This window comes from Mus caroli, unplaced genomic scaffold (assembly GCF_978045245.1).
Source record: "Mus caroli unplaced genomic scaffold, Mus_caroli_1 scaffold_5, whole genome shotgun sequence".
NCBI lineage: Eukaryota > Metazoa > Chordata > Mammalia > Rodentia > Muridae > Mus > Mus caroli.
This window is the reverse complement of record NW_028227260.1, coordinates 154,120,256-154,180,255: the sequence shown is the minus strand read 5'-3', so window position 1 is coordinate 154,180,255 and position 60,000 is coordinate 154,120,256. Positions and strand designations below refer to the sequence as shown.

The following is a 60,000-nucleotide window of genomic DNA, read 5'->3' as shown; positions in this document are numbered from 1 at the left end:
CTTTCTTCTTTCTTTCTTTCTCTTTTTTTCTTTCTTTTCTTTTCTTTTCTTTTCTTTTCTCTTTCTTTCTTATTTTCTTTTTTTGTTTTGTTTGTTTGTTGGTTGGTTTGTCTTTTCTTTCTTTTCTTTTTTTTTTTTCTTAGTTTTTGGAGACTGGGATTATCTGTGTATCCATAGCTGTCCTGGAAGTCACTCTGTAGACCAGGCTGGCCTTGAACTGAAAAATCTACCTGCCTCTGCCTCCCAAGTGCTGGGATTTAAGGCATGGGCCATCACTGCCTGGCAACCCTAAAACTCTTAAACCCCAAAAATAAATTATAAAAAATGTTTAAAGATATTCAAGAAAACACATCACACACACACAAAACGTAAAAAAATAGAAAAACCCTAAAGAATATCCCTAAAGGCAAAAAACAACAACAAAAAAAAACCCAAAAAAACCCAAAAAAACAAAAACACTCTAAAATCCTTTTGGAAAAACACTAAACATACACTAAAACTCAAAACTCTAAAGCAATCTTCAAAAAAAAAAAAAGAAAAAAAAACCTAAAGTTGCTTTAAAAAAATCGTAAAACTCTCAAAGAAAAAAATACACAGAAAGCCCAAAATGTCCATATAATCTTCTCTCTCTCTCTCTCTCTCTCTCTCCTCTTTTTCCTTCCTTCTTCTTCCTTTTTTTTTTCTGTGTGTGTGTTTTTCTTGACTAGGATTCTCTGTGTATCCTTGCCTGTCCTGGAGCTCACTCTGTAGACCAGGCTGGCCTCGAACTAAGAAATCTACTCCCTCTGCCTCTCAAGTGCTGGAATTAAAGTCAAGGGCCACCACTTCCTGGCAACACTAAATCTCTTATACTTCAAAAACAAAATATTAAACAAAACAACCTCAAAATACAAGAAAAACAAAAACAACAAACAAAGAAACAAACAAAACCCTAAAAAAAGATAAAACCCTAAAAAAAAAAACCTAAAAAAACCTCAAAACCCTAAAACACCCCTAAAAACCTTAAAAAAAAGAAAAAACCGAAAAATATGCTAAAATCCTGAAAACCAAAAAAAAAAAAAACCTCTAAAACACTCTTCTAAAAACCCTACAAAACCATTAAAAAATAAACAGTAAATTTCTAAAAAACAAAACAAAATAAAAAACATAAGAACCCAAAATGACCCTAAAACTCTTTTTTTGTTTGCTTGTTTTATTTTGTTTTGTTTTGAGTTTTTGGAGACTGGGTTTCTCTGTGTATCCCTGGCTGTCCTGGAGCTCCCTCTGTTGAACTTACAGGCCTCAAACTTAAAAATCCACTTCCTGTTCCTCCCAAGTGCTGGGATTAAAGGCATGGGCCACCACTGACTGGCAATGCTAAAACAATTAATCCTTAAATTTAAAACCCTAATTTTTTTTTAATCAAAAATAACAACAACAATAACAACAACAACAAAAAACCACGAAATACAGTAAGATGCTAAAAAAGAAAGCCTAAATTAACCCCCAAAACCCTAAAATACACTAAAATCCTTAAAAAACCAAAAAAAAGAAAAAAACAAAACTAAACTAAAAATACACTAGAAGCTTGAAAACCAAAAAAATTCCAAAACACTCTTCTAAAAAGTGTACCAACCCTGTAAAAAAAAACCCTTAGAACCTCCCCCTCCCCAAATTCACAAGAAGCCAAACTGTCCCTATAACTTATCTTTCTTTCTGTCTGTCTTTCTTGCTTGCTTGCTTTCTTCCTTCTTTCTTTTTCTTCCTTCCTTCCTTCCTTCCTTCCTTCCTTCCTTCCTTCCTTCCTCCCTCCCTCCCTCCCTCCCTCCCTCCCCTCCCTCCCTCCCTCCCTTCCTTCCTTCCTTCCTTCCTTCCTTCCTTCCTTCCTTCCTTCCTTTCTTCTTTCTTTCTTCTTTGTTTCTATTTTTTTCGAGTTGTTTGTTTGTTTGTCTGTTTTAGTATTTGGAGACTGGGTTTCTCTGTGTATCCCTGGCTGTCCTGGAAGTCACTCTGTAGACCATGCTGGCCTCGAACTAAAAAATCCACCTACCTCTGCCTCCCAATTGCTGGGATTAAAGGCTTGGGCTACCAACTCCTGTCAAGCCAAAAACTCTTAAACTCCAAAAATAAAACCTTAAAATTAAAAAAAAAAAAAAACCAAAACACCAAAACACTAATAAAAAAAACAAAACCAAAACAAATGAAGAAAACAAAACAAAAAGTCGATAAAACCCAAAAAAATCCAAACAAAAAAACCCCAAACCCTAAAACACCCTAAAATCCTTAAAAAAAAAAAAAAAAGAAACAACCGTAAAAATACACTAAAATCTTGAAAACCAAAAAAAAAAAAAAAAATTCCTCTAAAACACTCTTCGAAAACCCCACATAACCCTTAACAAAAGCACTAAAATTCTTAAAAAAAAAACAAAACAAAACAAAACAAAACAAAAAAAAACAAAAACACACACAGGAACCCAAAAATGACCCTAAAACTAAGGTTTTTTGTTTGTTTGTTTGTTTTGTTTTGTTTTGTTTTGTTTTTTGAGTTTTTGGAGACTAGGTTTCACTGTGTATCTCTGGCTGTCCTGGAGCTCCCTCTTAGACCATACTGGCCTCAAACTAAAAATTCCACCTACCTCTGCCTCCCAAGTGCTGGGATTTAAGGCATGGACCACCACTGCCTGGCAACCGTAAAACAATTAATCCCCAAATACAAAACTCTATTTTATTTTTTTAAATCAAGAGCAAATACTAATAAAAAATTAAATAAAGCCTAATTTAAACCCCAAACCCTAAAATACACTAAAATCCTAAAAAATCACTAAAAATACACTAGAAGCCTGAAAACCAAATTAAAAAAAGAAAAAAGCTAAAACATGCTTTTAAAAAACCTGCAAACCCTCATAAAGACACAAACAAATCTAAAAAAAAAAAAAAAAATAGGAAGAAAGAAAAAGAAAACAGGAGAAGCCAAAATGTCCCTAAAACTTTTCTTCCTTCCTTTCTTTCTTCTTTCTTTCGTTCTTTTTTCTTTCCTCTTTCTTTCTTATTTTCTTTTTTGTTTTCTTGTTTGTTTGTTGGTTGGTTGGTTGGTTTTTTCTTTCTTTTCTTTTCTTTTTCTTTCTTTCTTTTTTTTTTTTTTTTTTAGTTTTTGGAGAGTGGGATTATCTCTGTATCCATAGCTGTCCTGGAAGTCACTCTGCAGACCATGCTGGCCTCGAACTGAAAAATCTACCTGCCTCTCCCTCCCAAGTGCTGGGTTTTAAGGCATGGGCCATCACTGCCTGGCAACCCTAAAACTCTTAAACCCCAAAAATAAATTTTAAAAAGTGTTTAAAAATATTCAAGAAAACATACACACACACACATACACACAACGTAAAAAAATAGAAAAACCCTAAAGAATATCCCTAAAGGCAAAAAAACCCACTCTAAAATCCTTTTGGAAAAACACTAAACATACACTAAAACTACGAAAACCAAAAAAACTCTAAAGCAATCTTCAAAAAACCCTAAAATTCTAAAAGAAAAAATACACAGAAAGCCCAAAATGTCCATAAAGTCTTTTCTTTCTTTCTTTCTTTCTTTCTTTCTTTCTTTCTTTCTTTCTTTCTTTCTTTCTTTCTTTCTTTCTTTCTCTCTCTCTCTTTCTTTCCTTCCTTCCTTTTTCTTCTTCTTCTTCTTTTTTTTTTTTTTTTTTTTGGGTGTGTGTGTTTTTCTTGACTAGGATTCTCTGTGTATCCTTGCCTGTCCTGGAGCACACTCTGTAGACCAGGCTGGTCTTGAACTAAGAAATCCACTCCCTTTGCCTCCCAAGAGCTGGGAGTAATGTCAAGGGCCACCCACTTCCTGGCAACACTAAATCTCTTATACTGCAAAAACAAAAACATTTAAAAAAACAAAACAAAGAAACCCTCAAAATACAAGAAAAACAAAAAGAATAAACAAAGAAACAAACAAAAACCTAAAAAAAATAAAACCCTAAAAAAAAAAATAAAAAAAACCAAAAGCCTAAAACACCCTAAAAACCTTAAAAAAAAAAAAAAGAAAAAAAAAGAACCCTAAAAATATACTAAAATCCTAAAAACCAAAAAAACCCTCTAAAACAGTCTTGTAAAAAATGCTATAAAACCATTAAAAATAAACAGTAAATTTCTAAAAAACAAAACAAAAAACATAAGAACCTAAAAATGACCCTAAAACTCTATTTTTGTTTGTTTGTTTTATTTTGTTTTGTTTTGAGTTTTTGGAGACTGGGTTTCTCTGTGTATCCCTGGCTGTCCTGGAGCTCCCTCTGTAGACCATGCAGGCCTTGAACTCAAAAATCTACTTCCTGTTCCTCCCAAGTGCTGGGATTAAAGGCATGGGCCACCACTGACTGGCAATGCTAAAACAATTAATCCTTAAATTTAAAACCCTAATTTTTTTTAATCAAGAATAACAACAAAAACAATAACATCATCAACAAAAAACCCTATGAAATACAGTAAAATGCTAAAAAAAGAAAGCCTAAATTAAACCCCAAAACACACTAAAATCCTTAAAATACCACCCCCCCCAAACCAAACTAAAAATATACTGGAAGCTTGAAACCAAAAAAAAATCCAAAAAACTCTTCTAAAAACTGTACCAACCCTGTAAAAAACCCTTTGAACCCGCCCCCCCCCCCCAATTCACAAGAAGCCAAAATGTCCCTATAACTTTTCTTTCTGTCTTTCTCTCTCTCTCTCTCTCTCTCTCTCTCTCTCTCTCTCTCTCTCTCTCTCTCTCTCTCTTTCTTTTTTGTATTTTTGGAGACCGGGCTTCTCTGTGTATCCTTGGCTGTCCTGGAAGTCACTCTGTAGACCAGGCTGGCCTCGAACTAAAAAATCTGCCTGCCTCTGTCTCCCAAGTGTTGTGAGTAAAGGCATGGGCCACCATTTCCTGGCAACCCTAAAACTCTTAAACTCCAAAAATAAAATCTTAAACTAAAATAAAAAAAAAGTACTCAAGAACATGGAAAAAAATCTAAACAAATAAACAAACAAACTAAAACCTAGTAAAACCCTAAAAAAACCCAAACAAACCCTGAAGCCTAAATAGAACCCCCAAACCCTAAAACACACTAAAATGCTTAAAAAAAAAAAAGAAAAACACTAAAAATTCACTAGAAGCCTGAAAAAAAAACCTCTAAAACACTCTTCTAAAAACCCTACAAAACCCTTAAAAAAAAAAAAAAAACATAAAATTTGAATAAAAATGCACAAGAAGCCAAAAATGTCGCTAAAAAACTCTAAAACACTCTTCTAAAAACCCTACAAACCCTTAAAATTACTAAAATTCTCAAAAAAAAATACACAAGCCAAAATGGCTCTAAAACCCTTTTCTTTTTTTCTATTCTTTCTTTCTTTTTTCTCTTTCCTTCCTCCCTTCCTTCCTTCCTTTCTTCTTTCTTCTAACTTTTTCTGTTTTTGTTTTCTGTGTTTCTCTGTGTAGTCCTGGCTGTCCTGGAACTCACTTTGTAGACCAGGCTGGCATTAAACTCAGAAATCCACCTGCCTCTTCCTCCAGGTTGTGGGATTAAAGGCATGGGCTACCACTGCCTGGCAACACTAAAAGTCTTTAACCACAAAAGTAAAACCCTAAAATTAATAACAAAATAAAGAACACACACACAAAAACCCTAAATAAAACAGTAACCCCCCCAAAAAAACCCCAAATCAAATAAGAACCAAAAATCACTAAAACACCCTAAAATCCATAAAAGTATATAAAAAATTCTAAATATACAATAAAACCCCGAAAACCAAAAATACCTCAAAAACATTCTTCTAGAAACCCTACAAAACCATTTTTAAAAAACCCTTACTTTAAAAAGAAATAACCCCCAAAATACCAAATTAACCCTAAAACTCTCTCTCCTTTTTTTTTTTTTTTTTTTTTTTTTTGAGACAGGGTTTCTCCCTGTAGCCCTGGCTATCCTGGAACTTACTTTGTACACCAGGCTGGCCTCAAATTCAGAAATCCTCTTGCCTCTGCCTTCCAAGTGCTGGGATTAAAGGCATGGGCCACCACTGCCTGGCAACCTAAAACAATTAATCCTGAAATTTAAAACCCTAAATATTTTTAAAAAAAATCAAGAATAACAAGAACAACAAAAAAACCCTATGAAATACAGAAAAACGCTAAAAAAAAAAGCCTAAATTAAACCCCAAAACCCTAAAATACACTGAAATCCTTAAAAAACCAACCCCCCCAAACAAAACTAAACTAAAATTACACTAGAAGCTTGAAAACTAAAAAAATTCCAAAACACCCTTCTAAAAACTATAAAAAAAACCCTTAGGAACTCCTCCCCAAATTCACAAGAAGCCAAAATGTCACTATAACTTTTCTTTCTTTCTTTCTTTCTTTCTTTCTTTCTTTCTTTCTTTCTTTCTTTCTTTCTTTCTTTCTTCTTTCTCTCTCTCTTTCTTTCTTTCCTTTCTTTTTGAAATTTTGGAGACAGGGCTTCTCTGTGTATCCCTGGCTGTCCTGGAAGTCACTCTGTACACCAGGCTGGCCTGGAACTAAAAAATCCGCCTGCCCCTGTCTCCCAAATGTTGGGATTAAAGGCATGGGCCACCATTTCCTGGCAACCCTAAAACTCTTAAACTCCAAAAATAAAATCTTAAACTAAAATTAGAAAAAATACTCAAGGATGTGGAAAAAATCTAAAAAACAAACAAACAAACAAAAACCTAGTAAAACCCTAAAGAAAAACCCTAAAAAAAACCTTGAAACCTAAGCAAAACCCCAAAACCCTAAAACACACTAAAATGCTTAAAAAAAAAAAAAAACAGAAAAAACACTAAAAATTCACTAGAAGCCTGATTTAAAAAAATTCTAAAACACTCTTCTAAAAACCCTACAAACTCTTAAAAAAACCCATAAAATTTGAATAAAAATGCACAAGAAGGCAATAATGTCGCTAAAATTCTGAAATGCTAAAATACTCTAAAACACTCTTCTAAAACCCCTACAAACCGTTAAAAAAAACTAAAATTCTAAAAAAAAAAATACACAATAAACCAAAAATGTCCCTAAAACCCTTTTCTTTCTTTCTTTCCTTTCTTTTTCTTTTTCTTTTTTTTGGTTTTTCCAGACAGGGTTTCTCTGTATAGCCCTGGCTGTCCTGGAACTCACTTTGTAGACCAGGCTAGCCTCGAAGTCAGAAATCCGCCTGCCTCTGCCTCCCAAGCACTGGGATTAAAGGCGTGCACCTCCACACCCGGCTTTTGGTTTTTTTGGTTTTTTTCTCTTTCTTTCTTTCTTTCTTTCTTTCTTTCTTTCTTTCTTTCTTTCTTTCTCTTTCTCTCTTTCTTTCTTCTTTCTTCTAACTTTTTTTTTTTTTTAAGTTTTGGAGACTGGGTTTCTGTTTGTAACCCTGGCTGTCCTGGAACTCACTTTGTAGACCAGGCTGGGCTCAAACTCAGAAATCCACCTGTCTCTGCCTCCAGGTGCTGGGATTAAAGGCATGGGCCACCACTGCCTGACAACACTAAAACTCTTTAACCACAAAAATAAAACCCTAAAATTGAAAAAAAAAAAAAAAAACCCTCAAGAACACACACACAAAACTAAAGAAAACAGTAAAACGCTAAAAAAAAACTTCTGCCCACCTGCCTGCAGGTCAGGCTCAGGGGGACCACGTCATAAGGCCCCGCCCACCCCTGGAAGATCCCGCCTCCTCACACTGGATGAGGAGGTGGAAGCTTGTCGGCCATCCTGGCCCGCCATCTCGCCAAGCCTTGAAAACACCGGGGTAGGGGTGTAGGCAGGGCCGTGGGAGTGTCCTGTGACGTCACCGCCGCTGCTCCGCCCACCCCCTCAACGCAGCAGCCAATCCTCTTCTCTGCGATCCTGGTCTTCCTCCTTGCTTCCATTCAAGGGAAGCAGGCGGCGCCCCGCCCACCCTGAGCTGTCTGTTACTCGTCCTTGTCTCAGTACACGTCGTCGTCATCGTCATCTTCATCGCTGAGTCATCATCGTGTCCTCATTGTCCTTGTCAGAGCTCGCGTGGTGCCCAGAGGTCTGCCCTACTGTGACGTCATCGCCTGCAGCCACGCCCCCTCACCCCCAGCGGAAATAAATGAGTATTTTTGAAACCTAGGCTCCAACCCCTTATCCCGGGAGTGCTCTGCGTCTTCCGGGGTCGGCGACAGGTCAAGGGTCGCGGGTGTGGGGTAAGGCAACTGCGACCCTGGGGTCAGGGGTCACGGATTTTTGTTTGTTTTTTTGTTTGTCTTTCCAGACAGGTTTCTCTGTGTAGCCTTGGCTGTCCTGGAACTTTGTAGACCAGGCTGGCCTCGAACTCAGAAATCCGCCTGTCTCTGCCTCCCGAGTGCTGGGATTAAAGGCGTGCGCCACCCACGCCTGGCTGGATTTTTCATTTTGGGGTTTTCATGACATCATTGCCTTAGGGGGTCACACGGAGGTCGACCCTGTGGGGTCAGGGGTCACGTGGGAGACGCCATGGTGATTGGAGGTCACCTAAGGAGCGGGGGGGGGGGGGCGTCACGGAGGTCAGCACAAGGTTTTCCAGGAGTAGAGGGGCGTGGATTACAATGAATGACAGCTACGTTCGGCGGGACTTCCGGTCACGGGCTTCTCGGTCGGGCGTCCGGTATGTATCCCGCGTCATCACACGCGGTCAGCGCTGAGGACCCTGCGAGCTCCCAGGGAAGCAGGGCCCGCGGTGACTGACAGAAACCACTGTGGTGTCGGGTTCCGGGGCGGTGGCGTCACTTCCGGCGGCATGGCCAAGTCCGCCCCGCGAGCGATGGGAGCCACGCTCCGCGTCTACGCCGTGGGCATCTCGCTGGCGCAGCTTCTGCGCAGGCTCCGTGGCAACTTCCGGCCGCCGGGTGAGTACGTGGGGTTCAAGCGGCATGCGGGAGTCGCGGAGCGCGTGTAAAGCAGCACACCGGAACCTCCAGTTCTGGACCCGCCTTCCGTCGGATTTCCGCTGTGACGGACGTCCCGCGAGGCCTATGGCACCCGGCGGTGGGCAGAGCCAAGAAGCGGGGACTGCCGGGAAACGCGGCAAAGGCGGAAAGGAAAACAGGAACCGCTTGAACTCAAAATCGGTCCCGACGCTCCGCCGCGTTCACGACACCCTCCGCGGACACGGAGGGGGTCCCGATGGTCGTAGGCGCCCGCGTGGACGGCCGGGAAACGCAGGAAGCACGGAACGAACGGGAAAGCGGAACCGGAGCGATTGGTCCCGCCTGTGTTCGGAAGTCGAGCGTGATTGACGTTCCACTGGTTTCCGGCGGCGTCTGCTGGCGCCCCGGGGGATTGTGGGACTCCGCGGACCGAGACCCCGGTCCCCGGTGCTCCCGGAATCGGAACCGCAGCGGGTAAGTCGGTGACTGAGAACGCAGCCGCAGGAAAAGAAAACCAGCTTCAGGCGGTTCGGGGTCATAACAAATTATTAATATGCATGATGCCGCTCATAAATATTAACGAGGTACGCTTACTCCGCTCTGAGGTTTCTCCCAGGCGCGTGTATGTATATAAGAGTTCATGAATATTCATGATCCCGGCCCACCCCCCCGCCTTTGACCTCGGATCGCAGCGTGTCTATGAATATTAATGAGGTCGATAAATATTCATGAGTAGCTTCCATATAATCTCTGAATATTAATAAGGAGTGATGAATATTCATGAGAGTCCTGATGTCACTGTTGGCTGGGGGCGGGGCCCCAGGGCACTGACTCATCAGTCTTCTGTCCCTGCTCCCTCATGAATATTAATGAGCCCTATGTGAATATACATGAGCTGCTTCTAGTCCCACTTCACCTTAAGTCCCTCCATGAATATGAATGCGTTATGTTTATACGTGACAAAGTAATAACAGGAAAATAATAGATGATGTAGAGTATAATTTATATACGCGGTTTACGGTGAAATATATATTTTAAAATAGTAAATCGTATAATATATATAATATCTAATGAAATAATTCTTGTGGCAATTTTCTTGTATCATAAAAACAGTATGCAATGCAATACAATATTATAACCATGTATGATATGTGTGGCGATAAAAGACAATACAGAAATAATAAAATATATAGCATGGTAACAGCAGATTCAATAGTAAAAATAATATACAATGTGTGATAATCTGAGGTAACACACAGAGTATAGACATATTACCCGTAATGTAGAACGATGTGATAACAACAAGAAGCCTAATGTAAAATAATATATAAGGAAAATAGGCTTTCAGGACAGTTTTTTAATATTTAAAATTAATAACAACAAAAATATTTCAAATTCAATTTTTTTGCTGCACTGATGGACGCGTTCGTGGTACTTTATATTAAAAAAAATAATAATAATACAAAATAATAATAATATCTTTCTGCTCAACTACGTCATCTTGGTCTACATCACTCTCGGAGGTGTCACACATTTGTTCTGCTGGTTCTTCAGGCCAATGGTTTTAAGATGAAAGAATTAAATAAAAAAGTCAGGGCCAGGCGTGGTGGAGCAAGCCTTTAATCCCAGCACCTGGGAGGGAGGTGGATTTCTGAGTTCGAGGCCAGCCTGGTCTACAGAGCGAGTTACAGGACAGCCAGGGCTACACAGAGAAACCCTGTCTCAAAATAAAATAAAATAAAATAGTAATAAATAAAAAACTTTAAAACCCTAAATAAAAACCTAAAACCCTAAAAAGAATCCTAAACTCCCCAAAAAAGAAAAAAAAAAAAACCCTGAAATTCTTAAAAAAAAAAATAAAAAACCCCAAAATTTTAGAATAAATTTTGTGGCAATTGTTTTGGTATATGTGACATATGTGATAATATACATTATATAAGGTACAAGATAGAAGATGATATACAATATATAAAATAACAAATACTTTGGGACAATCAATACGATGAGTAACATATTAATATGATTTAACACGCACTGTATATAACACATAGGATAATATATAAATGTACAATAATAAAAATGCTATATAATAATAAATTATAACATAATATAATAATAATAAAACTGATAAACAGAATAAACATGGCGACTGGTAATATCACCAGAAATGACCGCAGTGATGACCAAGGTCGGGTTTTTTTTTAAATTAACTTTTTATTTATATATTTTTTATTTTATTTTATTATTTTTTTTTGAAAATTTTGTTTTTTTTTTTTTTGTATATGTGAATTTTTCGTATGCTGCATAACATCCTGTTCGCAGTTCACGCTTCTCCCATGTCATTTCCACTGCGCGTGTGGACTCCTCCTCTACAAAAAGGAAAAAAAATTAATACAATACCGACTTTTTATTTAAAAAAAAAAAATCCAAAACCTTAAAGTCTTGCAACCACGAAATGAAAAAAAAAAAAAAAAACTTGATTTTTATTTATTTACTTATTCATTTTTATTTTATTTAGGTTAAAATGTCTACTTTTTGCATTCTTAGGGAAATTCGTGAATTTTCTTTCTTTTTTTTTTTTTTTAAAGATTTATTTATTTATTATATGTAAGTACACTGTAGCTGTCTTCAGACACTCCAGAAGAGGGCGCCAGATCTTGTTACAGATGGTTGTGAGCCACCATGTGGTTGCTGGGATTTGAACTCTGGACCTTCTGAAGAACAGTCGGGTGCTCTTACCCACTGAGCCATCTCACCAGCCCTCTTTTTTTTGAAATTATAGTTTTCTTTCTTTTTTTTTTTTTTTTTTTTTTCAAATGTTTAAAAAACGATCCTGTGGTTTTTGGGTTTTTTTTTGGTTTGTGTGTTTCTTTGTTTGTTTATATAAAATTAATTTTTAATTTTGTTTTTTAGAAAAATTTTTTAAAATTCAAATTATCAAGTTAAAAAATTTAAATTTAAAACAGTTTTAATAAATATAAACAGCTGTTATATGGAAATATAAACATCTGTCCATGTAGGAAAAAATTACATTTAAAATATTAAAATATTAAAAACCCTATAATCCTTAAAAAGGATTTAAAAAACACTAGAATTCTAAGAAAAAAACCTCTAGAACCCTAAAAAAAAAACCTAAAACACACACACACAAACACACACAAAAATCGGATTTTGCTTTTTTAAAAAAAGTAGTGAAAAATTTAAATTATTTTTTTCCTGGACTGATACTGCAGCCATGGTCGGGAAAATTTTTTCATATAATAAAAATGGTATCTAATGTGTGATAATGTGATATAATGTATGGTATGTGTAACACGTATGGTAATATATGCCAATATAATAGCAGTAAAAATGATAGGTAATATATAGTATAATATCTATGTAACATAATAAAAAATTATATAATTTAAAATAATATTTGATATATATAATATAACAAAGTAATTTTTCTGTCATGAAAGCAATACATAACGTGAAAATGTAAGAGCACATTTTTATATAAAAAAAATCTATCCAAGTTTCTAATTTGCATCAAAACAAGTTTTATAAATTAAGTTGTTTTTTTTGTTTTTTTGGTTTTTTTTGCGGGGGGGTGGGTTGGGGGTGGCAAGAAGTTAAATTTTAAAATTTGTTTGTTTTTTTCCCTCAGACGGATGCAGCCTAGGTCGGTGGAGGTGTGTGCAGATTTGGACCTGGGAAGTTTTAAAACAATCTTTTATTTTAATAAATTATATACATATATATATATATATATATATATATATATATATATATATATAAAATGTGTAATAATGTACTATAAAATATAGTATATACAGCACATGTGGTAAAGTGTAACAATGTGACAGCAGAAAAAATATATAGAATAATGTATACATTATATATCCTATAATAAAATATATTATGTAATTTAAAGTAATATATATTTATAATATATAATAAAATTACTTTTATGACATTTTTATATATTACAAGCATTATGGAACATGATACTATAATACATAGCATATGATATATGTGATAATAAATGAAATGATACCGTGATAATAAAAATAATGAGTAATATAATAATAAAAAAATAAAAAAATCAACTTTTTAAAAAAAACTTTAAATCCACAAAAATCTCACGACTGTGAAACAAATAAATAACTAAATAAATACATTGAATTTAGTTTTAATTTTTAATTTTTATTTTTCTAGGTTAAAATGTTGACATTTTCCCATCTTAGGGAAATAATGTGAATTTTTATTTAGTTTTACTTTATAATTTTTTAAAATTTAAATATAGGGTTTTTTCTTTTTTTTTTTTACGATTTTTTTTTGAGAATAAAATTAATTTTTATTTTTGAGAACATTTTTAAAAAGTCAAGAAATCAATTTATTTTCCAAAATAAACTTTTCTTAAAAGAGCGAAAGACATTTTTTTTTTTTCCCTGCCCTCCAGCCTTGGATAAGATGAAATTGCGATTTTTATTTTTTTTTCTCTTTTCTTACCTGGTGCTGCAAGAGAACCTCCATGTTCTCCCCACGTGACCCTGGGATGCGGCCGTGGGCTTTGTGGAGGAAATTTCCATTTATTTCTTTATTCTTTTTCTTTTTAAAGATTTATTTATTTATTTATTATATGTAAGTGTCTTCAGACTCACCAGAAGAGGGCCTCAGATCTCATTACGGGTGGTTGTGAGCCACCATGTGGTTGCTGGGATTTGAACTTTGGACCTTCGGAAGAGCAGTAGGGTGCTCTTACCCACTGAGCCATCTCACCAGCCCCTTATTTTTTTATTTTTAAATTGGTTTATTTCTCAGTTTTGGGCAAGTGAGGTCCCTGATTACCCCTGATCTGAGGCAGGGGCATGACTGACTTTGGAAACAACTGCGACGACCTGGGGTTGCTGGGGGGGGGGGGATTTAAATTTTGGGATAAAAATGATGTACGGTGTGGTGATGGCAGATTTAACGATAAAAATAACAGATAGCTTGTGATAATGGAACGTCACGTATAGAGTGCATATTGCACGCGATATATAACGACATGATAACGTATATAAAATAATATATAAAGAAAATAGGCTTTTAGGATAAATTTTCATATTTAAAAAATTAATACTACTGCTACTACTAATAATAATATTTAAATTTAAATTTTGGAATTTTTTCCTGGTCGGGAATTCAGACTTCAAAATTATTTTGCATAATTTTTTTATATAATAAAAATGAAATATAATGTGTGATAGTGTAATGTTTAGTATATGTAACACATATGATAATATGTGACAACATAATAACAGAAAAACAATAGATAATTTGTAGCATGAAAACATATTTTAAAATAGTAAATCATATAAAATATACAACATCTGATAAAGTAATTTTTAAGGCAATTTTTTTGTATAATAAAAAAATCATATGCAGCATATTTCAATATAATACATAGTATATGAGATATGTGGAAATAAAAGAAATTATATAGTAAAAATAAAAATAATATATAGTGTGATAATAGCAAATTGAGTAATAACAGTAATGTGATGTAAAATATAGAGTATATACATATTATACACGATATATAATAATATAATAAGAGTAACATATAAATTATAATACAAAAATAAGCTTTTATGGCAGTTTTTTTTATATTTAAAAATTGTAATAATTACTAAAAATATTTTAATTTTAATTTTTGAAATTTGTTTTTTCCCTCCATGGACATGGCTGTGGTCGGGAGATTGTTCTGGAGTACGGTAGTATATGCTAGTTTAATAGCAGGAAAAAAATAATAGATGATATATAACATATATGATACAAAGTTATATACTTTAAAATAACGTATGATATAATAGGTGTATCACATATAATAAAATAATTTTTTCTGACAGTTTTTTCATAATGAAAACAACATGTAACATGATAATGTAATTTAATACTCGGTCATTACTAGTAATATATATAGTGATATATTACATTATTAAAATAGTAATAGTAATATATTAATAGTAATAGCAATATATTATTGGAATAGTAATATATTGTTAAAAAATATGCAGTAATCAATACAATTAGTAATAATAAATATAACCCATAACGTAATGATACAACACATTTTTATATCATAAAATCCAAGTTTCTAATTTGCATAAAAATAGAGTTTTAAAAATTAAGATTTTTTTTCAAGGTTTCTTTGGGGGGTGGCGGAGGGGCAGGAAGTTAAAATTTAAAATCTGGTTTCTTTTTTTTTTTTTTTTTTTTCATGCAATGGACGCGGTCTGGGTAGGGGACCATTTGTCCCAAGTTGCACTTGGAAAATTTTTTAAAACAATTTTTCATTATAATAAATATAATCTATAACATGTCATAAAGAAATGGATGTGATAATGTGTAACCATATGATAGCAGGGGAAATGTAGAATATATAGTATAAATGTATAATATATATCATATTGTAGTATGATGTATATGATAGCAGAAAAAATTTATAATATATAGTATGATGTATACATTCTATATCAGAGGATAAAATATGTCTTTTAAAATGATATAACATAATACATAGAATGCGTGATAAAAATATTTTTGTGACATTTATATGTGATAAAGACAGCGTGTGACATATTAACAATGTGATATGACACATGGCCCATGAGTTATGTAATATACATAATATGACATGTGATATGACATGTGATATATAATATACATAATATGACATGTGATATGACATGTGATATGTAATATACATAATATGACATGTGATATGACATGTGATATGTAATATACATAATGTGACATGTGATATGACACATGGCCCACGAGTTATGTAATATACATAATATGACATGTGGGCGTGGTGACACATGCCTTTAATCCCAGCACTCAGGAGGCAGAGGTAGGCGGATTTCTGAGTTCGAGGCCAGCCTGGTCTACAGAGTGAGTTCTTGGATAGCCAGAGCTATACAGAGAAACCCTGTCTTGCAAAACCAAAAAAACAAAACAAAACAAAAAACAAACAAAAAACATAATATAACATATGGCCGATATGATATACGCAGTCATGAATGAAGCAATGCTGTCATAATAAAACATAACATAATGTAATTACGTAATGTAATAAAACCACCCTGTGGACAGAGGCGATGGTAGTATATCACATACGAGATGTATAATAATGTGATACAGCATTGCGTATGTGACCCATGTAATGACGCAGGATCTGTGGGAACGATAGACATGGCTGCCTGTCATAGATCACGAACAGTAAATGTCCATAGCCAGTTTATACCACGGCGATCACACATGACGTGGTGCACACATACGCGAGGGAGATGTTATATATATGACCTGTGTGATAATGTGTGGCCGCACCCTAGAGACAATGTGTGAGGTAAAAGGAAGATAATAAAATCTGTCTGAGGCTCTTAAGTTTTTTTTTTGGTTTTGGCGAATGCGGATGTCAGGGTTTTCTTTTGTTTTTTTTTTTTTGTTTGTTTGTTTGTTTTTTATCTGTTTCGTTGTCATAAAGGTAACGCACGACGCGTGATGACATCACGTCGAGCGGCGTGTGATGCATACGATGACATAAATGTACAATAATAGAAATATTGTATAATATAATAATACATGACAGGACGTGACGATGTAATAACACATAATGTGTAGTGTAGTAATAAGGTGTCATGTAATAATGTAATAATAATGAAGATGATAATTAGAGTAACCAATTGTAATCAATAATGATCAAAAATAATAATATATAATATAACATATTTTATACTATATATTAGATATTAGATTATATGTTATATTTTATATATTATATGTTATATATTATATATTGTAGTATTATATATAAATATAATATATAATTATATAATATATAATGCATAGTATAGTACATAATGATGTAATAACACATAATGTGTAGTGTAGTCATAAGGTGTCATATGTAATGATGTAATAATAATGAAGATGATAATATATAATACATCATAGAGTAGCCAAGTATAATGATATAATGATGATGTCATAATAAAAACAATAATATATATTATTACATATTATCATATTATATATATTGTATATTATCCGTGTGACCTCACGGATTGTCACATGATCATGGGTCACGCAGTCACAGAACTGTGACACTGCCCAGGCCCCCCCACCCCAAGGTGAATATTAATGAGCGGCGATGAATATTCATGAGTGTCCTGATGTCCCTGTGGGCGGGGCCTCTGAAGACAGGAAGTGGGGTCAGGGAGGAGGTGGGGGTGTCCCTTTCCCACTGGAAATACCAGCCTTGGCACTAGAGGTACTGCCTTCCACACCGGAAGTCCTGCTCTCACCCGCAAGTAAGCCCCGCTCACCCCTGACCACGTCCCTCTCCCTGCCCTTCCTGCAGTTCTCCTGCCCCAGCTGTGCTGTCGTCGTGGGTAGGTGGTACCCGGGGTCGTGGGGTTGGCTGGGGGTCATGGAGGTTAAACTTGGGGGTCAGAGGTCACACACGGGGTTAGGGAATCACTCCTGGGGGGTCGGGGTCACAGGCATCAGTGGGCAACTACAGGAGCTGGGGTCACCCCGGGGTCAAGGGTCATACCTGAGGTCAGGTTTCACACATGGGGTTATAGGGGTCACCTGGGTCGGCCTGGGGTCACAGTGACATCACACGGTGGCCATCTTGTCTAGCCCCCCCCAGCCGGCAATAAAGAGCGCCAGGGACAGGAAGTCATCAGCGCTATTCCGACCAAGATGGGGAGTGATCGATGTGAGGGTCAAGGCCTGGGGGGGATCAGGATGGGCGGGGCCTGGGGTGTGATGGATGGGGAGATTGAAGGGTGGGGTGTGAGTGATTGACAGGTTGTGTGATGACATCACAGGCCCCACCCATGGGTGTGATGACATCACAGGCCACGCCCATGCCATGCATTCTCTGCCCTGGGCCTGAGTGATGAGATGCTGACAAGCCCCGCCCCCTCTGGCCCCACCCCCCTGCAGTGCACTTCCTGCCCCTGGACCTTGCCTCCCTGACGTCCATCCTAGGTTTCGCCCTGGAACTCCCCCTGCACCTGCTTGTCAACAATGGTGAGGGAGGGCGTGGGCGGGGCCTTGGATGTGGTGGGCGGGGCTTCAAGCAGGAGGGCGGGGGCACAGCCTTAGGAGACCTTGATGGGAATGAGCTCATGAATATTCATATGCAAATGACCTGAAGCCTATACAGGAGAGGCCACGCATTGCCTTTGTGGTATATGCAAATGAGCCATAAATGAAATGCAGATCTGCATGGGAATATTCATGAGCTTGCTCAGAGCCCCGTCCCTGTGCCTCCCAGGTCAGTTTGCATATGCAACTCGCCTCACTTGTGCGCTTCCCTGTATATGCAAATCACATGCAAATGCACCTCTGAATATTCATGAGTGCGGTGGGAAACTTGTTCCTTGGTTTTGGGGGAAGTTTACATATTCATGAGAAGCCACACCTCCTTACTGCCATGTATGCAAATGACACACAAATGCACACATGAATATTCATAGCCACAGGGGAGCTGTGGTCATGGGAGTCCTGCCCACAGCACCTAGGCCTGCACAGCCTGTGCCTAGGCCTGATCTGTTAATCAGGATCCTATGCCCCGCCCTTCCCCATCTGCTTTCTGTTCCCTTGCTCTGAACTGTCAGTCTGCCATAAGCCCCGCCCCCTTCCTAATCTTTCACCCCCAAGCCCCGCCCACAGGGTCCCCTAACTGAACCTGGGCCTGACCTGTCAGTCACTCACCTAAGCCCCGCCCACCCCACATCACTGCCCTCCGGGTTCGTGTCTCACATGGTACTGAGGGTGACTTAGGTCTGAGCTGTCAATCACGAGCTCAAGCTCTGCCACTTTGCCCATCTGCTTCCTGTTCCCCTGCTGAACTATCAGTCACATGCCCAAGTGTGAGTCCTGGCTAATTTGCATATGCAAAACGTGCAGTTACATGCAAATCACCCTGCCTATGCAAATGAACTGCCAATGCATGCAGATGAGCTCATGAATATGCAGAAAGCCTGCCACATATCAGGGAGAAGGGGTTAGGTGGCAATTTGCATATGCAAATTCTCTCCCTGTCTGCTGAGCTCTCGTGTTGATTTACATATGCAAATGAGATTGTATTACATATGCAAATGAGGCTGAACCTACAGCACAGTCTCCATGCCAATGGCATCTCATTTGCATGCAAATACGCCTGTAAATATTAATGACCCCAAGAACACAGAGCCATCCCCATGAATGCAGCATGGCTCAATTACATATTCATGAGCCGATTTGCATGTGCTTCTTATACCAATCCCCTGCTCTGCATCTGCTGTCGATCATTTACATCTACCATCCTGTAGATTTGCATGATGTCATTTGCAGATGAACCACGGCTTCCCCTGAATGTGCCTGACCTCATTTGCATATGCAAATCTGCCAGGGAGCTCAGGGACGCAGCAGACAGGGTGAGCAAGTGCGGGGTGTGGCTCCCTATGAATATGGACAGACTCATTTGCAGGGTAATTTACATATGACCAAACTGCATGAGTATTCGTGATCTGATTTGCATGCGCCTCATTTGCATGAGAAGGATTAAGTGTTCAGTGTCTTACGAATATGCGTGGTTCATTTGCATATGCAAATCACTAGGCCCTCTGCATGAAGGTGAGTTAGTTAATTTACATATTCATAGAGGACCCAGACCGATTTGCATATGCAAATGAGCCCAGCGTCCTTCACCCATTGCTCCTCTGCAATGTAAATGTGGAGCCTCACCCTCATGAATATGCAGATGAGAGGCGGGGTCTCCCAAACTGGAACCCATGTAGGGAACTCTGGGCTGGGTGGAGACAGGCAGGGGTGGTGTGGGCAGGACTTCCTTTCTGGGTCGTGGCTTTACTGTCAGTCACAGGGACCCTGTCCCTGTTCCTTTCCATCTCAATTGAGGTGGGCGGGGCTTCCTGTTCCTGTCCATCCCAGTTCTAGGGTTGGGACTTCCTATGTCTCTTAGACCCCACTCCAGGTGGGCAGGACTTCCTGTCTGTCATTTTCTGTTCCTGATATTCCCAATCCCTGGGGGCGGAACTTCCTGTCCGTCACTTTCTGACTCTGCTGTGACCCTGCCCATAACCTCATCCAGACCCCGTCTGACCCTGCCCTTACCCTCACCCCCGACCCAGACCTCTGATGCCCCCATGACTCCACAGTGGGTGTGATGCTGACCCCGCCCCATAACCCCCGACCCCCATGACCTGGAAGTGACCTGGAAGTGACCTGGGAGGGCAGGAAGTGACCCAGGAGGACAGGAATTGACTCTTCTGGACAGGAAATGCCCTGGGGTGACAGGAAGTGTGGCCCCGCCCTCCTGTGACCCCACCCCTCATATCTGCCCCCTGACCCCGCAGCAATGCCTACTCCTTATTTGCGGCCTACGTGCAGAGCAAGCTCATCCTTGCCCTCTTCGCCCTGCAGTTACAGTGCATCCTGGATGCCAGCAGCAACCCTGTGACCTCCAACATGTCCGACCCCAGCGTGGTCGACACCGAGCTGTACTGGGACACAGGGTGAGTTTTGCGCACGGTTGGATGACTAGTGTTCAAGGTGAGCGCGGGCTTGACCCCTGACCACCGTGTGACCTCACATGACCCCTCACGACCCTTTGTGACCTCAGACCTCATGTGACCCCCTCGTGACCTTGTGTGACCTCCACTGATCCCTTCTTATCCCTTGGTGACCCCTTGACCTCTGATGACCCCATGTGACCCTCTGGTGACATATGACCCATGACCCCTTCATGATCCCGCCTGACCCCTACTTGACCCCGCTTGACCCCCACGACCTCGAGCTACCCCTTGACTTCTGATGACCCCCACGTGACCCCTTATGACCCTTCCCTCCCCGCAGACCCTGGACTAGGGCAGCCACGCCAGAGCTGGAAGGGGTAGGAGGTTGCTACCTACGTGATGAAGCCGAGGTGGAGCCTCAGGCTGGCGGGGGTGGGGGTCAGGGTGGGGTGGGGTGGGGCGGGGGTGGGCGTGGCATGGTGATGACGTCACCACGGGGTGGGCAGGGCCCGGAGGTGAAGAATAAACAATGCCACAGCCCCAGCTGTTCCACACAACTGAGCGCATTTGCATAAATTAGCATTTTCTGTTTAGAAAAAATCTATGTGGACATTTGCCTCAATTATCTAAGATTTGCATAAAGTGGCAGAGATTGCATGAATTTGCATATATAATGGCCCAGTCACTCACCAAGCCAAACTCCATGCCAAGCCCAACCCCCTGGGAGGCGTCTCCAGCCAGTCCCGCATCCACCTGGCAGGAAGTGCCCCCTCCTCGTCCAGGGGGTGAGCAGAATGGGGGGACAGGAAGTGAGCGCAGCCGGCAGCAACAACGTTGGGTGTCAGGAACACAGTGGCCTCACTGTAAAGGCGGAACTGACGGGCCAGCACCCCGGACCCGCCTACAATGGGGTCATGGTGAGGTCACTTCATGTCCCTCTTGATGTCACTTCCTGCTGTCACTTTCTGCCTTAAGCAGCTGATGAACCCCCACCTGATAACATTACTTCCTGTCCCCTAAATAAAAACCCTAAGGCTGTTAACCCCCAAATCCTAAAAACTCTAAAATACTTAAAACTCCCTAAAAGAAACCAACAACCTTAAAAAAGAAAACCCTAAAAAACCCTCAAATCCTTAAACACTAAAAGAGCCATAAAAAGCTAAAAACAAACAAACAAAAAACAACAAAAACCCCCTAAAATACTCAATAAACACTTTAAAAAAAAAAAAAAACCTAAAATTCAAAAAAAGCAAGAACACTAAAAAGACCCTAAAAAAATTCTAAAACCCTGAAAAATGTCCTAAAATTCTACAAAACTAAAGAACCCTAAAAAGACACTAAAAACGATAAAACCATAAAAACAAACAAAAACCCCTATGGCCTTAAAATATCGCCCTAAACACTGAGAAAACCTTAAAATCATTTTTTAAATGAAAGAACCCTTTTAAAAAATACCTTAAAATCATTAATAAAAACTTAAAAAAATCCTAAAATTCTAAAAAAACCTCAAGAACTCTAAATTATTTATTTATTTATTTATTTATTTATTTATTTATTTATTTTTTGAGACAGGGTTTCTCTTTATAATCCTGGCTGTCCTGGAACTCACTCTGTAGACCAGGCTGGCCTTGAACTCAGAGATCCGCTTGCCTCTGCCTCCCGTGTGCTGGGACTAAAGGCGTGCGCCACCACGCCGGGCCTCTAAATTATTTTTAAAAGCCCTAAAACATCCTAACATAATAAAAATAATCTCTAGAACCCTAAAAAAACACTAAAAATCCCTAAAGCCCTAAAAAAAACCCTATAATGCTAAGAAAACCATAACATCTTTAAAAAAAAATAAAAGAACCCTAAAACACCCTAAAATCCTTTAAAAAAAATAAAAAAAAACCCTGAAACACTAAAAAATTCCCTTTAATTCTGAAAAACTCAAGAACACTAAGAAGGCCCCCCAAAAGCCCCTAAAACCATAAAAAAATAGAACCATGAGGCCTTAAAAAAAATCCCCAGAGAAACTGAAAAAAAAAAAAGACCAACATAAAATCATTTAAAAACCCTAAAAGAACTCTAAAAAGCTTTAAAAAAAAACCCTTAATCCTTAATATAAACTAAAAAAACCCTAAAATTCTACAACTCCCCCTGCAAGAACAGTAAAAATACCCAAAAAAATCCTAAAACCCCCAAAAAAGCATAAAATAATTTTTAAAAAACCTAAAAAGACATCAAAATCCTGAAACCCAAATAAAAACGCTAAAACCCTCTTTAAAAACACCTATAAAACTTTTAAACCCTAAATAGAAACATGAAACCCTAAAAAGAATCCTAAACCCCTAAAAAAACCCTAAAATTCTAAAAGAAACCCCAAACCCCAAAATTCTAAAAACCCCCAAATCCTAAAAAGACCCTAAAGCCTTTAAACACACACACACATAAAATGTAAAAAAAATCCTAAAATCCTTTAAAAACCCCAAAAGACTCTAAAACCCTAAAATACTTTTAAAATACATTAAAGGCTAAGGCCACCACTTCCTGGTAACCCTAAAACACCTAAACTTCAAAACTCCAAAAATAAAACCTTAAAATTAAAAAAAAAATATATATATATACTCATAGGGAAAAAAAAAAAACCTTAAAAAACACCATAAAACCCTAAAAAAAAAAAAAACTAAAAAAAACCCCAAAACCCTAAAACAACCCTAAACTCCTTAAAAAAAAACAGCAATAAACAGAAAAACACTAAAAATACACTTAAATACTGCAAACGAAAAAAACCCTTCAAAACACTCTTCTAAAGACCCTACAAAGCCCTTAAAAAAAACCACTGAAATTCTAAAAAAAAAAAAAAAAAAAAACCTAATAAACACAAGAATCCCAAAATGACGCTAAAACTCCTTTTTCTTTTTTGTTTGTTTTTGTTTGTTTGTTTGTTTTTGAGTTTTTGGAGACTGGGTTTCTCTGTGTATCCCTGGCTGTCCTGGAAGTCACTCTGTAGACCATGCTGGCCTCGAACTCAAAAATCCACCTACCTCTGCCTCCCAAGTGCTGGGATTAAAGGCATGGGCCACCACTGCCTGGCAACCCTAAAAACAATTAAACCCCAAATATAAAACCCTAATTTTTTTAAAAGAAAATCTAGTTCAACAACAACAAAAACCCAAAGAAATATAGTAAAATGCTAAAAAAAAGTAAAATAAAGCCTAAATTAAACCCCAAAACCCTAAAAGACACTAAAATCTAAAAAAGCCAAGGGAAAACACTAAAAATATACTAGAAGCCTGAAAACGAAAAAAAAAAAAAAAAAAAAAAAAAACCTTTAAAACACTCTTCTAAAAACTCTATAAACCCTTTAGAAAAACCCTAGAAATTTAAAAAATACACAAGTAGCCAAAATGGCCCTAAAATTTTCTTTCTTTCTTTCTGTCTTTCTTCTTTCTTTCTTTCTTTCTTTCTTTCTTTCTTTCTTTCTTTCTTTCCTTATTTCTTTCTTTTATTTTTTTGTTTTGAGTTTTTGGATACTGGGTTTCTCTGTTATCTCTGGCTGTCCTGGAACTCACTCTGTAGACCAGGCTGGCCACGAACTAAAATATCCACCTGCCTCTACCTCCCAAGATTTAAGGCATGGGCCATGGCCTGGCAACCCTAAATCTATGAAACACCATAATTAAAACCCTAAAAATTTCAATAAATATGCAAGAACAAACAAAGAAAACCTAAGAAAATCATTAAAATGCTAAAAAAAAAACAAACCTGAAGCATAAATATAACCCAAACACCCTAAAACACACTTAAATCCTTAAAAAAAAAAAGAAGAAAAAAACACTAAAAATACACTAGAAACCTGAAAACAAACAAACAAGAAAACTCTAAAACACTCTTCTAAAAACCCTACAAACCCTTAAACAAACAAACAAAAAAAACCCCTGAATTTCTAAAAAAATATACACAAGAAGCCAAAAAGTGTCTAAAATTCTTTTCATTTGTCTTTCTTTCTGTCTTCTTTCTTTCTTTCTTTCTTTCTTTCTTTCTTTCTTTCTTTCTTTGCGTCTTTCTTTCTTTTCGTCTTTGTGTCTTTTTTTCTTTCTTCTTTCTTCTTTCTTTTTTCTTTTTTTTTTTTTTGAGGTTTTTTTTAAGAAAATTTTCCATCTGAACAAAGATCTAAATCTACCAAGGAAACTAAAAAAACATTGTTATCTTCCCAAGGGACTGTGAAACCTTCATCATCTGCACTACATGCTCAGAAACCTCCTCACACTACAACAGGAAATCTAACAATTGTGAGATGTAAGCAAGGGCCTCTAGAACATTCTGTGCCTTTCCAGGGGACTGAAGGTTTTTTTAAATGTACCTCAATGAAACTAGAGCATTCAGCATCTTTCCAAAAGAAGCTAGAGCACTCGTCACACAAGGTAGAATCTCTGGATACCTTGCCATCTGTCCAAGGGACTACAGCAGATCCTTTGCCTCCTATAGGGTCTATGGGACCTCCCAAATCTGAAACTCGGTCTCCAGAAAATTTCCCATCTGAACAAAGATCTTCTAAATCCACCAGGAAAACTAAAAAAAAAAAAAAAAAAAAAAACGTTATCTTCCCAAGGGAATGTGGAACATTCATCATCTGCACCATATGCTCCGAAACCTCCTCACACTACAACAGGAACTCTAACAATTGTGACATGTAAGCAAGGGCCTCTAGAACATTCTGTGCCTTTCCAGGGGACTGAGGGTTCTTCCACAATCTACCTCAGGGAAAATAGAGCATTCAGCATCTTTCCAAAAGAAGCTAGAGCTCTTATTACACATGGTAGAATCTCTGGATAACTTGCCATCTGTCCAAGGGACTACAACAGATCCTTTGCTTCCTTTAGGGGCTATGGGACTTCCAAAATCTGAAACTAGGACTCCAGAAAATTTTCCATCTGAACAAAGATCTAAATCCACCAGGAAAACTAAAAGAATATTGATATCTTCCCAAGAGACTGTGAAACCTTCATCATCTGTATCATGTACTCAGAAATTTCCCCAAACTACATCAGGCACTCCAACAACTGTGAGATGTAAGCAAGCACCTCTAGAACATTCTATATCTGTCCAGGAAACTGTGGGTACTTTGCCATCTATCCCAGTGTTTCTAGAACATGCACCATCTTTCCAACAGAAGCCAGGGAACTCGTTACACACAGTAGAATCTCAGGATACCTCACCTTCTCTCCAAGGGACTATAGGCCCTTTGCCACATCCCTCAGGTCATACAGGACATTCACAACCTGACCAACGATCTCAGGAGTCTTCTTTAGAAGTCTCAAGGGATCTAGCATATTTGCTATCTACCAAACTTAGCATATCTGTTGAGGCATCCCTAGGCCTTTTACTATATACTCAACAGTCTATCCAGCAGTCATCATCTCCCAAAAGATTCTGGGATCATCGGAGTCTGCCCAGTGTACTCATAAACATTTTTCTTCGGTCTCAGGTTCTTTGGGAATGTCTTCATCTGTACCAAGGATGCCAGATACATTGCCACATGTCCCAAAGCCTCTTGGCCATTCCTCACCAACAGAAGCAAGTCAAGCTCCTCCACCATCTTTGCAAAAAGCTGTGGCAACTTCCCTGTATTCACAAGCAACTCTTGAGCTGAATGCATCAGCACAAATTTCTCCATTACTCTCACCATCTACTCAGGTGCCTAGACAAGCTCCCCTTAATGCAGAAGCCAGTTTGGGAGAGTCCATAGCTGCCCAGGGAGGTGAAGAACTTTTGCCATTAACTTCTCAAGGGCACAAGAAAAACTGCACAGTGGCAAAGGGAATTTTGCCTGTGCCAAGTTCTTTGTCATCCGTCTGAAGAATCTAGAACCTTCAGCAGATTCCACAGGGATTCTGGCATTGGGACAATGTAAACACACAGAGACTAATGTGGGCACTTTGCCTCGAGTGAGGGAGGATGTTGGATCTTCTACGTCTGCTTTGCCTACTCTAGGAACTTTGCCACCATCACCTCGAGAACCTGGTAGACATTCATCTTTTACTCAAGGAGGTGCAGAAACATTCCCATCTGGTCAAGGGAATCACACACCTTTGCAATCAGCCCAGGGGCCTCTGAAACTTTCTATCTCAGCCCAGGCAATGACCCATATCTCGGGATCTGCTGAAGGGGTTCTACGGCATTCAGCTAATTCCCCAGTAGTTTCAGAAACAAATGAATATTCTCCATCTACCCGAGGGACTTCAGACATTTCCAGATGTGCTGGACTGCATCTGAATCTTTCTGCATCACTATATGTAACTCCATCATGCTCTAGATCTGAGCAAGGAACTGTGGGACCTTGTTTATCTGAAAAAAGTGGTCTGAAAGTGACTAAATCTAAAGAAACAACTCTAGGGTCGTCGACATCTACTCAGGGCACTGAGGGGCATTCCTTATCTGCAGAAGCCAAAGTAGGAAAGTCCATGTCTGCAAAGGAGGCTCTGGGAACTTGACTTCCCACTCCAGGACATCTGGGGTCTACCCAAAATACTCAGGTGCTACCAGAATGTGTGTCATCAGATCAGATGCCTCTGGGAATATCTTTATCTTCACAAGGAACTCTAGGCTCTGCATCCTCCCAGGAGGCATTTGGACATTTCTGTTCTGCGTAAGGGTCTTCAAAACTGCCCACATCTAAACAGGGGAATGCACAAACTGTTTCATCTGCTCAAGATACTTTGCATCTTCCAACTTTATGGCAGACAGATATGGGATTTTCTCCAATTGCCCAACATTTTGCACAAAGATCCCCAGCTTTCCCAAGGGACACTGGACCTTTCCTACCTAGCCAGGAATCTCAAGAATCCTTTTGTCCTTCACCATCAGATGTAGGACATTGCCCACCTGTACTGGCTATTTGGGAGCATCTTGTAACTACTCCAGTGGTTCTAGAAGCTTTGCCATCTTTTCAAAAGCCCAAGGAACTTTACAGGGCAGAAGAGGGAACATTGCCCATGCAGAGTTCTTTTTTCCCCAACCAAAGAAATCTGGAAAATTCAACAGATGCCACAGGGATATTGGCACAATATGAAGAATCACAGAGTGCTTTAGGCCATTTGCCACAAGTGAGGGAGGCTGTAGCATCTTCTCAGTCTACTTCAGTGACTCTAGGAACTTTGCCACCATCACCTCCAGAACCTAGTAGACATTCCTCTTCTACCCAAGGAGGTGTAGAGGCTTTCCCATTTGGCTATGGGTATCTAGCACCTTTGCAATCTGCCCAGGGGACTCACTTTCTATCTCAGTCTCAGCCCAGGCAGTGATGAATACATCAAAATGTTCTGAATGTTCTCATAGTCCTCTGGGTCTTTCCTTCTCAGAACAAGGGACTCCAGCATCTTCTGATTCTGCTCATGGAGGTGTGAGTCCCTGTCTCTCTGCACAGGGGACTGTACATGTGTCCACATGTCCACAAAGGTCTACCCAACATTCTACATCTTCCAAAAGGTTTTCAAGTCATTCTTTACATACACAAGGTATAGGAACTCAGCCCCCATCTACACATTACACAGTAGTAGACTCACCATCTTTCTCAGTGTGTCAGGGATATACCAACCCTGCTCAAAATATGGAAAGAACTTTGAGATCTGACCAAGGATCTCTGAGAATTTCAGCAACTAAACAAGGCTCTGTAGAACCTTTGCCACCTCCCCAGGGGACTCTAGGATATTCTTCATTTGCATCAGGTGCACAAAAATTTTCAAAGGCTACCCCAGGACATGTGATATCCAATGACTCACCACTGGAACTTGCAATTTCTGCCCAACTTAGTTCCTCACTTCCTTCCCTAAGCCTTTTGGATCTTTCCCTTTCCACAGAAGAGCCTTTAGATCTCTCTAAACCTACCGAGGGACCTTTTACTTCATGCCAGGGACCAAATGAGTCTTTGAATTCTCCACAAAGTGTTCAAGAAACAGATCCATCTGCTTCAGATCCTTCAGGATCTATGCATTCTTCCAAAGGACCCATGGTAATTTCTTCATCTGGACAGGGAACACTAGGATCTGTATCATCTGCCCTAGAGCCTTTGACAATGTCCCTATCTGCTCAAGTAAATCCAGGACCTTTGTTATCTGTTCAAGAAGCTGGAGGCCCTTGCCTGTCTCTAAAGGGAATCTGGAAGGTTGTAATTGTACACATGGCAAGCCAGAAGTGGCCAATGCTTCACAAGGAGCTTTGGAAATTTCAGCATCTACCATAGTGAGTCTAGGACCTTCTCCATCTGTCTGATTGGATTTGAAAGTGTCACAATCTGTCTTAATGTCTCGGAGACCTTCCCTGTCTGACCAAGATGTACTAGAAACATCAATATTTGCCCAAGGACTTCCAGAAACTTCCTTGTTATCTCAAGAGCCTCTAGGACCCTGTTTGGAAAAAGAGGCTTTAGGATATTCACCATCCAATCCAGAAGATCTTGGACTTTCTGATTCTGCCCAGGACACACTAGAAACACGGGCATGTATGCAAAATAGAGCAGAAATACCACCTGTCACCCAAGAGGTCATAGAATCTTTGTCAGCCACACAAGATTCTCCCACATTACCAGCTCCTTCACCACTTAGTCCAGAGGCAGGAGAACCTCTGCCATGTACCCAATCCATTTCTAAGAGTTCAGAATCTGTGTCAGGGACTCTAGAAGCTTTGCTATCTGTGTTAGGGTCTCTGTGTCTTTGGAAACCCAATGAAGGTGCTCTGGGCCCTTTAGTATCTGAACAAGGGATCCTGGGAACACCAGCATTTCCCCAGGAAAGTCTAGAACTTTCACAACCAGCCCAGGGGCCTCTAGAACCTATGCCATCTCCCCAAGAAACTGTGGGTACTTCCTTTTCAACAGAGTTTCAGGGACTGTCCCTTTGTGCAGAACGGAACTTTATTCCTACCCCTCTTCATGAAGATGGCCAGAGAAATTCCTCTTATCCCAAGAAGAGCCCTAGACGTTTCAAATCTAACCAAAGGATATTGAAACATGTCCCATTTCCTGAAGGGGATATCAATTACTGCCTTTCAGAACTTGATGCCTTAAAATGTATCTATCTCTTCTGCCAAAAGTAGCCTCACATCTTTCAAGTATGCAGAAAAGGAATGCAGTCCTACTTCTACTCCTCAAAGGAGCATCTCCCCCTTAAAATCACCAGAATTGAGTTTCAGATCTAGTGTCCCTTGTAACAGTGGTCTCAGTCATTCTCCTTCTCCAGGGGGTTGCCCCACACCTTCTAAATTGTGGAAAACAAGACCAAGCCCTTTCTCTGTAGATCAAGCAGGCCTGAAATTTGTGCGCTCAAAACAGGCAGGCTGGAAACACTGCCATTCTTCCAAAATGTGGTTAAGAGCTTGCAAATCTAAGAAAAGAGGTGTAAAGCATAAAACTGTGACTAACATAAACCTCACCACTTCTGATTCTGCCAAAGGAGCCTGCGGATGCTCACCATTTCATGAGGAGGGCCCCAGAAGTCCCCCACCAACCCAAGGCATTCACAGATGATCCAAGTCTACTGAAATCCCATCAGAAAATGCCCTTTCTGACCAATGGGACACCCAAGCTTCCAATTCAGAGCATGAGGTTGGCAAATCATCTTCCATCCCTACAGAAGAGTGCATGCAAACCACTCTTTCTCATGAAGAGAGCCTCAGGCATCCCACCTCTCCTCATGAGATTCCCAGACAAACTACTTCTACCAGAAGTCAGAGGAATGCCCCTGTTACCCAAGAAGCCGTGCAAACTTCTGTAGATTAAGAATGCATTGAGTCATCTCCAGATGGAGACAGTCCCTGTAGAAGTGTCAAGCTCTCATCATTACCCCAAGAGGGTATCAGCCACCCTGTTTCTACTAAGGAGGGCTCAGAACATGTTCCTATTGTCCAAGAGGGAGAGAAACCTTCCATTAGTGCTAAATGGGAGCCCATAGCTATGGTGCCTACCCTATGGGGATTCATACCTACACGAGTTCCAAAAGGGAGTGCCACATTCCCTTTTGGAACATTCCCTGTTATGCAAAGATATTACAGACATATAATATCTCAAGCAGAGGACATGATACGTGGTCTCTCTTGCCCAGGGAGAGACCCATTATTACAATATGAATTTGGGTACCCCCTTTGTGATCATTCTATCCTAGGAGGCCACAAATATTCACGTCATATGAAAATCAATCTCAACAGGATCGCCAGCAAAAGGGGAGCTGTACTTCTTTTCTCTCCCCTAAAGGAGGTATCGGACCTTCTCAATCTAACCAATGTGGACTCAGACTTTCCAGTTCTCACCAAAGGGACACTGGTTATGTGACCCCTGTTTCAGAAATGCTCAGAATGCTTCAGGCTGGAAGAGGTAGCCTCTCAAATACCCCATCTAAGAAATTGGGCCTCACAAATACTTTTTATGACAAAAGAGATACCGTAAATGCTCTAGGAGGCTTCCGACTTACTCCTGCCCAGGGATGCACCAGAGCTTCCCAGCCTGCCAAATGGAACCTGTAAGGCAGTCCATCTCAAGAGGGCAGCCTGGGTCCTATTCTCTCTTATCCTGGCATTTTCAGTTCTTTTTTGGTCCACAAGCTGCCCTCATGTTTTCCCTTTCTTTGCCCCTTATGAGCAACATGAGTTTAGAGCTTTTTCTTCTCATCAACTGTCTATCAAACTTATAATTTCCACTCCTAGCTGCCTCAGATGCACATTGAAGCATCATATATGCCCCTGTGACTAAAAGCGGGACAAGAATCCCCCTTCTGATTAAGAGTAGCTCACAATTTGTAGCCAGAAGAGCATGCTATATAATTCTCACCTCATGGAGAATATTATGTGCTACTTCTGATCACTGAGGACTTAGACCTACCTACTGGATCTGATCTAATCCATGACTAATCGACTCTCTTGATCTAAGGTGCACCGAGTGTTTCATATTCTGATCCTCTGACCTCATTACCTCTGTCCAAGGAGCAGGACCCTGGTTCCTGAGGTCCCAGAGCCTAAGAGTAGCCAGCAAGTTCATAAACTCAGGACATATACATTAAGTTGCCCAGCAGAAACGAGAAAGCCTTGCCATTTTCAGAAGTAGGGAGCTGATTTATCAGGAGAACTAGCTGGGAAGTGCCTCCTAGCATACTGGAGATTGATTAGTCTGTTGCATGGACTGCATGATATGTGTGTTCTAGGTTCCCAGGAAGCCTCGATAATGAAATATTCAGGCCTTCTCTCCTCTCCAAATCGACCCTTGATATTGTACAGATACAAGAGTCTTTGGCATTTCTACTTTCCCCAACATGGTATGAAACTTTCTGCCTCTAAAGGATGGCATCCTTTATAGATTGTTCGTGGATACGTCAACATTCTCACTTTGTCAATGGGTCCTCCAAATTGTGGTTCTGACACAGAAACCTCAGAATTACTCCTTCAGCACCAAATAGGCTCACACTTCTACCCCATTCTTGAAGTGTGACTTAAATCACTCTCAATGGCTCAAGGAGTCATCAGGTACACTTCGTCAAAACCAGGAATTCAAATACATTCCAGGCATTCTTCTCTAGTAAGGTTCAGATCTACAGCTTAAGAATCACAGATCTTCCAAACTTCTTTATGGACCAAGGGGACTTCTGATCTGCCCATTCTGAACCAGGGATCCTGAGATCTTCCCCAATGGCCCAAGTGACCTTAATCTTACCTGTCTAGAACCAATGTGCTGGGGCTGGAGAGATGGCTCAGCTGTTAAAAGCACTGACTGCTCTTCCACAGGTCCTGAATTCAATTCCCAGTAACTACATGTTGGCTCAGAACCATCTGTAATGGGACACAATGCCACCTTATGGTGTGTCTGAAGACAATGACAGTGTACCCACATACATGAAATAGAACCTACATGACTCACAACTTCCACCAATAACTCAAGGGGGTTTCAGATGTACCCCCTCAACATTAAATATGTTAGAAACTCCACGGAGTTGAAGGCAGCATTAACATATGATTACTAGAAACCTCAGAAATTCTTTAATTGCCCTCAGAATTACCACTTCAGAACAAAGGTGTCACATAGGTCCTCAATGACTGAATATGCCCTGATACATATGACATGATAAGCAAAAGACTTCAGACCTCAACCACATCTTAAGAAGACCACAAATATGGGTCTTTTACTATCAGCATGCAATAGAATTGATGAAGTCTCAATGGGGACTCAGATGTACCCTTCTAGACCCAGGACAATTTATACCTCCAGTGTAAACAGCAACTCCATCAAGTCATGCCCCCTCAGAAGTAAAGTGTCCCATAACTTCAAGGGGGCTGACACCCAGTTGGTTTATCTTTTGAAGAGGGCCTAGGCCTTACTTCCTCTAACCATAGTATCCCCTGACATTATGGGTATGCCAAAGGGGTCAGCTGACTTTGAGGAAAAACACTTTATTATTCCTCCTTCTGCACTGGAGGGTTCTGAAGCATGCCACTCTGATGAAGCAAGGTATAGAACTGAGCTTGTGAGTGACGAGTTTATCTCAAATATTCAGGCTCAGCTCTAGTGTGCTTAAGGCTGTATCCTTGATACCAGGAATTCACAGGAGCTTCACTCTTTGTTCATGGCTGACTCAGGTCTACCATTCAACTAAGAGCTTCTCCCTCAGACCTAATTGGTTAGGTAATACACCTTTGACCACCAAAAAATCCCTCAGAGAACTCTGGATTCAAGTCTCATGGCCAATGTATAAAAACTTCAGCCTTTATCCAAGGCTCTCTTTAAGCTGGTAACTGTCCTCCACACCCACACCTGTGTGGCCTGTTGTAAGTTTAAAAAAAGGAACAAATCCAGGGATTTTGAGCTGACTTGTCAGAAGAAACCTCAGATTGCTGTCAAATCTGCAGTGACGTCCTCAGAGATAAGAATTTTCTAGAGTTCTCTGAAGATGTGGAGGCCTGAAGTGCCTGGACCAACCTCCTCTATGGAAGGTAAACAGGGCTACTCCTCTACTGTCCAACAGGGTTGAGAGACTTTCTCCTTTCCAAACTTATAGTATTTTCCTACCTGTGATGATCGACATCATAAAATGTACCCCTTTGACCCAATGGGCTCTCATAAAAATCCCTTCTGCTCAGGAGCCCATGGGATATGTTATTTCTGACTAAGGAGCATTTCTCCCTCTGTTCAAAGTTCACAGAAATCAAGAAGAGGAGGCCAATCTAGGAACCTTATGCCACTTCCTTGAGTACAGTCACATAACATGGTGTTAAATCATAATTCTCAGTTCTGGTTGGTTGAATGTAATTCTTAGGAGGCAATCATGCTGAGGACACAAACCCAAGCTTTTCACGAATCATGGTATTTATATTTGGTGCATTGCTAATCCAGCTAAAGATATGGATACCCCAAGCTGTGAAGAACTGTTAGAAGGTGTGGCAATGCTAGGACCTCATGAGCTAAGGTAAGCTATTTAATTTTTGCTCAAAATACTATGGGGATTTTCATACCCTGATCATCTCTCCTGTTACAAGGTTATCAGCACCTCATTTCTTCCCAGGGCTACTCACTCACTCTACCTCTGATTAAGGAGGCATCACATCTTTTCACTGAAGCAAAGGGAGCCTCTGATCGTACCACTTTGTCCAAAGGAGACTTGGACATTCATTTAGGTCGAGGAATCCCACAAAACTTGCTGATAATATGGACTGAACATTAGATATTTTTCCTAATGTGTCCCAGAATTTCCTTCAGTTCAAGGTAAACTCTAGGTTCAATAAGGTTTCAATGAAGAATCTTTGACATAAATACTCTGTCAAGGAAGAAACTTTCATTTTATTTTTGAATTAGGGAAATATAGACACACACTTAAATTTGAAAGGAACTTAGTACAAATTTTGCTGCTCAAGGAGCCTACAGAAAAGCCACTGACATGAAAAACTCAAGCTGATGTTCTTTTTTTTTTTTTTCTTCTTCTTCTTCTTCTCAAGGAAACTTTAACTCAACATCTCTTAACCATGCGTACCTCAGAAAATTCACTTCCAGTGATGGCCGACTAGGCCATCTTTTGATACGTATGCAGCTAGAGACAAGAACTCAAGGGTACTGGTTAGTTCATATTGTTGTTCCACCTATAGGGTTGCAGATACCTTTAGCTCCTTGGGTACTTTCTCTAGATCCTCCATTGGGGGCTCTGTGATCCATCCAATAGCTGACTGTGAGCATCCACTTTTGTGTTTGCTAGGCTCTGGAATAGTCTCACAAGAGACAGCTATATCTGGATACTTTCAGCAAAATCTTGCTAGTGTATGCAAAGGTGTCATCGTTTGGAGGCTGATTATGGGATGGATCCATGGATATGGCAGTCTCTAGATGATCCATCCTTTTGTCTCAACTCCAAACTTTGTCTTTTTAACTCCTTCCATGGATGTTTTGTTCCCAATTCTAAGAAGGGGCATAGTGTCCACACTTTGGTGTTCATTGTTCTTGAGTTTCATGTGTTTCACAAATTGTATCTTATAACTTGGGTATTCTAAGTTTCTGGGCTAATATCCACTTATCAGTGAGTACATATCATTTGAGTTCTTTTGTGACTGTGTTACCTCACTCAGGATGATGCCTTCCAGGTCCAACCATTTGTCTCTGGTTATATGTGGAGTTCCTTGATCCACTTTGATTTGACCTTAGTACAAGGAGATAGGAATGGATCAATTCACATTCTTCTACACGATAACCATAAAGTGTGCCAGCACCATTTCTTGAAAATGCTGTCTCCTTTCCACTGGATGGTTTTAGCTCCCTTGTCAAAGATCAAGTGACCATAGGTGTTTGGGTTCATTTCTGGGTCTTCGATTCTATTTCATTGGTCTACTTCTCTGTCACTATACCAGAACCATGCAGTTTTTAATCAGAATTGCTCTGTAGTACAGGTTTAGGTCAGGCATGGTGATTCCCCCAGAGGTTCTTTATCCTTGAGAAGAATTTTGCTATCCTAGGTTTTTTGTTATTCCAGATGAATTTGCAGATTGCTCTTTCTAATTCGTTGAAGAATTGAGTTGGAATTTTGATGAGGATAGCATTGAATCTGTAGATTGCTTTTGGCAAGATAGCCATTTTTACAATGTTGATCCTGCCAATCCATGAGCATGGGAGATCTTTCCATCTTCTGAGATCTTCTATAATTTCTTTCTTCAGAGACTTGAAGTTCTTATCATACAGATCTTTCACTTCCTTAGTTAGAGTCACGCCAATGTATTTTATATCATTTGTGACTGTTGATAAGGGTGTTATTTCCCTAATTTCTTTCTCAGCCTGTTTATTCTTTGTGTAGAGAAAGGCCATTGACTTGTTTGAGTTAATTTTATATCCAACTACTTCACCGAAGCTGTTTATCAGGTTTAGAAGTTCTCTGGTGGAAGTTTTAGGGTCACTTATATATACTATCATATCATCTGCAAAAAGTGATATTTTGACTTCTTCCTTTCCAATTTGTATCCCCTTGATCTCCTTTTGTTGTCGAATTGCTCTGGCTAGGACTTCCAGTACAATGTTGAATAGGTAGGGAGAAAGTGGGCAGCCTTGTCTAGTCCCTGTCTTTAGTCAGATTGCTTCCAGCTTCTCACCATTTACTTTGATGGATGTTGGCTACTGGTTTGCTGTAGATTGCTTTTATCATGTTTAGGTATGGGCCTTGAATTCCTGATCTTTCCAAGACTTTTATCATGAATGGGTGTTGGATCTTGCCAAATGATTTCTCCACATCTAAGGAGATGATCATGTACTGTTTATCTTTGAGTTTGTTTATATAATCGATTATGTTGATGGATTTCCGTATATTAAACCATCCTTGCATCCCTGGTATAAAACCTACTTGTTCAGGATGGATGATTGTTTTAATGTGTTCTTGGATTCGATTAGTGAGAATTTTATTGAGGATTTTTCCATCGATAATCATAAGGGAAATTTGTTTGAAGTTGTCTACCTTTGTTGGATCTTCCTATGGTTTAGGTATCAGAGTAATTGTGGCTTCATAGAATGAGTTGGGTAGAGTACCTTCTACTTCTATTTTGTGGAATAGTTTGTGCAGAGCTAAATCTTAGAATTAGATCTTCTTTGAAGGTCTGATAGAACTCTGCATTAAACCCATCTGGTCCTGGGATTTTTTTGGTTGGGAGACTATTAATGACTGCTTCTATTTCTTTAGGGGATATGGGACTGTTTAGATTGTTAACTTGATCCTGATTTAACTTTGGTACCTGGTATGTGTCTAGAAATTTGTCCATTTCATCCAGGTTCTCCAGTTTTGTTGAGTATAGCCTTTTGTAGAAGGATCTGATGGGTGTTTTGAATTTCTTCAGGATCTGTTGTTATGTCTCCCTTTTCATTTCTGATTTTGTTAATTAGGATGATGTCCCTGTGCCCTCTAGTGAGTCTGGCTAAGGGTTTATCTATTTTGTTCATTTTCTCAAAGAACCAGCTCTTCGTTTGTTTGATTCTTTGAATAGTTTTTCTTGTTTCCACTTGATTGATTTCGCCCCTGAGTTTGATTATTTCCTGCCATCTACTCCTCTTGGGTGAATTTGCTTCCTTTTGTTCCAGAGCTTTTAGGTGTTCTGTCAGGCTGCTAGTGTGTGCTCTCTCTAGTTTCTTTTTGGAGGCACTCAGAGCTATGAGTTTTCCTCTTAGAAATGCTTTCATTGTGTCCCCTAAGTTTGGGTATGTTGTGGCTTCATTTTCATTAAACTCTACAAAGTCTTTAATTTCTTTCTTTATTTCTTCCTTGACCAAGGTATCTGAAGGGGGAAAGTGGGTACAAAGAAATAATCATCACCTGATCACCAGCCCGGCTTTCAAAAAAAAAAAAAAAAAGTAATTCTTTGTAAGTGTGGTGATTGAATCATTAATCTGCCGCAGCAGCAATGTTTTAAAAAGTTCAATCTAACTAACGCTGTGGGTGACAATGACATTGCCCAAGTGAGGGGCTGGAACCCCCCTTAGAGTTTTCATACAACTCATAGATTATGAGGGATGTGATGTTAGGTTAGCAAAAATCCACAACAGCATGAAATCCTCAGTACACAATCCTCAGGCACTGCCTCTCCCAGGCACACCCACCTTGCTTGGGCTATCCACTGGGCCACATTCCATAAGTTCTAATGGTTTTGCTGTTCCTCTTGTACAGCACCCAACATGTATCTATCCAATATGTTACTGCAGGGTTTATAACATACATATGGAATTCAGAAGTACATGTCATATTGTCTTGTCTTTCCTTCTACCAGGCACATATTGAGGATCAAACACAGATTAACTGGAATAGATGTAACCTCCTCCTAACAACCCCACTCCCCCACCCCCACTGTCTCTCCCCAACCTGAAGCTGGCTCAACCAGACCTTGACTTTGCTGCCAGGGTGGAGCCTGCCTCCCTAGATCACTCTGTTGTTCAGCCACTGTTGCTGCTGCTACCTGCTGGACGTCGGCCTAGCTATTCTGGAGACTGCATCCTATCCTACATGTGGTCACCTGCAGCTGGGCTCCAAGGATGAATTGGTGGGAATGGGCCTCCCTCCTCCTTTATAAAGCGCATCTGCCATTAAACATTAGAACCTTGAGCAGACTAGTTGTCTTGGTTCCATTATTTCTCGACCCGCCTAGGTCCCCTCTTCTCTTTCAGCTCCAGGCTGCCTCCCAGGCTCGAACCCAGACATGAGAGCCGCAGGCCAGCCCCAACACATAACTACAGTTACCACTTATCTGTCTAACCAGTCCCAATACTGTGTTGTATCAAGCTGACTTAAAGGATTATGTAAACTCTTATTCCCAAATGTACATCATATCATCACTATTGCCCCTGTTCCCCATAGAATGAGTACAATTCAGTTTCTAAGTGGTTCACCTCACCAGGAATCCATCAAAGCCCAGTACTTCGGAGGTAAAATGTATAGTCCTCTGTCATGCTTAATTTATTTTTCATTCTAGTAAAATTGAAAATAAAATTAATTTCTCATATAATAGACCCTGCTTAACGTCCCCCCAACTTTTACTCCCCACAGTTCTTATCCTACCTCTCCTTCCCTCCAAATCCACTGACTTTCTGTCATCATCAAATGCCCCTCTCTTTCAACTATCTCTCCCTGCATTCACTTCCTCAGCCCCATCTCCCTCCACCATGCCTCCTGATCTTCTCTTACTTGACCACCTCTCTCCACTAATAAGATCCGTTCTGTTTCCCTATTCTACAGGTATCCATGTTTCCACCCCTGTTCCTTCCTCTATACCTAACTTCTGTGGATCTATTGATTGTAGACAGGCCATCATTTTTGTAATGTTGAATGTGTTAGTGTCTCTATTGCTGTCACAAAACACTATGACCAAAGAGCAAGTTGAGGAGGGTAGGACTTATTTGGTTTACACTTCTTCATTGCTGTTCATCATTGAAGACAGATAGAACAGGAACTGAAATGGGCCAGGAACCTAGAGGCAGGAACTAATACAGAGACCATGGATGGGTGCTGTTTAGTGGCTAGTTCCACATGATTTCATGCTTTCTCATAGAGAACTCAGAACTACAAACACATTGATGGCAGTACCAATAGTGGGCAGGATTTCTCCCCCATCAATCATTAATTAAGAAAATGCCCTGCAGTCTTGCCTGCACAGTCAAATCTTATGGAGACATTTTCTCTATTGAGGTTCCCTACTCTCAGGTGACTTTACTTTGAGGCAAGTTGACAAAAAGTATCCATCCCAGTCAATATCAACATATAAATCAACACAGCATATTTATCTCCCTGGGACTGGGATATTTTACTCAGGATGTGCTTTTTTTTTCTATTTCCATTCATTTGCCTGCAGATTCCTGATGTCAACTTTTCATAACAGCTGAGTAATGTTCCATTGTATAAATGTAACATATTTGTTATTCATTCTTTAGTTTTTGGACATGTAGTTTGTTTCCAGTTACTGACAATTATGAACACAGCAGCAGTTAACATGGTTGAGCAAGTGTTCTTCTGGGAGGAAGAATCACTTTGGGAAACTTTCCGACCTATCAGGTGTTTGTTGTTATGTCCCCCCATTTGATATCTGATTTTGCTAATTTTGATATTATCTCTTTTTATTTTAGTTAACTTGGATAAGACTTTGTTGATCTTAGTGATCTTGTCAAAGAACCAATACTTGTTCCATAATTTTTTTTTGTATTGTTGTCTTTCTATTTTATTGATTTCCACCCTGAGTTTTACTATTTCCTGCCACCACTTCTTTTGGGTATCATTTCTTCTTTGTGTTTGAGAGCTTTAGGGTGTGCTTTTAATGTGCTAGTATAAGGTTTTGCTAATATTTTTTGAACTCTTTTTATTAGATATTTTCTTCATTTACATTTCAAATGCTATCCTGAAAGTTTCCTATACCCTCCCCCTGCCCTGCTCCCCAACTCACCCACTCCTACTTCCTGGCACTGGCATTCCTCTGTACTTGGGTATATGATCTTCACAAGACCAAGTGCCTCTCCTACCTTTGATGGCTGACTAGGCCAAACTGGTACATATGCAACTAGATACATAATTCTGGGGGTTACTGGTTAGTTCATATTGTTGATTCTCCTATAAAGTTGCAGACCACTTCAGCTCCTTGGGTACTTTCTCTAGATTCTTCCAATAGATGACTGTGAGCATCCACTTCCGTATTTGCCAGGCACTGGCATAGCCTTACAAGAGATAGTTATTTCAGGGTCTTGTCAGAAAAATTTTGCTGGCATATGCAATATTGTCTGAGTTTGGTGGTTGTATATGGGACAGATCCCCAGGTGGGGCAGTCTCTGGATGGACCTTTCTTCTTTCTCAGCTCCAAACTTTTCTCTGTAACTTCTTCCATGGGTATTTTGTTCCCCATTCTAAGGAGCAATGAAGTATCAACAGTTTGCTCTTCCTTCATCTTGAGCTTCATGTGTTTTGCAAATTGTATCTTGGGAAGTCTGTTTCTGGGCTAATATCTGCTTCTCAGTTAGTGCATATCATATGTGTTCTTTTGTGATTGGGTTACCACACTCAGGATGATATCCTCCAGATACATCCATTTGCCTAAGAATTTCATAAATTCATTGTTTTTAATTGCTGAGTAGTACTCCATTGTGTAAATGTACCAGAATTTCTGTATCCATTCCTCTGTTGAGTAACATCTGAGTTCTTTACAGCAACTGGGTACTATAAATAAGTCTGCTATGAACATTGTACTGCATGGATCCTTAGTACACATTGGAGCATCTTCTAGGTATATGCCCAGGAGAGGTATTGCTGGATCTTTTGGTAGTACTATGTTAATTTTCTGAGGAACCACCAGACTGATTTCCAGAGTGGTTGTACCAGATTGCAATCAAACCAGCAGTGGAGGAGTGTTCCTCTTTATTTGTTTTTCTGGAGTCTATCTTTATATATATTACTCCCTTAACTGATTTAGGATTGGTAAAGATTCTTTCCCAATCTGTTGGTGGCTTTTTTGTCTTATTGACAGTGTCTTTGCCTTACAGAAGCTTTGCAATTTTATGAGGTCCCATTCTTTGATTCTCGATCTTATTGCACAAGCCATTGCTGTTCTATTTTAGGAATTTTTCCCCTGTGCCCATAACTTTGAGGCTTTTCATCATGAGAAGTGATTTCAGACCCATGTCTTGCTTTTCTGGCTTGATGGTGTATCCAGGGCTTGCTATGGTGGGATAGTTTGGTTCTGTTTATACCAAGTAACCTTGGTTTCTGTTGCTTCTGTTCTTATGCTTGCCTCCTGCCATCTGATTATTTCAAGTACTTGCTGCCCTCAATATATCTGATTGGAACTTATCCTTCCTATAATCCCAGTCGATTCAGGATTCCTCAGAGTCCATCTTTCTCTGTGATCCTTTGATTTCAGGTTCCTATGAACCTTAGATTCGGGGTGTGTCAGAGTTCTTGGCAGTCAAGCTTTCTCTGAGACCCTGAAATCCTGGTGTCACCAAGCTCCTGTTATCCTGTGATCCTGTTATCCTAAGATTCTGGGTATGTTACAGTGTCTGGAAGTGGTGTCTCCTCTGAGGACTGTGGAGCTGTCTGATATGTGATCCAAAGATCACATAGAGAGTCCTCTGCAGGACCATGGGGGTGTCTGCCTACTCACACCCAAGGGAACCTGGGGCTGCCACCTACCAAAAGGGACTTGTGCCTCTGTTCAGGCAGGTGTTCTGTCCCTGATGCTGGCTAAGTCTTGAGCAATTGGATTGGAACCGATGTTGTGTTCCACTCATACAGAGATGGTGGAACACACCGTTAATCTGGGCTACACCTTCTGCTGGAGACAATATAAGGACATTGGAAGAAGGGAGTCTTGCTCTTGCTCCTTTGCCTACTTGCTGTGTGAGACTGACTAGATCCTTGGACTTCCATTCACAGCTACAATTGAACCATTGTTGGGAATTGGGCTGCAGACTGTAAATCATCAAAAAATTCCTTTACTATATAGAGACTATCCATAAGTTCTGTGATTCTACAGAACCCTGACTAATACAGAAGTTGGGGACCATGGTGGTGTCTGCCAACTCGCTCCCCCCGCCCCCCGCCAACCATTCTTAATGTTAGACTGCATGGCCAGCAATACACAGGGAAGAGCAAGTGAACTGAACTGCATCTTTGGAGGACCTTGTATGAAAATGACCTGTTAGGGATCTGAGCCTCAATATTGTTGTCTAATACATATATACATACATACATGTGTTTGTGTGTGTGTGTGTGTTTGTGTTATGGCTTCCAGGTTGCATATTTTGATAGAAGTCCTTTATGTTGTAATGTATGAGATTCGGATTCTCACTCCTTCTTTTAGTATCCACTACTTATGTTACATGTTGTTGTATATTTCAAATCTGATCTATTATTTTAATTTAGTGGGGGTTTGTTTGTTTATATTTTGGCTTTTAGGATTTGTTTTTTTGTTTGTTTTGTTTTTATTTTTGATTTGGCTCTCCAGTTTTATTGTGTTTTATCTTTTCATCTGAGGGAGTTGACAAACATAAATGTAGAGTATGGTCGAATTTACTCTTTCTGCCTTACTATTTTAAAGCTGGGATATCAATTTTTTTCTAAAAATATATTTCATGTGTAAATATTTGTATGTATTATTGCCTACATGCATGTCTGTGTACCAGATGAATGCACTGCCTATGGAAGCGACAAAAAGGCAGAAGTAACACTGGAATGGTAGTTACAGAGAGTAGTGATTCCCAAAAAGGATTTTTATTACTAAACTAATGTCTTCTTCGAAAGCAAGAACTATTAAACATATGAGCCGTCATTCTATTTCCTGTCTTTTAAAAAAATTGACTTACATTGCAGTCCTTGAACAACTTCCCAGTTCTCTCTTCCACAATTCCTCATCCCATTCCCTACAGGTTGCCTAGTGCAAGCAGGTCTTCTGCAAAATCAATACACTATATAACTAAACTGAAATTTCTGTCAGTGCTCTACAATATTCTATGTGATAAATAAAAATATTTCTCCCTCTTAATGTCTACTTCTCTAATACTTAGTATGAGTAATAATTCTCTTATCTTCTCTCCTGCAAAGGGGATGATATTGGGATGTCATCTACAAAATTCATTCACTCTCTCACACAGTTTGTGTTTTCTCTTAGCAATCAACTTATACCAAAGTCACACATTCACTCAGATTCCAAAATAAGGTATCTGAGCTCATGTAAACTGCCATTTTGAATCAGAGTCAGAAAAGAATACTTCCAATGTGTACTTACACCCAAGAGCATGGCCTTAAAGAAATCAGCGAATCAATAAATGATGAGACAATGTATGGGAGAGGTTGTTTCTTTTGATTTGGTTTGGTTTTGCTTTGTTTTTTTTTTTTCTGTTAAACACAATCATAAAACGGAACACTGAGAAGCTCTGTCTAAAGCATATATCTTGAACTGAATGCAAATAGGTGCTTTAGAACCAACATTATGTTTCTCAGTTACAATATATAATATATATTTATCAGAGAAAACTTTTTCCTTAAATCTTGAAGAGAATTTTTCTCTGACCTTAACAAAATTGCAAAGTACATGGGGATAAACTTGCACCCTCTCACCCTGATATAGCTGTCTCATATGAGGCTATGCCAGAGCCTGGCAAATACAGAAGTGGATGCTCACAATCATCTATAGGATGGAACATAGGGCCCCAAATGGAGAAGCTAGAGAAAGCACCCAGGAGCTGAAGGGGTCTGCAACCTTATAGGTGGAACAACAATATGAACTATCCTGTTCCCCCAGAGCTCTTGTCTCTAGTTGCATATGCAGCAGATGATGGCCTAGTTGGCAATCATTGTGAAGAGAGGCCCCTTGGTCTTGCAAATTTTATATGCCCTGTTATAGGAGAATGCCAGGGCCAAGAAGTGGGAGTGGGTTGGTAGGGGATCAGGGCGGGGGGGGGGCAGGTATAGGAAACTTTCAGTATAGCATTTGAAATGTAATTAAAGAAAATATCTAATTAAAAAAAAGAAAAAAATGCATCTTCTCATGTGTGGATAAAATAGCAATATGTTGAAGACCATAGCTGCCACCATGTGCTTGCCCTGTGTGCTATTTTGGACATTAAGCAATATGCCCTGGCCAGTGCAGAACACCAGCATGCTGAAAGTCAAGAAAGGGGCCTAATTGAATATGCCAGGGAGATTCTTAGCCAAGAATGCCACTGTGTAGATTACTAAGGCTAAGTAGACCTGGTATTGCAAGAGAGAGTAAAGTGCAGTAAACTTGGTGTGTGGGTGTGTTCAATGTGTACATCAATACCAACAAAGAGAATGAAAATTTGCAGTCTGATTGCATAGTAAATTATTATGATGAGGGAACAAATGTAAATGATAGAGTTGCCTGCAAGTAAAACCAGTGTGTACTTCATTTTTCATCCAGTGGCTATGACTTTGAAATCCACATATTAGTTGTTTGGCCAGCACAGTCTAAACAGCAAGAGGAATTTTAACTGAAAATAAGAATTACTGCAGGCTCCAGCAGCCAGAGTTTGAATGGCCAATTAAATGCAAGGAGCACAAAAAATAAAATTATATTTACATGATGTCTTAGGGTTTTACTGCTGTGAACAGACACCATGACCAAGGAAAGTCTTATAAAATACAACATTTAGTTGGGGCTGGCTTACAGATTCAGAGGTTCAGTCCATTACCATTAAGGTGGGAGCATGGCAGCATCCAGACAGGCATGGTGCAGGAGGAGCTCAGAGTTCTACGTCTTCATCCAAAGGCTGTTAGTGGAAGGCTGACTTCCAGGCAACTAGGGTGAGGGTCTTTAGCCCACACCCACAGTGATACACCTATTCCAACCAGATCACACCTATTCCAACAAGGCCACACCTCCAAATGGTGCCACTCCCTGGCCCAAGAATATACAAACCATCACACATGAGGACAAAGAAATGTAAAGAACAGTTAAGAATTCATAGTACCTGAATTTTTGATCTTACCCATTCTGACTGGTGTGAGGTGGAATCTCAGGGTTGTTTTGATTTGCATTTCCCTGATGATTAAGGATGTTGAACATTTTTTCAGGTGCTTCTCTGCCATTCGGTATTCCTCAGGTGAGAATTCTTTGTTCAGTTCTGATCCCCATTTTTTAATGGGGTTATTTGACTTTCTGGAGTCCACCTTCTTGAGTTCTATATATATATTGGATATTAGTCCCTTATCTGATTTAGGATAGGTAAAGATCCTTTCCCAATCTGTTGGTGGTTTTTTTGTCTTATTGATGGTGTCTTTTGCCTTGCAGAAGCTTTGCAGTTTCATGAGGTCCCACTTGTCAATCCTTGATCTTACAGCACAAGCCATTGCTGTTCTATTCAAGAATTTTTCCCCTGTGCCCATATCTTCAAGGCTTTTCCCCACTTTCTCCTCTATAAGTTTCAGTGTCTCTGGTTTTATGTGAAGTTCCTTGATCCACTTAGACTTGACCTTAGTACAAGAAGATAGGAATGGATCGATTCGCATTCTTCTACATGATAACAACCAGTTGTGCCAGCACCATTTGTTGAAAATTCTGTCTTTCTTCCACTGGATGTTTTTAGCTCCCTTGTCGAAGATCAAGTGACCGTAGGTGTGTGGGTTCACTTCTGGGTCTTCAATTCTATTCCATTGGTCTATTTGTCTGTCACTATTCCAGTACCACGCAGTTTTTATCACAATTGTTCTGTAGTAAAGCTTTAGGTCCGGCATGGTGATTCAGATGCTGGCGAGGATGTGGAGAAAGAGGAACACTCCTCCATTGTTGGTGGGATTGCAAGCTTGTACAACCACTCTGGAAATCAGTCTGGTGGTTCCTCAGAAAATTGGACATAGTACTACCGGAGGATCCAGCAATACCTCTCCTGGGCATATATCCAGAAGATGTCCCAACCGGTAAGAAGGACACATGCTCCACTATGTTCATAGCAGCCCTATTTATAATAGCCAGAAGCTGGAAAGAACCCAGATGTCCCTCAACAGAGGAATGGATACAGAAATTATGGTACATTTACACAATGGAGTACTACTCAGCTATTAAAAAGAATGAATTTATGAAATTCCTAGCCAAATGGATGGACCTGGAGGGCATCATCTTGAGTGAGGTAACACAATCACAAAGGAACTCACACAATATGTATTCACTGATAAGTGGATATTAGCCCAAAACTTAGGATACCCAAGATATAAGATACAATTTGCTAAACGCATGAAACTCAAGAAGAATGAAGACCAAAATGTGGACAATATGCCCCTTCTTAGAATTGGGAACAAAACACCCATGGAAGGAGTTACAGAGACAAATTTTGGAGCTGTGATGAAAGGATGGACCATCTAGAGACTGCCATATCCAGGGATCCATCCCATAATCAGCTTCCAAACGCTGACACCATTGCATACACTAGCAAGATTTTGCTGAAAGGACCCAAATATAGCTGTCTCTTGTGAGACGATGTCGGGGCCTAGCAAACACAGGAGTGGATGCTCACAGTCAGCTATTGGATGTATCATAGGGCTCCCAATTGAGAAGCTAGAGAAAGTACCCAAGGAGCTAAAGGGATCTACAACCCTATAGTTGGAACAACATGATGAACTAACCAGTACCCTGTAGCTCTTGTCTCTAGCTGCATATGTATCGAAAGATGGCCTAGTCGGCCATCACTGGAAAGAGAGGCCCATTGGACTTGCAAACTTTATATGCCCCAATATAGGGGAATGCCAGGGCCAAAAGAATGGGAATAGGTGGGTAGGGAAGTGGGGGGCGGTATGGGGGACTTTTGGGATAGCATAGGAAATGTAATTGAGGAAAATATGTAATAAAAATATTAAAAATTAAAAAAAAAGAATTCATAGTACCTTCCTGTACTGATCAAAACAAACAAACAAACAAACAGACAAACAAACAAACAAAAAACTAGGGACACAATTGAGAATGTAGATAAAGACAGGGTAATTAATGCAAAGTTATTTCCAAAGTATCTTTAAGCATGAGAAAGGCCTCAGTTTTCTGAATGCTTCTTTGTGCTCTATGTTGGCATACTTTTCCACTGGTGACTTCACACCGAATCCATATGGAATGGAGAAAGGAAAGTATTGCTAGTGCAGTTTCAGCATTTTTATTGGCAGTCCACGCTACTTAAGCATGTGAAGAAGCCTTCATATATATACCTACACACACAAACACACACATACACACACACACACACACACATATATATATATATATACACACAAACACATATACACATATATATATACATGTATATACTTATGTATATATATATATATGTATATACACACACATATATATACATATATATACACACACACATCACATACACATTTATGCAAACATCACATATATAAATATATATTCACATATAATCATATGCCTATCATACATATATACAGATATGCATCTGTTAGACAAATATGTCATAGAAGGACATCGGTGCACAGCAAGAATTCAGTTTCATAATGCTCATCATCTTTATGCATAATCAAATGAATCTGACATTTTTTTGTCTATTCTGCTCTATTTTGATGAGGGAGGATATCACTCATCATGTTTCAGAAATCACAGGTTTTAGTACATTTTCATAGCTATTATGAATTGTCTTATATTGATAAACTCACAGGAACTATTATCATGCTTAATGTATGTTAATATTACAGTTCATTTACATTCAATGCCTCCTAAGTTATTGGTCAATTTTTTATGAATGCTGTCCTTATGAGAGTTGGAAACTCAATATTTTAGTTGGCCAAGGTAAGGAATAGTTTTCATAGTATGAATTGAGTTGGAATTTTGATGGGAATTGCGTTGAATCTGTAGATTGCTTTTGGCAAGATATCCATTTTTATTATATTAATCCTGCCAATCCATGACCATGGGGGATCTTTCCATCTTCTGAGATCTTCTTTAATTTCTTTCTTCAGAGACTTGAAGTTCTTATCATACAGATCTTTCACTTCCTTAGTTAGGGTTACGGCAAGGTATTTTATATTATTTGTGACTATTGAGAAAGGTGTTGTTTCCCTAATTTCTTTCTCAGCCTGTTTATTCTTTGTGTAGAGAAAAGCCATTGACTTGTTTGAGTTAATTATATATCCAGCTACTGCACTGAAGCTGTTTATCAGGTTTAGGAATTCTGTTGTGAAATTTTTAGGGTTACTTATATATACTATCATATCATCTGCAAATACTGATTTTTTTTAACTTCTTCCTTTCCAATTTGTATCCCCTTGATCTCCTTTTGTTGTCGATTTGCTCTGGGTAGGACTTCAAGTATAGTGTTGAATAGGTAGGGAGAAAGTGGGCAGCCTTGTCTAGTCCCTGATTTTAGTGGGATTGCTTCTAGCTTCTCACCATTTACTTTGATGTTGGCTACTGGTTTGCTGTAGATTGCTTTTCTCATGTTTATGTATGGGTCTCGAATTACTGATCTTTCCAAGACTTTTATCATGAATGGTTGTTGGATTCTGTCAAATGCTTTCTCTGAGTCTAACGAGATGATCATGTGGTTTTTGTCTTTGCATTTGTTTACACAATGGATTACATTGTTGGATTTCCATATATTATACCATCCCTGCATCCCTGGAATAAAACCTACATGGTCAGGATGGATGATTGTTTTAATGTGTTCTTGGATTCGATTAGTGAGAATTTTATTGAGGATTTTTGCATCAATATTCATAAGTGAAATTGGTCGAAGTTCTCTATCTTTGTTGGATCTTTTTGTGGTTTAGGTATCAGAGTAATTGTGGCTTCATAGAATGAATTGGGTAGAATACCTTCTGCTTATATTTTTTGGAATAGTTTGTGCAGAACTGGAATTAGATCTTCTTTGAAGGTCTGCACTAATCCCATCTGGTCCTGGGCTTTTTTTGGTTGGGAGACTATTAATGACTGCTTCTATTTCTTTAGGAGATATGGGACGGTTTAGATCATTAACTTGATCCTGATTTAACTTTGGTACCTGGTATGTGTCTAGAAATTTGTCCATTTCATCCAGGTTTTCCAGTTTTGTTGAGTATAGCCTTTTGTAGAAGGATCTGATGGTGTTTTGTATTTCTTCAGGATCTGTTGTTATGTCTCCGTTTTCATTTCTGATTTTGTTAATTAGGATGATGGCCCTGTGCCCTCTAGTGAGTCTGGCTAAGGGTTTAACTATCTTGTTGATTTTCTCAAAGAACCAGCTCTTCGTTTGGTTGATTCTTTGAATAGTTCTTCTTGTTTCCACTTGGTTGACTTCACCCCAGAGTTTGATTATTTCCTGCCATCTACTCCTCTTGGGTGAATTTGCTTCCTTTTTTTGCTAGAGCTTTTAGGTGTGCTGTCAAGCTGCTAGTGTGTGTTCTCTGTAGTTTCTTTTTGGAGGCACTCAGAGCTATGAGTTTCCCGCTTTGAAATGCTTTCATTGTGTCCCATAAGTTTGGGTATGTTGTGGCTTCATTTTCATTAAACTCTAAAAAGTCTTTATTTTCTTTCTTTATTCCTTCCTTGACCAAAAGGTATCATTGAGAAGAGTGTTGTTCAGTTTCCACGTGAATGTTGGCTTTCTATTATTTATGTTGTTATTGATGATTGGCCTTAGTCCATGATGATCTGCTAGGATGCATGGGATAATTTCAGTCTTCTTGTATCTGTTGAGGCCTGTTTTGTGACCAATTATATGGTCAACTTTGGAGAAGGTACCATGAGGTGCTGAGAAGAACATATATCCTTTTGTTTTAGGATAAAATGTTCTGTAGATATCTGTTAAGTCCATTTGTTTCATACATTCTGTTAGTTTCACTGTGTCCCTGTTTAGTTTCTATTTCCATGATCTTTCAATTGATGTAAGTGGTGTGTTGAAGTCCCCCACTATTTTTGTGTAAGGTGTACTGTGTGCTTTGAGATTTACTAAAGTTTCTTTAATGAATGTGACTGCCCTTGCATTTGGTGTGTAGATATTCATAATTGAGAGTTCCTCTTGGAGAATTTTACCTTTGACGAGTATGAAGTGCCACTCCTTTCCTTTTGTGATAACTTTGGGTTGGAATTCGATTTTATTCGATATTAGAATGGCTACTCCAGCTTGTTTCTTCAGACCATTTGCTTGCAAAATTGTTTTCCAGCCTTTCATTTTGAGGTAGTGTCTGTCTTTTTCCCTGAGATGGGTTTCCTGTAAGCAGCAAAATGTTGGGTCCTGTTTGTTTAGCCAGTCTGTTACTCTATGTCTTTTTATTGGGGAATTGAGTCCATTGATATTAAGAGATATTAAGGAAAAGTAATTGTTGCTTCCTACTATTTTTGTTGTTAGTGGTGGCATTCTGTTCTTGTGGCTGTATTCTTTAAGGTTTGTTGAAGGATTACTTTCTTGCTTTTTCTAGTTTGTGATTTCTATTCTTGTATTTTTTTCGTTGTTGTTGTTATCCTTTGAAGTGCTGGATTTGTGGAAAAATAATGTGTGAATTTGGTTTTGTCATGGAATACTTTGGTTTCTCCATCTATGTTAATGAAAGTTTGGCTGGGTATAGTAGCCTGGACTGGCATTTGTGTTCTCTTAGTGTCTGTATAACATCTGTCCAGGATCTTCTGGCTTTCATAGTCTCTGGAGAAATGTCTGGTGTAATTTTTATAGGCCTGCCTTTATATACTTGACCCTTTTCCCTTGCTGCTTTTAATATTCTATTGTTACTTAGTGCATTTGCTGTTCTGATTATTATGTGTCGGGAGGAATTTCTTTCTGGTCCAGTCTATTTGGCAATCTGTAGGCTTCTTGTATGTTCATGGGCATCTCTTTCTTCAGGTTTAGGTAGTTTTCTTCTATAATTTTGTTGAAGATATTTGCTGACTCTTTAATATGAAAATCTTCATTCTCATCTACTCCTATTATCCGTAGGTTTGGTCTTCTCATTGTGTCCTGGATTTCCTGGAAGTTTTGAGTTAGGATCTTTTTGCATTTTGTATTTTCTTTGTTTGTTGTGCTGATGTTCTCTATGGAATCTTCTGCACCTCAGATTCTCTCTTCCATGTCTTGTATTCTGTTGCTGATGCTTGCATCTATTTTTCCAGATTTCTTTCCTAGGGTTTCTATCTCGAGCCTTGCCTCACTATGGGTTTTCTTTATTGTGTCCTCTATCCTTTTTAGGTCTAGTAAGGTTTTGTTCATTTCCATCACCTCTTTGGATATGTTTTCCTCTTTTTCTTTAAGGACTTGTAATTCTTTAGCAGTGTTCTCCTATATTTCTTTAAGTGAGTTATTAAAGTCCGTCTTGATGTCCTCTAACATCATCATGAGATATGCTTTTAAATCAGGGTCTAGCTTTTCGGGTGTGTTGGGTTGCCCAGGACTGGGCAAGGTGGGAGTGCTGTGTTCTGATGATGGTGAGCGGTCATGGTTTCTGTTAGTAACATACTTATGTTTGCCTTTCACCATCTGTAATCTCTGGAGTTAGTTGTTAGAGTTGTCTCTAGTTAGAGATGGTTCCTCTCGTGATTCTGTTAGTCTCTATCACCAGACCTGGGAGACTAGCTCTCTCCTCTGAGTTTCAGTGGTCAGAGCACTCTCTGTAGGCAAGCTTTCCTCTTACAGGGAAGGTGCACAGCTATCTGGCCTTTGAACCTCCCTCCTGGCAGAAGATGAAGGCTAAAAACAGCACCTGTCCCAGAAGCTGTGTTGCTTTGGCCTGTCACAGAAGCTGTTAGCTTCTGTAGTCCACACTCTCACCTGCACAGACTAGTCTCAGAGGGATCCGGGAACCAAGATGGCTCCCCCAGGTACTCCAGCAAAGCCCTCCCGGGCAGGGTGGACTCCTCTCCTCTGGCAGGGAAGGTGCCCGGATGTCTGGAGCCTGAAATGGGGTCTGTCTCAAAAGCTGTCCTCTAGGGGACCTTGGGGGTGTCTGAAGACTCAGCGCCCAAGTTGACCCAGTGCTGATGCCGACCAGAAGGGACTTCTGACCCTAGTCAGGCCGGGTTTCCTGCTTCCCTAATGTTGTCTCAGGTCCCGAGTGATTGGTTTGGAACAGAAGTTGTGTTCCACTCACCTGTGGTCCTAAGATCATGTGGAGAGTCTACTAGGGGACCTTGGGGTTATCCAGCAACTCCTCGCCCAAGGTGACCCGGTGTTGGTGCCAACCGGAAGGGACTTGTGACCCTGGTCAGGCTGGGTTTCCTGCTTCCCTAATGCTGTCTCAGGTCCCCCACTATTGGATTGGAACAGAAGTTGTGTTCCATCCACCGGTGGTCCTAAGATTGCATGGAGAGTCCTCTAAGGGACCTTGGGGGTATCCGCCGACTCTGCACCCCGAATTAAGTGAGTCTTAATCTCCATTTTTGGAATGGTTGGTACATCACTGGATTATAATAAATTCCTGCTATGGATTTTTTTTTTACTACCTTTGTTACTATGAATAAACATTTGTTTCATACTTTGGTTGAATTACAACTATTTCAGTGTAAATTTGTTTTAGTACTTTTGCAAACCTATAGATTGGGTAAATTAAGTGTCCTGTTGTCATATTCTATAATTGTTATATACCTGGTGCTAATACCATGTCAAATTAACTGGAAATGTGCATGGAGGCTGACTCTTCACTCTCCTGTGACTCGTATTGAAATGTCATCCTGGGCTATAGCAGTCTTTTAGAAGTCATTTGGTGCACATGAGCAATGGACTAGGATCCATACCATATTCATTAAAACAAGACTACAGGTCAAACATTCAGGTCTTTAATAATCTTGAATTTGGGTTTGCCCAGATTTAGAGGTGAGGCTCAGTGTGCTTTTCTTCAGAGACATATTCCATGTTGCTTGGAACACAAATTGTATTTCTTAAAATTTCTTTTCTTTTTGCCTAAAGCTCATGTTATGTACTTGAACTGGAGGAAAGAAGGCAGAGCACACATCATTGTGTAATTCGTGATTACCAAGGGAATCTTTGGTTTCTTTTCTTTCTTTAAGTTATTCTGTTGGGTGGCAATCTTAAGCTATCTACTACAGTACTTTATGGGTTTATAAAATAAAATTTTATTCTATGTTTTACAGATAATATTCCATAGCTTCTTTCCAGTTGCTTGTCCCTTTATTTCTTGTTGAAATCAGATATCCGATTCCATGCCATGCTATGTGGAACATGTGGTGGCCTCTATCTTATTTTCATGTCAGAGAATAATCTTAGAAGGTTTGCTATTCTATTTTCATTAAATTTTGATGTCATGTATGAGCAAACCATTCTTATCCTGTTTTTCCCCATTAATCAGATACTGATTTGTGATTCTTCAATCACTTGAAACAAGGTTTGATATGACACAGAAGTATAATTTATACAAAGCATTGAAGCACTTTTGAGAGTATCTGCACTCATCAATCTACATGGATGGAAAGACTTCCTCCTTCATTATTTATATATGCATTAGCAAAGATGTTCATGAACCATAAATGTTTGCAAGGCAATGTGATGCCGATTATACATCTATGCACCAACAAATATAATTTCAGATACTTCATTACAAATAACATCTCAGTCTATTATAATTTAAATAATTTTTGTAGAAAATTCAACTTATTCTAATGAAACTAAATCTGACATGTTATAGCTTGTTTACACACAGGATTTTTAACCCAATGCATCATATGGCATGATATATTACTTCACTAACACTCAACGTACATGCAGCATTGCTGATGGTGATTCTTCCAAGGTGTCTCCTTAAAACCCTTAATCCATAAAACTTAGCTTACAATAAAGGGTCCAAATTCCCTTCCAATCTTCATTGTCCCATATACATAACTATACTAATATTGAATACCAAAAAATGAATTTCAATATTATATACAAATTTTACACCTGAAGGACCTCCATAGTCTGAACTTATGAAAGCAGGTTATAGCACCCACCCCTACCAACCTACCTGTCTAACAGGAGCTCTTCCATAATTAGGGGAATATAGGTGAGCCCTTTGGCTGAATATGCACATCATTTGGGACCTCCACAGAGATAAGCACATGAGGTATCTATCGAGCTCTTCCTGAGTACTATTGTCTTTCCAGTTTGCATCTCCAACTGAAACTATTGAAGATCAATATGCCTTCCAAAGACCTCAAAGCCAACCTGGCTCCTATTAGAACCAGAGACAGTGGGATATATGATGGTTGCACTAAGCAAAGGCATTGAAGGCATGGCCTAACCAGATACAGTACTTCCTGACTCCCAGAAGACCTTCTGGAATCCAGGTCACACTATACTATTTGTATTCAAAGAATACTGATCTAGTCCCAGATACCCAGACAAGTTAACAACAAAAATGAACAGATGGTGAAAGAAAAATAAAAGGACATAACCAACAGAGGCCAATGTAATTTGGCATTATCAGAACCCAGTTTTTCCACGCTGGATATTTAAACACACATGAAGAGCAAGATTTTGAGCTGAAATTGCATCTCACGAAGATGACAAATACCTTTAATGAGGATAAAATAACACCTTTAAAGAAATACAGAAAACCACAGGCTAACAGGTAGAGGCCCTTAGAGAGGAAACAAATAATTCACTTGAAGACAGGCAAGAAAATACAATTTAAAAGGTGTTGGAATGGAACAAAACAGGCCAACACCAAAAAGTGGGAAAAGAAGCAATAAAGAAGTTCAAAACCTCTTCTGCACATTCATCAGACTCCAGACACATAGAGGAAAGCTTCCCTTACACCACCCATCTTCCCTGATCTCTGAGACCCCTGCACAAAGCCAAGTTTCAGTCAGCAGCATGAGAGCCCAGAACTACATCCATTCCCCTACGAACTCTCCACCCACTTTCATGTGATCTAAGGCTCCTGAAACAAAGAATTGGAGGTCTGAAAATGGAATTTTGTTGTTGGTGTTGGTATTTTACTTTTTTATTAGATATTATCTTTATTTACATTCCAAATGCTATCCTGACAGTCCCCTATACCCTCCCCCTACCTTGCTCCCCAACCCACCCACTCCTGCTTCCTGGCCCTGGCATTCTCCCTGTACTGGGGTATATAATCTTCGCAAGAGCAAGGGTGTCTCCTCCCATTGATGGCCTACTAGGCCATCCACTGCTACATATGCAACTAGAGACAAAAGATCGGGCGTGGGGGGTATACTGGTTAGTTCATATTGTTGTTCCTCCTATAGGGTTGCAGGTCCCTTTAGCTCCTTGGGTACTTTCTCTAGTCCGTTCATTAAGGGCCCTGTGTACCATTCAATAGATGACTGTGAGCACCCACTTCTGTTTTGCCAGGCACTGGCTGTATCAGAGTCCTGTCAGCAAAACTTGGCTGGCATATGCAATAGTGTCTGGGTTTGGTGGTTGTTTATGAGATGGATCCCTGGGTAGGGTAGTCTCTGGATGATCCTTCTTTCTGTCCCAGCTCCAAACTTTGTCTCTGTAACTCCTTCTATGGGTATTTTGATTCCCCTTCTAGGAAGGAACGAAGTATCCACACTTTGCTCTTCCTTCTTCTTGAATCTCATGTGTTTTACAAATTGTATCTTGTGCATTTTAAGTTTCTGGGTTAATATCCACTTATCAGTGAATACATATCATGTGTGCTCTTTTTTGACTGGGTTACCTCACACAGGATGATGGATCTCATCTATTTGACTAAGAATTTCATAAATTCATTGTTTTTAATTGCTGAGTAGTACACCATTGTTTAAATGTACCAAATTTTCTGTATCCATTCCTCTGTTGAGGGACATCTGGGTTCTTTCCAGATTCTGGCTATTATAAATAAGGCTGCTATGAACATAGTGGAGCATTTGTCCTTATTAAAAGTTGGAAGAACTTCTGGGTATAATCCCAAGAGAGGTAGTGCTGTATGTACCAGTAGTATTATGTCCAATTTTCTGAGGAACAGCCAGACTGATTTCCAGAATGGTTGTACAGCTTGAAATCCCACCAGAAATGAACAAGTCTCCCTCTTTCAGCACATCTTCACCAGGATCTGCTATGACCTGAATTTTTGATCTTAGCCATTCTGACTGATGTGAGGTGGAATCTCAGGTTTGCTTTGATTTGCATTTCCCTGACAATTAAGGATGTTGAACATTTTTTCAGGTATTTCTCAGCCATTCAGTATTCCTCAGTTGGGAGTTCTTCGTTTAACTCTAAACCACATCTTTTCCTGGGGTTGTTTGTTTTTCTGGAGTATAGCTTCTTGAGTTCTTTATATATCTTGGATATTAGTTCCCTATCAGATTTAGGATTGATAAAGATTTTTTCCCAATATGTTGGTGGCCTTTTGTCTTATTTTTTTGTTTTGTTTTGTTTTTTTGTTTTTTTGAGAGAGGGTTTCTCTGTGTATCCCTGGTTATCCTGGAATTCACTTTGTAGACCAGGCTGGCCTCGAACTCAGAAATCTGCCTGCCTCGGCTTCCCAAGTGCTAGGATAAAGGTGTGAACCACCATGTCTGGCCTTTTTGTTTTGTTGACAATGTCTTTTGCTTTACAGAAGCTTTGCAAATTTATGAGGTCCCATTTGTCGATTCTTAATCTTACAGCACACGCCATTGCTGTTCTGTTCAGGAATTTTCCCCCTGTGCCCGTATCTTCCAGGCTTTTCCCCACTTTCTCCTCTATAAGTTTCAGTGTCTCTGGTTTTAGGTGGAGTTTCATGAGCCACTTAGACTTGAGCTTTGTACAAGTGGATAAGAATGGATCAATGCACATTCTTCTACAACATAACTGCCAGTTGAGCCAGCACTATTTGTTGAAAATGCTGTCTTTAAGAAATTAAAGAAGATCTCAGAAGATGGAAAGATCTCCGATGCTCATGGATTGGCAGGATCAACATTGTAAAAATGGCTATCTTGCCAAAAGCAATCTACAGATTCAATGCAATCCCCATCAAAATTCTAACTCAATTCTTCAACGAATTAGAAAGAACAATCTGCAAATTCATCTGGAATAATAAAAATCCTAGGATAGCAAAAACTCTTCTCAAGGATAAAAGAACCTCTGGTGGAATCACCATGCCTGACCTAAAGCTTTACTACAGAGCAATTGTGATAAAAACTGCATGATACTGGTATAGCTACAGACAAGTAGACCGATGGAATAGAATTGAAGACCCAGAAATGATCCTACACACCTATGGTCACTTGATCTTCGACAAGGGAGCTAAAACCATCCAGTGGAAGAAAGACAGCATTTTCAACAAATGGTGCTGGCACAACTGGTGGTTATCATGTAGAAGAATGTGAATTGATCCATTCCTATCTCCTTGTACTAAGTTCAAATCTATGTTGATCAAGAACTCCACATAAAACCAGAGACACTGAAACTTATAGAGGAGAAAGTGGGGAAAAGCCTGGAAGATATGGGCACAGGGGAAAAATTCCTGTATAGAACAGCAATGGCTTGTGCTGTAAGATCGAGAGTTGACAAATGGGACCTCATAAAACTGCAAAGCTTCTGCAAGGCAAAAGACACCGTCAATAAGACAAAAAGGCCAACAACAGATTGGGAAGGGATCTTTACCTATCCTAAATCAGATAGGGGACTAATATCCAATATATATTAAGAACTCAAGAAGGTAGACTCTAGAAAATCAAATAACCCCATTTAAAAATGGGGCTCAGAGCTAAACAAAGAATTCTCATCTGAGGAATATCGAATGGCTGAAAAGCACCTGAAAAAATGGTCAGCATCCTTAATCATCAGAGAAATGCAAATCAAAACAACCCCGAGATTCCATCTCACACCAGTCAGAATGGCTAAGATCAAAAATTCAGGTGACAGCAGATGCTGGCGAGGATGTGGAGAAAGAGGAACATTCCTTCATTGTTGGTGGGATTGCAAGCTTGTACAACCACTCTGGAAATCAGTCTGGCGGTTCCTCAGAAAATTGGACATAGTACTACCAGAGGATCCAGCAATACCTCTCCTGGGCATATATCCAGAAGATGTCCCAACCGGTAAGAAGGACACATGCTCCACTATATTCATAGCAGCCTTATTTATAATAGCCAGAAGCTGGAAAGAACCCAGATGCCCCTCAACAGAGGAATGGATACAGAAAATGTGGTACATTTACACAATGGAGTACTACTCAGCTATTAAAAAGAATGAATATATGAAATTCCTAGGGAAATGGTTAGACTTGGAGGGCATCATCCTGAGTGAGGTAACCCAATCACAAAAGAACTCAAATAATATGTACTCACTGATAAGTGGATATTAGCTCAGAAACTTAGTATACCCGAGATATAAGAGACAATTTGTAAAACACATGAAACTCAAGAAGAATGAAGACCAAAGTATGGACACTTTGCCCCTTCTTAGAATTGTAAACAATCACCCATGGAAGGAGTTACAGAGACAAAGTTTGGAGCTGTGATGAAAGGATGGACCATCTAGAGACTGCCATATCCAGGGATTCATCCCAGAATTAGCCTCCAAGCGATGACACCATTGCAGACACAAACAAGCGTTTGCTGACAGGACCCTGATATAGCTGTCTCTTGTGAGACTAGGCCAGGCCCTAGCAAACACAGAAGTGGATGCTCACAGTCAGCTATTGAATGGATCACAGGGCCCCCAGTGGAGGAGCTAGAGAAAGTATCCAAGGATCTAAAGAGATCTGCCACCCTTTAGGTGAAACAACATTATAAACTAACCAGTACCCCGGAGCTCTTGACTCTAGTTGCATATGTATCAAAAGATGGCCTAGTCGGCCATCACTGGAAAGAGAGGCCCATTGGACATGCAAACTTTATATACCCCAGTACAGGGGAATGCCAGGGCCAAAAAGTGGGAATGGGTGGGTTGATGAGTGGGGGGGGGGGTATGGGGGACTTTTGGGATAGCATTGGAATTGTAATTGAGGAAAATAAGTAATTAAAAAAAGAAAGAAAGAAAATGCTGTCTTTTTTCCACTGGATGGTTTTGGCCCTTTTGTCAATAATCAAGTGACCATAGGTATTTCGGTTCATTTCTGGGTCTTCAATTCTATTGTATTGATCTACCTGTCTTTCACTGTACAAATACCATGCAATTTTTATCACAATTGCTCTGTAGTACAGCTTGAGGTCAGGCATGGTGATTCCACCAGAGGTTCCTTTATCCTTGAGAAGAGTTTTTGCTATCCTAGTTTTTTTGTTATTCCAGATGAATTTGCAAATTGCCCTTTCTAACTCAGGGAAGCACTCAGTTGGAATTTGATGGGGATTGTATTGAATCTGTAGATTGCTTTCAGGAGGATAGCCATTTTGATTATATTAATCCTGACAATCCATGAGCATGGGAGTTCTTTCCATCTTCTGAGATCTTCTTAGATTTCTTTCATCACAGACTTGAGGTTCTTATCAAACAGATCTTTCACTTCCTTAGAGTCACACCTAGGTATTTTATATTATTTGTGAGTATTGTGAAGGGTGTTGTTTCCCTATTTCTTTCTCAGCCTGTTTACCCTTTGTGTAGAAAAAGGCCATTGATTTGTTTGAGTTAATTTTATATCCAGCTTCTGCACTGAAGCAGTTTATCAGGTTTAGGAATTCTGTTTTGTAATTCTTAGGGTCACTTATATATACTATCATATCATCTGCAAATACTGATTTTTTTAAAACTTCTTCCTTTTCAGTTGGTATCCCCTTGATCTCCTTTTGTTGTGTAATTGCTCTAGCTGGCCTCCAGAGAGGGCTCTGACCCTGGGACCATGTGAGTTCGCCATCTTCTATCCTGGGTTTCTCAGAGAGCAATCTGTGCACGAGTGCAAACAGCTGCATAAGCAACATAGCTACTTGGCCAGTGTCCCTTTGGGCCTTCATCTGTAGCCAAGAGGCAGAGCTGAGACCCAGACCTCTGTGTACTTTCCTCACCAGAGGAGAGTTGGCCTCCAGGGAGAGCCCTGACCCTGGCACCAGGTGAGAATGCCATCTTGCATCCCAGGTCCCTCAGAGAATAATCTGTTCAGGAGATTGTGTATGGGCTGAAGAAGCAAGGTAATAGTCTTTATAATAAAATGATTAATTTTGAGATTATAATTAGGATTTTAATCACCAAGGGCAAAAAGTTGTCTTTTGCATCATAATAGGAAATTTCTGAGTATATGGCC

General features: G+C 39.6%; 1 protein-coding gene across 4 annotated transcripts; it reads left to right on the top strand.

Annotated features, from left to right (window-relative positions):
- The first annotated feature begins 8,549 nt into the window (after nucleotides 1-8,549).
- Nucleotides 8,550-38,024, top strand: LOC147004868 (uncharacterized). Of its 4 annotated transcripts, none has more exons than XM_085838310.1 (3): nucleotides 8,550-9,359; nucleotides 20,355-20,446; nucleotides 25,917-38,024. In XM_085838310.1, the coding sequence occupies exons 1-2, from the start codon at nucleotides 9,142-9,144 to the stop codon at nucleotides 20,389-20,391; spliced, it is 255 nt and encodes an 84-aa protein (XP_085694436.1). In that variant the 5' UTR covers nucleotides 8,550-9,141; the 3' UTR covers nucleotides 20,392-20,446; nucleotides 25,917-38,024. The 4 variants fall into 4 exon arrangements, with proteins under 4 accessions (XP_085694436.1, XP_085694435.1, XP_085694434.1 ...); XM_085838309.1 differs by having other exon boundaries at nucleotides 24,647-38,024; XM_085838308.1 differs by having other exon boundaries at nucleotides 20,355-20,483.
- The last annotated feature ends 21,976 nt before the right edge of the window (nucleotides 38,025-60,000 follow it).

Coding starts and splice junctions, on each gene's coding strand:
- LOC147004868 (XM_085838307.1), top strand. CDS start 8,889: ATGCGGGAGTCGCGGAGCGCGTGTAAAGCAGCACACCGGAACCTCCAG.